Source organism: Polistes fuscatus, unplaced genomic scaffold, assembly GCF_010416935.1.
Source record: "Polistes fuscatus isolate 324 unplaced genomic scaffold, CU_Pfus_HIC Scaffold3, whole genome shotgun sequence".
In the NCBI taxonomy this organism is placed as follows: Eukaryota; Metazoa; Arthropoda; class Insecta; order Hymenoptera; family Vespidae; genus Polistes; species Polistes fuscatus.
In genome coordinates, this window is record NW_025113107.1 from 7,452,544 (window position 1) to 7,524,632 (window position 72,089).

A 72,089-nucleotide genomic window follows, 5' to 3' on the forward strand; every position below is an offset into this window, starting at 1 on the left:
GCGAAGAAATGAACCACCAGTCCCGGTAAAAGCAGCACCAGCACCAGCACCAACAGCACCAGCACCAGCAGCTTTTCATTCGCGAGAGAGTAACGAGCTACGAGCTACTACGGAAATTTTCTTGTGCGTGTTGTCGTCGTCGTTCATACGAAAGACGATAATGGTATACGTGCGGCCCGTTCCTCGTCAAGCTAAAAATCTTTCATTAAAGTAAATACGACCGATGAATATTCATCGTCAACTATATTTTTCCCCGACACGAAACGCATACTACTTTTCTAACTTTTCGAAATAATTTTTATTCGACACTGAGAAATGTCGATCTCGCGATAAACGGAAAAGTTCTTCATACGGATATTTGAAAAGTATCATTTCTTAACGATATATCTCTTTACTTCCTGCAACGTGTAACAGTTTCGCCTACGAGTATCTATTTTTCTCGAGAGAGATAGAGAAATAGAAAGCAACCTCGGCAATCTCCGTTTAAATGTCACATTACTTGTGATCTTATGCTAGGCATTTGATAGAAAGAAATCGAAAATTTCAGATATTCAATCAATCACGCGATCATCGATTAACGAGTTATCGTACTTTTTTTTATTTTTCATTAATATTGTTAAAAATGAAAAATCGAAAAGAAAACGCAAAACAAATGGAATAATTTGGAAAAAAGAAAATACGCGAAATAAGGAGGAAAAGAGATCGAAGTAAGTTCAAGGGAGATCTTTTCCAACGTATTGTTCTTTCGTCGGATGGTTGCTGCCATCGCGTCACGTGACTCCGAGCTCGCGGTCACGTGACCGCGGAGCGTTTTAATTGGTCGAACCTCGAGAAAGGAGGTACGAGGAAGGTATTCCAGAGCAACGGCAGTCTCGCCACGTGGTGCCTTCAGAAAATTGCATCGTAACATTGAATTTATGTCGTCTTATAAAAGAAAAAGAGAAAGGGACAAAAAAAGGAAGGAAGAAAGAAAGAAAGAGAGTATATACGCACCTTTCTAAATTATTACTTAAACGCTTAGTATCCTACGACGTTAATGACTTTAATTACCGGGACAGTGATAATCGTGTCGCCTTGATACAGCTGATCGACCGATCGATAGAAAAATACTTCTGGCTATGAGTGTCAAGATGTGACAGAGTATGCCAAAGATTGTGCCACACGTTAATACGATCGATCAAGATCAGAATTCAATAAGAGTATGCTATAAAGTCAAACCGGTGATCGAAACGGTCCGTAACTTGAAATTATTTAAGCGACTACGTCCGTGAGCGAGTTCGTTAAGCAAAGATGTGTAGTAGATAAGTAATTGAAATTCTGCTTGGAAGAGAACATTTTCATGTTAACGTCTCTTATGGATAATATATATCTATATATACCTACATATTCTTATCTCCCACGCTAAAATGCACAGTGTACAGGGACTTTTTGCGAGCATGTCGAATAAAGAGAAAAAGAAAACGAAATAATAAGACGACGAATAATAAGAAGCAGCAAAATAAAGAATAAAAAGAATGAGGTGGAAGAGGAGAGAAGAAGAAGGACAGTAAGAAGAAAAAGAGGAAGAAGAAGAAGAAGAAGAAAGGCAAGAAAAGACGATGAGTATCGGTGTTCGCGGGGTCGAGCCACGTGATCGCTAGCGCGTTTTAATTGGTCGAAAGTGCAGACCGTGTAGCGATGGGAGGGAGAACGAGAAGCCGTAGCCTTCTTCAAGTAGGAAGGGATAGAAAGAGAAAGAGAGAGAAGTTCGTTAGGGTTGTGGCACGCGGATTAGACAATCGCGAGTTGGATACTTCGAAAAGAGAAGAAGAAGAAGAAGAAGGAGAAGAAGGAGAAGAAGAAGAAGAAGGAAGAGGAGGTGGAGGAGAAGGAGGGGGGTGCGAGGGCGGGCTTCCCCACCAGCCGACACCTTCACGTTGGTAACGCGTTCTTCGAGGTTCCTTCAGGACGACTCTGGCCACTCACGCACTCTCTTTTGTACGCACACACAAGTACAGGCGACTTGTGCGTGTTACGGGAAATAAAAGAAAGGGAAAGAGAGAGAGAAAGGGAGAGAGAGAGAGAGAGAGAGAGAAAAAGAGAAAGAGAAAGCAAAAGATCCGCCTCCGTCCTCCTGTCGGCGGCTCCTCTCTTCTTCTCGTGCTCGCGTGGGGGACGAAAAAGCTCAGTTATAATTGTTGGTCCTCGCGGGCCGCACATATTCGCCTGCCCTTCCGTAATTGTTACCTCCTTCCGTGTACTTACACACTCTATAAGTGTATATATACACCTATTATCTCGTTTTCTCGATCGACGATGAGGATTGTTCTCGACGTAGATCCTACGGAAAGTTCTATCATCGAACCTGGACTTGGTGGTTAAAAACGATTCTGACGCCTGTGTAATATTTTCGAAATAATGTATTTACACGCGTAGACGTTCGTTATTTATCATTCGAAGTGTGGTAATATTAATAAACTGTTTCTTTTTTTTTTTAATCGAAGGCAAACACAAATATAACAGGACGAACATTATTATTTTGTGGGATAAAGTGGCGCTGTTTACGCGAGAAAAATATTCGATCGGTAACGATCGAGTAGTAGAAGGAACTACAGGAGTACGAGTCGAAGTTAAAGTGCGTTTTATCGAATTGAAATCGTCCGATATGAATTGCGCTTACCAATATCCGCATCCGGCTCATCCGCAGAACGTTATGGCTATGGTTCCGGCGACTTCCCAACAGAATCACGTTCCCTCGACGGATACGGAATATTTGGAGGTAATTGCGAAAGTATATCCTAGTTTTCAAGTTTAATGTAAATATCATTATTTTATCGTAGATAAGATTATTTTTTATATAAATGCATCTGGAGGAATAATGATATAGAAATTATTTATCAGAAATAAAATTTATCACATTTAAATAATAATAATAATAATAATCACACACACACACACACACACAAACAAATGTCAAAGCGACGATTTAAAGTTTACGAAAGTGAAGTAGGTATCTGCCAATATTTGACAGATCTCTAACGAACAGATCGATGCCCTTCGAATTGGACGTCCTGGGCGGTCCTGGTACGTCCCTTCGTTAATTGTTCATCTCCCGACGTCTAAACCGACCAATACGACGTTTCACTTGGCACCGATTCTCCTAAACGCACTGCCAATTCACCGACTGTCGTGCGAAATCCGATTTATCCAATTGTCAATCGGAATCTTCCAATTCGATTTGATAAAGGGTATCGGGAGCAGTCGGTAGAAACCTATGGGAAATTTTCAAGGGTTCATAGAATCTTCGATATATTATTATCTCGATGATTTGATATAATTAAATATAATATATACAATTATTTGGTCTTTACTATAATAAAGTATTTTCCCCAATGATAATAAATTTCGTTAAACTTCAATTTTTGCGATTGATATCGTCACATCGACAATTTCTTATAATTAAATATAATTCATGGAATTATTTTATCTCCTCAATTAATAAATCGTTTCTCGGTGATAACAAATATCGTTTAATATCAATTTTTGATTTATTAACGAAACGTGATCAAAAAATTGTCTTATTCGAATATTCACTTTTATAAAGCCACGTCGTATTAAAAGAAGACAAAGAGAAATCGATATTTGTAGAAGGTTAAATGGCGAACAGTTACAAGAACACCGAGTTACTAACCGAGATTCGAAGCGAACATATTGACTACGTATAAGCTTTAAGCACCTATATCTACATTTTAAAATGATTTTAAAGTTACAGAGGTAGATAGGTAGATAGGTAGATAGCATCGAATGTAAAATATCGATTCCTTGAAATCGTTCGTTGCCATCATCAGAAAGAACTTCCCTTTCCGATTTAAGCTTCAAATATCGATCGAATTACTTGAAATATATGACGAAATAGTCAATTTAATGATCTCGAATAAATGCGAAAGAAAGTGAAAGAGAAAGAAAGAGTGAGAGAGAGAAAGAGAGAAATGGAATGAACGCGGTAGCGGAAGAAAGAGAGACGTGGCTAGGGGATATTAATATAAGGGCTCGATACGTAATTATAGTGATTACCGTATTGCCAGGAGGCGGACGAGGGCGTCCCTCAGTTTGCACGTCATTTTGCAATCTCAACTTCCAAGGAACATGCGCGTGAATTTGTCGGGGGTCCTTCATCTGACTAATTGTTTCCACCTTTATCATTAATTTTTCACGCTTTCTTCGATAATTCTTTATTCATTTTCGATTTCTTTAATCCTAAATAGATTGTCCTTCCTATCTTTCCAATTTTATCCTAAAGAATTCGTTCATAGCATAACAGGTTTAATTTATCTCAACTCAACTGAAAATTATATGGAGTATTATACGATTTGTTGGCAAGATCATCGTTGCATCCGACGATGCAACGTGGAATATCGCGACTTTTTTTACAACACTCCATAAATCTGATCTGTGGCATTTGGTGGCACAACGGTGGTAAGTGTATGACAAGCTAGAGGAAGAGAAACATGAGCCAGAACGTCCCATCTAGTCGTTCATTCTCGTCGTACGAGTTTGTAAATCAGTCGAGTTACTCTGATTTTTGATATTTTATCTCGTTTCATCTCTCGCGAAACGTTAACTTTTATATTTACTATCATTACGAGAAGACGGACAGCCGAAAGATCGACTGCGCTGGTTTTAAAATATCTCGAGAATATTCTCGAAATCTCGTTTCCTTCAGAATTACATGAAAAATTGATGTGACTCGTTTATGATACGAAGCTCGATATAGTTTTATCTTTCTTTTTTTCTTTTTACTATTAATGACGGTGGTGCAAAGGGGGAAACCGCTTAGTCCTGAAGGGTCCAATTATGTGGCTCACATTTAAGAGAGTGATCGATTAGAATAAATAAAAGAAAAAAAAAAAAAGGAAAAAAGAAGAATAAGCAAAGAAAAAGGGACAACGAAGGAAGATTATAGGATACCACCGTTATGTCTTTCACGAGAGAAAACTTTTAACTCTTTTGAATGCCGATAATCAAGGATGAGAGAGTAAAAAAACAAGCGCATGGGAAGAAGAAGCTTTAAGATTGCATCTAAAATTGCGTGTCACAAATTAAACAGTTAATAATACCAGCTTTCTTCAAATAATCCATATATGCTATTATCTACACTTTCTCTCGTTCTGTCTCTCTTTCTCTCTCTCTTTCTCTCTCTCTCCTTCTTCGGGTAAACGTTTGATTTATGAAACTTACAATTAATGACAGAGTTAACGCAGTAATACGCGTGGAGTGTATTTTCTAACAAGCGATTCGACTAAAATCCAACAAACGGCAAAGATTTAATGGTATTATTATATACGGGTAGGAATTATCGTGTATTTCGTATTAACAAATATTGGGGTGAGAGAGGGGCATTGATTCTTATGATTGTTTTCCATTCCTTTTTTTATCTCTTACATCCGATGACGCTCAAGTTATTCGAAAGAAAATGAAGGTAAGAAAAAGTAGAAGGTAGGCAGAGAGGAGAAGGAGAGATCGATGATCGATCGAAGTTAACGGATCGAGCGTGATTAAAGGTTCTCTCGTAAGGTGGGCAAGGTATTCGCATGTATGCGTACACGTTGTTAAGTACTTGGAAGGAACGCGAACAAGTTCAGTGCGCATCTACAAGCTGCCGAAGGTGAATCTTCATTTTCGGATGGTCTCGGGTTCGGCTTTATACGATGCTTTTCTTCCCGAGGTAATTATTAGTCCATCAGCAACTCCCGATGGCCACATGGCTGTTATAAAGAGGTGTTCTCTATCTCTTTCTTTCTCCTTCTTTTTTCCACTCGGTTCTCGGACGCGGGCCATCTTCCCTCCGCAAGGCCGCCCTGTCATTAACCGCCCCCGTAAAGGTCCCTCGGTCCCATTTTCCCTTTCAACCCTGCGCACTCTAATGTAACGATCGTCGATTCATCGGCTTTCGAACGTCCACGTTCGATCCGATCGATTCGAATCAAGGAAGTCGTCCTAGGAATTCTTATTTAATAAGCTTGACGATTAGTTAGTTAATTACTTTGAATTTATCTTTTCAATTATATAAGTAGGTAGGTGTATACGTCTACCAATCTACGTGTTTAAGATATTTTATTTAGTACTTTCCCTACCGTTTATTATCAACAATCATAATATACACAATCTACCTAACGCTAATCATTTGCATGGAAAGTATCTACAACGTAGCAATTAACGGCGCACAGTTATTATCCTTTCAGATAAAATTTAAAAACACGTTTGTAATATTCGTAATTCTTACGTAAGTAAATAAATAAATACAATTACAATCGGATAGCATAATATTATTATTGTAAGATGAGAAGAGAGAAAGGAATCGGTTGGATTTTTTGTCCTTTTTTTATTTTCTTTTTGTCACGCTCACTCTCGAAGATAGAAGAACATTATCCTACTCCGGAACGTTTGCTTCGTTTTCTAAACCCAAACGCGTGCACACGCGTAACGAGTAGCGCGTTTATTCACGTACCTACTACACACAAAAGCATTCCCATGAGAATGGATTGCAAAAGCGTAAGGTTCATTGAATGCGATTTTCCGTGATATCGCGCAGCTAGGCCGCGTTCGAATGTTAACAAAAGCCACCCTCGCGGATATTACGTAAGCGTTTGCTTCGCACGGTCCAACGAGCATCACAGTTTTGGGTGGTGGTAGTCGACGTTAAAAGGCCTTACGTTCGATTCGTGCCTCTAGTTGTAAAACATCCCTTGTTCCGGCTGACTACCACCGCACACTGACATCATCACACCATCATACGTTTTCCTACCGTTAAGGGTGGATCGCACCTTTTGTGGTCCGATAGCACGCGATCTACGCATCATCGCCTCCTTCAACTACGTACCGAGAAAGAAAAAGAAAGAGAAGGAAGTAATGCCGATTGCCCTCGTTCTGCGAAATCATTTTTCTCTCTCTCTTTCTCTCTCTCTCTCTTCGAGATTGCCCCTTCTTCCTGTATTGTGTAGTACCGTTGCGTGAGATTGGAACGGAAATCGGCTCGTTCCGAGGTGCCATTTTATTATCGAAAATTATGTTACATTATTTTACAATTTCTCATTCGCGGAGAAAGGATAAGGGGTTGGGGGTGGGAGATGTGAAATAAGAATTGGTGCTATCTCTATTTTTGATTGTTAAAATATTACGATCAAATATATTATCGCGTCACATTTTATTATCTCTTTTGTTTCGTTCCGTTTTCTTTTTTTTTGTTGATCGCTACCATATGAAACTAGGTACCTACCTACTATGGTTGAACATTAAGAAATTGATGGCGACCACCATTGGTGAGATATTACGCGCAAATTGGCCGCAGAATTTCTCTTGGCCGGGACATATAGTCGTAGCTTATCTTACGGTGTTGTCGGTGAAGAGCACGAAGAGAGCGGTTATGAATGGACCACGATTAGATGCTCGTCCCGCCGCAGTGGCGCCGCAGCCTTCTCCATTATGGAAAATTAGATCCTAATGCGAGCCTGACGCGTTCGTCCACGTCGCGGTCGGATCACTGGCGTAGATACTTGTCTTCTATTTATTATTCTCCTATATACCTATAATTCGAGTCTAATTAGCCAAACGGAATTTTGATTTTAATTCATTTATCAAAAAAAAAAAAAAAAAGAAAAGAAAAAAAACAAATAGAAAAATTTCCATGAAAATCGAAGTTTCCTTTTCGTATACATTTTTCATTTGTTTTTTTACAAAATTCTAACGTTCGTAAATTATCCTTATTTGAAATGATTAAAAATCGAGTTTGAAAAAAGGAATTATTTTACCGATGATCGATCGAAGATTCGATCGAGGTTAACGCAAAAGTCGGCAGGAAGAGACAGACGCCAATGGTTCGAAGAATGATAATTGGTTCCTACTTCGTCGTACGTTTTACCGAGCGTTCCGCTTTATAAGATGTAGTCGATAAGCATTTGAAATTCAAACTCCGCGATTAAAATCGCATTAGGCGCGAGACGAGACGATATATAGCGGTGATTCTCTCTCGGGCAACTTTACGCGGATCGTTCGAGGCGGTGGCATTATGATATCCGAGATTCTAATAGTTTTCCATAGCGGGCTGGGTTTCGTCATCATCATTATTATTATTATTATTATTATTATTATTATTATTATTATACCGTACAAAATGGTACATTAACTTTATATATACGGGCTAAGGATTCCATTAAAATATCAAGACAAGTTTTACTTCTTGTATGTAGACACGCTACCTACACATACTTAGAGAAGTATTCCCATCGAGGAGAAATAATAACGGGACATGGGGTTTTGTGCGTCGATATTTAAATAACAATGACAGGCATACCGTTACTATGGGTGAATGTAGATAGGAGGGCTCCGGGTCACAGAGAGTGGTTTGGTCCCCGCGAACTAAGGAATGACGAAGAAGAAGGAGAGGATTCGATCGAACAAGCCGGGAGCGAAAAACGCAAGAGAAGAGATACAGAGAGAAAGAGAGAAAGATAGCAGAGGGGGGGGAGAGAGTGTTCGTCGCGCGTGCTCCTTCCATTCTCTTCCCTTCCTATCTTTTCCCTTCCCTTAAAAAGCGACGACGAACACACGCAACGGTGACGGCGGCTCGAGGAGTATGCGCGCGCATGTCACGAATAAATCGGTTCGTTCGTGCGAGAAAGAACACGAGAGGGCTCGGCTTGGCCCGAGGGAGATGGAAAGAGGTTGGCCCGATGTTTAGGAGTAGGGAGCTTTCCTAGAGTTTAGGGGTGGGGATAGAATCGAGTCGAATTTAAGATAAGCCTGTAAATAGGCGGGGCCTGTTCACGCACATGGGCGCGGACTCGACTAACCTCGAGTACCGCCCATTCGGCCGGGCTCTAGTTTCTTTGGAACGCCTACCGCGTCCTCGCCCGGGGCACCCCCGGAGCCAACTTGCCAACCTACTCACCAACCTACTCACCAACCTACTCTACCTCCTGTGACGTGCACCATTCCCCCGGTTCTGATCGGGGAAAGCCGTTCGGTTGGCCGGCAGTCTCTCACGGGGCGAAGAGCGGGAACCACGTTAACCGGTTCCTTCATCCAGCTCCAGTCAAGCTTTTTTTCCGACGGTACACACGCATTCCGATCCTTCAGCCCGTGCCGAATCACGCAGAGTAAAGAAGAAGTATCTAACCCTGTTCGATCGTTCTTCGGCTTTTGCCGTCGTTGTTGTTCTTTCGTCGTCGTCGTGATCTCGTGTGCTGTGTGTTGACCTTTTTCGTCCAAAAAAAAAGAAAAAGAAAAAAGAAGAAACGCGAGCGCAGCAGCAGAAAGACAACACGACCTTTTTTTCCTTTTTCTTTTTTTTTATTACAAAATAAGAGAAAGAGAGGGAAAAAAGACTCAACGCGTTCTGGTGAATTAAAGAATCGCTTAAATCTACGGTCCAAGTGTCGAGGGACCTAACGACATGCTGACCGACATGACACCAGCCGCGGCTGGTCAACTTTATCCGCAGCTGCAATCCATCGCCAAGTCACCAGCTCATGGACATGTGGTGAGTAGTAGTCTCACGCCGAGCATTTTTCTTCTTCTTCTTCTTCCTCTTCGTTCGATGTCTTTACATTACTACCGACAATTCGATTATCTAGAGAACGAAGGTACCTACTATCCCACTCGAATATTATTAACTAAGTGACTCGTCTATTTCTTTATTCATAAGTGTAACTAGGCTAGGAAATGAGAACGGTAGAATTCTATAAAAAGAAGATAAAGGAAAAAAGATTTTCTTTCCAAACGTCTTTCACTTTAGATCGATAGATCGTTTCTACTTTCTTTCATACAGAGGGATCTCAATCCTACTTTACCAGCAGGTAGAGAAGAAAGATCGATTTTGAAGATCAACCGCTACCGTCGCCTTTCGACGGTATCTTAACCGAAGGGTCGTCGTCGATCGGAGATCTTGTCTGTAGAACAAATTAGTGGCCATTTTGAAAGGTGTCACACCTTTCAAAGCATCTAAAGGTACGAGATAACTCCCATCTTTGACTCCCTTCGTTCATCTCTTAACCAATCTCATCTGCTACCTTTAAATCTACCATCAATATTCTCTATAGATATAGATATAATCTAAAGTTCTTTTATTTTCTCTTTTCTCTTTTTCGTTGGAAAATTTCAAAGAATTTCACGATCAAAAGTATTATATTACTACCTGAAATAAAATAACGAAACCTATTTTGTTAGTATGTTAAAAATTATTTTCCTTGAATATCGTCGGATGAATTGCTTTCCAAAATGTATACTTTTCTATAAATATTCAGCAAAAAGTAGCATAAAGGAAGGATCATTATTGAGCAAATCCTCCAATCAAAATCCAGGATCATTCAGGATAATCCAACCTGTTTTGACAGGACCGGTAATTCTTGAAGACTTCTTCTCTTTCATCTGTTTCTTTTTTTTCTCTCCTCCTCCTCCTCTTCCTCTCATCGTTCTCCTTTTCTCGACCACGAATCGAGTGGGCAATAATATTGGATCCTTTTCCAACTCGACGACACGTGTTCAAGTTGTTTCTCTACGTCTCTTAGCTTGAACTCTTTATTTTATGACTCGGCAGGAAGAACGCACTCCCGTCGGTATGATTTACGAGTCGACCTAAAAAAGTAATTAAATCCGTAGACACCGATGTGAAAGGCGAAGTATATTTATTAATGTAACCAGAAATCTGTTTTTTCTTTTGCTTTGTCCATATTTCTCTCACTCTCTCTCTCTCTCTCTCTCTCATATTAAATTTGAAAAAAAGGTATTACTAGCACGCGACCTTGATAAAGACACATGCGTTACGCGTTACATGCATACATTACAAATTTTAATTAAAATTACAGTTACGAAAAAGTAATGATGCCGCACGATAAAAATAATATATTTTCGTGATATAGAAATACAATAATAACAACACCATTACAGTTAGAAAATTGTTTGGATATACGTTGACAGAAAAAAGAAAAAACAAGATTTTTCCTTTCTCTCCTCCTTTCTAGAAAGCATTCGAGTGTCGAATGTATCGAGTGTCCTTCGACACAATAGTCCTTGCGCAAGGTTCTCAAGAATGAAACGAACAGGGCTGTCTCCTCCCTGTCTACCTGTGCACCCGAGGAGCCAATTATTTGTCTGATTTTCTTTGTGCTCCGAAGAGGATCCACTTGACAGAATGCGTGGGTAGGAAGAAACACGATGCTTACTTCCTCTAGGATCCTAACCAATGGGAAGATACGTGCGAAGATACTCTACGTCATGTACGAAAGACCTTAGTTCTTTTTTTTTCGGGGCGGGGGGAGGGGGGCGATTTCTTTATCGAAGTTTTTTCGGTGGTGATCATTTTCTCACGTTGTTTTTCCTTGATTCGCTAGCTTCGTTCTTTCTTTATTTTTCTTTTTTCCGCTTTTTTTTTTCTTTTTACGGATCGAACCGTCGACCTAAATTTCTTTTTTATATTTAAAATGATTTCGATAACGCGTCAATAGTTAATTCCCTTCGTATCTATGTAATACTAATATAAATCGATCTACGAACTCTTCTTATTCTCCGAACGATTTTCATTAATTCACGAAGCAAACTTGTAGCACCTTCGCTTTTTATTTATTGACATAATATATAGGTATATCTATCTGTCTCTTTCTTTCTTATTCTAACTAAAACGTTTCATATATATATATATACCTGTTTCTATCTCTTTCGTTTTCCTTTCCTCGTTTAATTATTTTATATTATACACGTAAGAAAATCGAACCAAGAAATTATTAACAAACTTGTCTTCCGTTAACTGTCGTCTTGATCTTGATAATCAATAAGTTGACTTTTAAAGAAGTTAAAAAGAACGGTTCTCTCGTATTCGCTCAACACAGTGTGTAATGTAGTCGATGATATTTAATACCCACCTCGATGCGCAGTTACACCTGTCAAACTCATAAGAGAACATTTGTATGACATCGTTTTCCGGTTTTCTTCTTTTACACCGTCGATCCACTTCACTTTAACGATCGGAAAATCCGATAATCCGATTCCTCGTGTAGGGGTGAAAAGAAGAAAAAGTCTTTTCTCGAGGAATCGCCACCGTTGACATTTTCAAGGATAACAATAGACTGCGAACTGGGAATCTGTCGCAGAAATGCTTCCTTTAGACCCTTCTTCATGGTTACAACGAAATAGAAGAAAAAAGGTAGAAGAGAGCGAGCAACAAGGAGAGGGCTTTTTATGAGAGACTTTTAAGAGGCTTTACCTGGAGCACCACCGGATGCTTCAACGAAAATGCCATCCTAATTTGTTCTCTTTCTGTGGAAAGGAAAAGAGACGGGGGACGAAAGAGGGGGAGGGGAGGGACTGCCTGGCTATCCTAGAAGAGAGGAGACTGGACGTTATTTCCTTAAACCGACCGTAATCTCCCGAAAAAAAAAAACACGCAATTCTTCTTTCAGTCTTTTTTTTTTTTAATTTTTTTCCTTATTTTTTTTTCTTTTCCCCTCTCCGCTCGAGGATCGCACGAAACAACGAATTTACCCCAAAGGCTCCTACTACTACTATTACTACTACTATTATTACTACTACTACTATTACTACGACTGTTCCAACGAATTTCTTGATTTCTCCGAATTTTTTAATAGTCTCATATGTAATATAAATATTAAGAAGGTGGGTGAAAAAAAAAAGAGAGAACGAGAGAGAGAAAAAAGGAGGAAAAGTTATGACGATAATATCCCTCTCCTCGTAAACGTTTATGATACTTCTTCATGAACGTGCGAAAAACGATGTGGTCTCGTTGGGAAAGCTCGTGTGTGATCAAAACCGCAAGGATTCTCTGATGTAAATTGCAAGTTACAAAATTCCCAGCGGTTATGGCTACTCGTGCGAGCTCGTTGGAAATCGTTTTATAATCGTCGACAATTTTACGAGTCCTTTACTCTCTCTCTCTCTTTCTTCCTTTATCACCGTTGTGAATAAATCTACGATAAATTTTCTTCCTTTCGATAATTTGCTACCTTTATACGACACATCAACGCGTGTAAAGTGAAATACCAAATAAAAAGATATTTATCTGCAAATACGAAAAGGGAAAAGCTGCGATAAAATTGTAATATTATATTCATTAAGATACTTAATACGACGATCTACAACATTTTCGAAAACTCGCTACTTCTCGTTCTCATTGTTAGTATATTTTACTCGTTTCGTATAATATATATCTGTAGATTGGAATTCGACAACTGGCAGATGTTCTACGATGTGACAACATGGCTGCCATTATTCCTGAAACGGTTTACCCTTGGAAAACCGTTTTTAGGTATGATTGATCGTTCCTAAGAACTGTCTACTTTCGGAGTATAGCTCGTCACTTTTTCTATGAAATCCAATAAATACAATTCCGACCTATCGATTTTGTTCGATCGACCGGTATTTAATGTTCACTTCTAACGACATCTTTTTGCCTACACAAAAATGCCTTATCACTTTTGACGGATTATTAAGAATTCATAAAACGAAGTTAGGTTCGTGACAATGAATCTTAGGAAAAGTAATATTTTCGTTCAAATTACCTAATAGTTCTTGACATCGTTTGACCTTCTCTCTTAAAAATAATAATAACCTCCCAGAGAAATATTATATGGAAATTTTTCTCACAAATTAGAACCGTTTCTTTTTTTTTACGAAAAAATAAAAAAATAAAAAGAACAAAGTATGCTCTCTCTCTCTCTCTCTTTTCAATTATTGAACGAAAAAGAGTTTTATTATTATTATTATACTATATTTAAACAAGAAAATTCGTCGAGTAATTTTAGTTGGCGTAAAATGGCCAAGGCATATGCTTCTTATTTACTAACGTACACAGTTACTACTACTTACAAATCGTCTCTCTCTCTCTCTCTTTCTTTCTTTCTGTCTGTCTGTCTCGATAGTTCGATAATTGAAAAGCCAAGTTCTATCCCTCTTTCTCTTTTATTTCTCTTTCTCGACTTCATCATCATCGTGCACGTCGATGTTCTCGTTGCACGCACGAGCGAAATTATCGGTCATTATACCGACGTATCGTCGCGAGCGAAATTATTCAGCGAACAATACGTAAAGGGACCATGATCTGCTCGATGGTCAATGCCCTGTATCTCTCTTTTCGATGATGCAAACTCAAAATCATGGTACATCGTTGATATAACGTTCTTTAAATATAATTCATTATTTTTCAGCAAATATATATAAAAAGAAGTTTTTTTCTCTTAAGAAGAAGAAGAAGAAGAAGAAGAAAAAGAAGAAAAATAGAAATGAATCAAATTTTAATATATACGAAATTCGATGAATACAAAACCGCATAACGTTGACCAATAAATGTAATCATGCGATAGAAAATGTTCGTTTATCGAATTAATCGATTTTCGCAAATATTAAAAAAAGAAAAACAAACAAGAAGTATAACTTCGAAAAACAAAAAAAATAAAAATAAAAGCTCATATACTACTACTACTACTACGAAGAAGATCGAGAAGCTGTAATTTGATAGATACAGGACTGCATGTGGATTTACTAGGCGCGTGTGACGGCCTGTAGCAGCGAGTTATACGTGCCTTCCTGCATCAGGCCATCATCATATCGCTTGGAGGTTCGATAATTGAAAAGCTAGGAGAAGAACTCTCTCTCTCTTTCTCGCTTAATGCTGTAAACAATATTCTTTGCAGGATCAGTATCTTCTTCTCTTTCTCGGTCTTTTTCTTTTCTTTAGCGATGGTACGTCGAATTACCAGCCATTATCGTGACGTATCATCGCGAGTCAGCGTCATTCGAGGGGCCATCATGGGAAAAGAGCGAACGATAGACGATCGGTTCGACACCTCCGGGCGTGCAACCCACGTTCGAGTAAAGTGGAAAACGATTATTAACGAGTCTCTTTTCTCGAATTACACGGAACAGGCTAACTACGTTTTCTTTGTGCATGTAAATCCATCCAAGCTAATAATATCTAATTCGAGATGAGACTTCTTTGACGAACCTTTAAATGTCCTACCGAGTCTAGACTAGTCCTCGAAGTATTTAGATCCTCTCGTTTATTCGACAATGAATGATATTGGTATCTGAATAGTAATCGAGAATGAGATGGACAATACTCGGAGCACCGTGGCCAGCCCACGAACACCTTTCTTCAACGTGGAGAGAAAGAAGCGTGCCAGCGTGGCAGGGATTCTCCGCAGGGGTGCCAACCTCCTGCGGTGACCGAACCAAAACAGTATATACCTAGGCTTGCTCTCTTCGCTACGAGAAGTTCCAATGATTTATCTGACCGATCATGTTCACCGACATTGCGTCCTCATCACCTTCTTCTTCTTCTTCTTTTCTTTTTTATTTTTTTATGGTTGTACTTTTTTCTCAACCGATGGCTCCGAAATTCTCTCTCGTACTTTTTGTTGTTGCTGTTGCTGCTGTTGTTGTTGTTGTTGTTGTTGTAAGGAAAATATAAAAGTTTTACTCTCTCTCTCTCTCTCTCTCACGAGAGTGGAGACCGTAAATACGACGAGTCAACGTAATTCTTAAGGTGACAAAGGAAGTCGATCGGCACGCGAACGTTTGAGAAACACGAGAAAAGAGAAAGATCTCGGCATTTCTCACACGGTAATACCACGTACGTGGTAGGAGGGGAGCAACGAACCCTTCCAGGATTCTCTTGGCAAAAACTTCCGGCATATCAACCAAGGCACGTCAAGAGTTTGGCCGCGATTTTCATGATGCAGATTGTGTGCAGATGCACACATATGCTCGGTGCTTTCACATTTTTCCTTATTTTTCTTTCCTTAAATATTTATTTGCCTCTTATTCTTCTTCTTTTTCTTTTTCTTCATCTTCTCGTGCACCTTGCGCAACCTATCTGTTTGGCAAGAAAATAAAAAGAATACAAGAATAAGAGAGGAGGAGAGAAGAATAAGAATAAGAATGAGAATGAGAATAAAAATAAAAAATAAGAGGAAAAAGGAGGAGGGGCCGATCGTGTTGCGTGTGCCTCGCGAAGTAAAGGAGGAACCAAAGAGTTTCAAATAATGGTTGGGATAATTGCGAGCCATGTTTACACCGGAATGCAGCGGAATCGATATTAAATTTACTCCGTGGAACTGAACTGCTCGAGTTCGAGTTGTTTTTCCGTACGGGTCCGAGAACAGCGAGTATTTTTACGAGTAGACGACTATCTCTATCCACCTAGCTAACTTTTACACGTTTCTTCGAAGGACCCTTGCGTAACGCGCCCATTTTTTTTTTCTTCTCCATCTTATTCGAATCGAAGAAAGCTGCTGCTGCTGCTGCTGCTGCTGCAGAATATTTCTTTACACGCGAACCCAAAGATATCCGTTTATTCTTTATACCGTGGTCGACGGCCTTGATCGACCGCGAAAACTCGTTTGCAAAAGCGAACCGATCAACGACGAATAGGAAGTTTGCCTGGGTTGTAAGCTTAAAGGCACAAGCAGTTTAATCGATTATCGCGTAAATCATATCGACGTCGATGAAATCGATCGCGTAGGTATATATACCTATATATATATAGTTACGTATATAGGTACGGCTCCTAGGGTAACGGAATCGTGAAAAATTCCTATCTCTCGTTGATTTATTCGCGGTAGCCGTGTTTCTCGATTGTAAAAGTAGAGAGAGGAGGGGGGGGAGAAGGAGGGGAAAAAAAAGGCACGAGCGCGAAAGCGGATAATTTGCATTTCCCTGTGACTCGTTCTTTCTTTTTCTTATTTTTTCATTCTCATTATTTCGTTTCTTATCGTTTTTTATATTTCAGCCCGAGGCAAGGAATTATCCAGTTTCGTTGTTGTTGGTGGTGGTGGTGGTGGTGGCGGCGGCAGAGAAACGCGTCGTTAAAATTCGCGTTGGTCCCGTTAGCCTTCGTAAGCTATCGAATGCTTCGTTAGACGATAGGAAAATTATCGAAACATGTTTTGTGTATGTGTGTGTGGCGTTTGCTCGACGTTTGCTTTCACGAACTCATTCATAAGTTATCATAATATCTAACTAAGCCGCGTATATAAATCTACGCGTTACGTTCTCGTTTCACCTTATTTCCTTTCCTATTTTTCTTTATTTTTTTACACGTCACGCGGTTAAGTTCTCTTTCTCGAACGAACTCGCGCCTTCCTCTCCTCTTTTATACGATTCATTTAAGTTCTTGCAATATGTTACATAAGAAGCGCCGTATCATCTTAACACGATCGGATTTCATTTCAATATTATCATCATCGTTTTATTCGATTAATTTATATATATATATATAATTTTACGATATTGATTATTGAGAATTAATATAACGAAATGATTCGATCATTCTTATTATTTTCTTATTTTATTCGTTTAACTGTTTTTTATTTATTTTTCCGATGAACGCAAATAAAAATATTACTTCTTTGATATATATTTATATGCATATATATGTTACATATATATAGCGCGGAAAGATCGATATTTCGTGAAACACAGGGATAGACCGCAGTTTGTCAAGTGTGGCCGAGAAGCGAAGAGACGTTTACGCAAGCTATGAATTTTTATGGAGAGCGGCTTTTCCCCGTTCCGAATTTCATGTCGATAAAGAGGGGCCATAAATTCTCCGAAAAAGCGTTGCCCAGGTTCTCTTTGCCGGACTCTCTTTGCAGCACCGTCGCATCCTGGACTTTATTGTTCGGCAAAAATTCTTTTTCGAACACGTTTTAATCGAATTTTTGGAGATATATATTTTGATCTTTTTCTTGACCAGTTGCGATCGTCATCGTTTCATTTTCCCGACAACGATTCGGTTCACCATGGTTAAACAAAAATAGATAAACTCGTTTTTAATTTCATTTCATTTCATTGAATTTGTTAATCAAACATCAAGTTGGTTGGTTAAAGTGCATTGGGAAAGTTCGTAAAGGACGACGACGTTTGCTCCCACGGCTTGTTCGGCCACTAAATATTGCGAAACAATAAATTTACTCGTAGAGTCACCCTCTTTATGGGTCTCTTAGACAGGGATGATATCCTCGGGGGATAACCTAATATGTCACAGTCTGTTGCAGAGATCTGCGCGTAAAACCAATCGCGATGGTCGAAGAGGGTGAATTTGCGACGAGGAAACATGTCTGGTGAATAGAAAAATAAAGAAAGAGAGAGAGAGTATAAGGGAGGTATACTTCTAGCGTGAGGGGTTCAGATGGACTACTAATGGACTGATTCAATAGCAACGATCTGATAAACCGATCCAACATACACACGAACATGGTCTCCAAATCGAATTAAGAAGATCGTCGTTATTCAATTTGCCAATTCTACTTAAATCTACGAGGGTTTTACCTATATAGAAAATTTATTAATTAAATTAGGAAATTTTCTAAGGTATTAATTCTTATTACAACATAATAAGATAATATTTCATTCGTCGGAATATGAACGAATTCTCGGCGGGAGAAAAAAAACGCAAGAACCATTTTTCCTATCTAGTAAACTACGATCCCACATTCACTTTGCGAATTGCAATGATCTGAAGCATTACATACACACACACATACACGCACACTGATCGAATTGCATTGCTCACTTATTTACGAGCTCTTTAAAGTATAATTTTCAATGACTAATACCGACATCTATGTAAGTATGTAAGTACAAATATCTGCAATCTGTAGGATAGGAATTATTTTCCTATATATTTCGTTGTATGGGAAAAGATATATGTATTACGTGTCAATTTATAAAATGCCCAGAAGGTTATAGCTTGAATGTTCTAAGAAAGAAAATGAGGGGGTGTGGATGTCGCCTACTACGAGCAAAATACTCGTTTCAATCCGATTGAAACCCTTACAAAATCCTGACGCAACACTGAAAAAATCATGACAAAAATTTGCACCCCTCGGCATGATACGCTCTGAATTTTTCAGTCTTCCGCATTACATTCCTTTAGTAAAAAAGTAACACTTTTATTTATTTCGCGTACGTAAAGAGAGAATCCTGACGTAACTATTTTTTTCTTTTTTTTTTTTCTTTTTTTTTTTCGTTACGACAGGAGAAAAATCTTTCAAAGACAACTCGGGCGCAAATTTTTGAGATAACATATGTCAGATTAATTTCGTTCAGGATTCCATTCTACCCAGAAGATAACTTGGCGGTTTAACAGGTCTCAGTTAAACGGGCTGCCTAAAAACCTCTCATACTATAAATTATACATTGTCCAATCTTAGTGAACGTTCTCCGGACAATGTATAGAATGTCTGGATTACGTAGATTGATTATAACATATACATATATTAAATATTAGTTGTGCGAATGATCAATCGTTTGCGCGTAACGCAGTGTAGATAGGACTTCGAGGGTAACGACATAAGATGGAAAAGCACGATGAAGCCATAAATTCCACGAGGTTCGGCCGGAAGACACGCGAACCAATTTGGTCGAGACAAGCGAGAGCGATACGGCTGGCGTACGTCGAACGAGTGATAATCGTCTACCTCGACGATTTTCGCAGGGTTCTCACTTACACTTTATCATCTTCCCTTTATCTTTAACCATTATCGAAAAAGTTGCAAACCTTCGGCCACCTTGTCGTGATCTTAACGCAAGAAACAGTAATTACCTACGTGCACTGTGTTGCAAAAAAGAAAAAGAAATATACTATTACACTTTGTATATGTTATACAAAGTTTACTCTTCGATAATAAAAAAAAAAAAAAGAAAGAAAAAAAAAGTTCCGAAATGAACTTTCCTCGCTTTATTTTTCTTTTCTTTTTTGGAAATGGATGTAGTATTTATCGTGAACGAGCGTATCAACTGTCAAGTATTACTATAAGTTTATCAAGAAAAGCAAGAAAATAATCGAAGCAAAAGCAACTCGTGGTCCTCTTTAGCGAACTCTACCCAACGTACAACCGTTTACGGTCGGTACATGCGCGTAATACCTATAATCGCGGCGCGTATAATTCATAGTTGTGCTCGAAGCTATACTTTCCGTCTCGTTACGTGATCGGTGCAAACGCATCCTTTGTTTTCCATTCGCCGGAGGTGGAAGTTTGGGGGAGGGCGGGGGTGGGTCTGGCGTTTCGACGTCTAGGTATCGATGCCACGTGCTTCTTCTACCCTCGACATTCCCCCTCTCCTCTTCTTATTCCCCGAATCGACAAATTCTAATTTAACGATACGAGATCCTATCGAAGATCGGACGACGATCCGTTTCCGAAGTAACTCGAAGAACGACGTCGAACGCGATCGTTCAATGTCTCGTTAAATTTAAATCAAGAGACGATAAAAGGGAATAAAATACACACAGCGCGAAAGGAGATGGAAAAAGGAAAGAACGATGATTTAAATTAGCACCTATCGAGGAAAGTAGAAGGAGGAGGCGTTAAAATGAAGTCGTTAGAAAAGTTTGAGTCTTTCAGCATGAGAGCCTTCTTCTCTTCCACGAAAGACCGCAGCACGCTCTGGTAATCGTTTACTTATTCCTTCGGAATATTATAACATCGGTGCGGCACGTCCGAGATTGGATCCTCCTTCTCCTTTTTATTCTTATTCTTCTTCTTCTTCTTCTTCTTCTTCTGCTTTTGCTTCTTATTCTATTTCTTCTTCTTCCTTCTTGACTCGTTGAGGCCGCTTTAGCCAACACCTGCGTCCGCCGGTCTTCGAGATGAACGGGTTCACGGTCTGCCAAAGATGATTTAGTAGCAGTTTGTTACCGCGGCGCCATCAGGAGGGTACCGCGAGTACAGTTGAGAGGAAAAGGCGGCCCTAAGAAGACCACGGAGGAGGATTACAACTCTCTCTCTCTCTCTCTCTCTCTCCCTCCTTACAAGCCACGCGTAAACGCGAACATTTCTCGACCTACTCTCTCTCCCTTTCTTACTCGTATAACGCCGATGCCTTTAAATTGCTTCCTCTCGCCGTTACAATATTTTTCTTACCCGATTTAAACAGGCTTCTCCGTGCAACTAACTCGACGATCGACGACGACCCTTAAGATGAATTTCCGATCCGTGGAAGATAAAACATCTTGAAACTTTTACAATCTTTCTTTCCCCTCCTCCTCCTCCTCCTCCTCCTATGTGTTTATCGAGTCGAGCATTGTAATTGGAATGATTGTAAATTTCGATTAGAAATGAAAATTACTATTAATGAATATTAAACGAGTCGAGGATCGAAACCAGTTATTACAAAGTGATTTCATATTGTTTATAATAAGCCCTAGTATAAACGATTAAAAATTCAATCAGACAACGGAACGAAATGTCCGATTCTATTCGTAGACCTACGAATGATTGACAGACAACGTTTGCGATCTATACTCGGTTTCTATTCAATTTATTAACTCGTGGGAAAGATCTATGTAAATGTAAAGGTGATACAAAAAAAAAAAACAGATTTTAACCGAGCCTGGTAAAGGTCTCATCGCACACGAACGAGTATATATATATCTAATGATAGAAAAATATATTGTGCACATTTCGTTGATTATTATAGCAATCATAAATAAAACTAATAAACAGAAAATTAATGACACCGATAGTAATTATCGATTAAATCAAATTTAAATTTATCTAAAAGTGATAACGAACAAAATTTCTCGATCGAAGTTATGCGTAGTTTCCTTTTTTTTTTTTGAATTTGATGAAAAAGTATACGGGTTTCGACAAATAATTTTGTAATATCTTTAACAAGTAATGTAACGGCTACATTTTTCATATCGAAATCGATATATCGAAGGGATCGAAAGTCGAGGCAGGTGTAAACGAATCTCTCTCTCTCTCTCTCTTCTTTTCTTTCTTTTTCTACCTGCTTCTCGACTTCTCGGCGATCGTATCGATCGATTTGTGTGTCCTACTCGATCCTGTAATGTGGATCGGGGAAGATCCAACGAAGAACCTTTCTTACACACTCGCAATAAGATACCTTATAATTATATAGCCCTCGTAGGGCTTGTTGTACGACAACGTTGTTTCTTCTTCGTTGATAGAGAGAGAGAGAGAGAGAAGGAGATAAGAAAATTCCACGCGTTTCTAACTCGTTTTCTTGCAGCTCTCGACGTTTAACATCAGGGAGAGTAAAGACGTGGTAACCGGTGGTGCTGTGCTCTCGATTGACGTTCTTTCTTCGATCGTTCTATACACCTTCGTACAGCTTTCGTAATTTTTCTTTTTCTTTTTTTTTTTTTTATTCCTCCCTCATTTCCTCGTCTATTTTTTTAGCAAACGCAAAGATTTGTTGATAAAAGTTCGATGATAGGAAAATGATTGAAATATTTATTTTCTTCGCGCAATTTCTTTTACGTTTCCATACCATTCAATCTATCTCCCCCTTTTTTTTTTCTTTTTTTTTTTTTCTTAATACGCTTACATACTTTTGCGTTAATCGTTTGGATCTCGTTATTACTTGTACCGTTGAAATAAAACAAAATTATTTGTTTAAATTTTGTAACCTAGTACATTATCATAATTACCAGCACGCTGGACTGTTATAATATGTAGACATTTATCAAGAGAGAGATTCTTATTTCATAAATACAAGAAAGTAAATAACGTTGGACAGGTGATACTCGCGAAGGTAGACGTGGCCGTTAAAAAAAAAAAAAATAAGAAAAAAAAAGAAGGAAACAAGGATGTTCTTTAATCGTATCGATCTATCTGAATCGTATCGAACGATCGGAGATAAAAATTTATGGAATTTGGCAAAGTAATAATCTTATCGATGGAAAAAAATGATTCCAACATGTGGGAACGACGAGGAATGATGGAAAGAAGGGCTAATTCACAGAAGGAAAAGGAAACCGAACAATGCGAGTTTCAATCGGTAACAGTCGTCCCGATGTTGTTTAACTGAAAAGTTTTGTGGAGTGGGAGGAAAGGAAATAAAGTAGGAGCAAGTAGAATAACCGGCGAATCGTTCGATCTACCTTTCCGATCTCTTTTCAAGCAACGAAGACTTTGTGCGCATCCTTTCATGAATTATTTACACTGACGTCCGTAACGTAGCCGCCGTCTCGCCCCTTCGCGAATCTTTTCATGCCGAAGAAGAAACTTCACGCGTGCTAAAATATTATTACTCGAAAAAGATAATAATAACATCCGATGGTGTTTTTAATTTTTCTTCCGTTTTTTTTTCTCCTTTCCTTTTCCTTTTTTTTCCTCAAAGAAGATCCAAGCGAATAGATGAAAATACGTTAAAAACAATCGTACGATTCTTCTGCTAATTGACGTTGGTCATAAGCATTCGCGAAAATTACCTACCGTTCGAAATCGATGATCCATCTTTCTTCCTCGTTTTAAGCCGATTTTCACAGAAACATCCGTAACTAAATAGTAAATTTATGATAACAGCAATGCTGCTGCTCGACGGCTGCTCAACTCGTACTACTACTACTACTACTACTACTACCTTTTTTGCTCCAACGTACTCGAACGATGATGCCTGTTTTATATCGTTACGGGAGCTCGAACACGCAAGTAGTAACTTCATAATGCTCGCAGATTTAACTGCGGAAAGAGATTTACTTTGATGCCTCGGTGGTGAGATCGTTGCTGCTTCAGAAGTGAAATTCATTTTAAAAGTGTTATCTTTATTATGATTAACGATAAAATCTACCTTTTTCTAATTTGAAAGGATATTGGCGAATGGTTTGATTACGAGTTGATGAAAGCGATTTGATCGTTGAAATGAAGAGTACCTATATCTTCCTCTCTTTTTCTTTCTTTTTCCGTTTGGCGACTCGTCGTTCGGCAAATCGGTAGTCTTCGAGATCGAGATCCTTCGGGCCCTGGGATCGTTTAAATGCTAATATCGAGTTAATTTATCGTCCTACGATTTCGTTGCTTGACTTCGCGTCGGCACTATTTACACGTTGATTCCACGTTCGAGGTTCGTAATTGAAAGAAAGCCGCCGCACGGGACCACCCGTGCAAGGTAAGCAATAAAATTTCAAATATACGGGGACGGGACTCCGACTTGTTTCGGTAGGTTGGTCTAGTGGACGAATAAAACTTTCGTACGATCAAACGACGTCCTCTATTCCAATCCTTCCTTTCCTCCTTTTCTCTTTCTTTTATTTCATTTGACCCGAACTTCGAGGATAAACCAAAACTCCGCCTACTTTCGATGCGTATCCTTGATAATATCAAGTGGGGCTACGAATGGTGACGATCAATATGGTGACGATTTTCTAAACAAATCCTAAATGAAATGATTAAAACGAACTTTTATTTTTCTAAATCGATTAAATTCGAATAAAATTAATCACTTGGAACGACTCGTATACCTAGGTACCTATATGTTCGTTAACAAAATATTCAACACTTGTAAATGTCGTGGACAGAAAAGTGACGAGAAAATAACGACGACGAGTGGAGTTAATCGTTTAAAAACGGTTTGACATTTACGTTGAAAAATATTGAAAGCGTGGGTGATGATTATCCGTGTTTCTTGTTTACAATGACAAAGTATATTACAAAAGGGATAATCAAGAAGGCTTATAAACTGACACAATGAGCAAAGAACCATGCGAGAGTTTAGAGGATCTTAACGAGAACAAAGTGAATAGACGAGGTGTATCGTTCTAAGGATACGCCGTTAATAAACACCAATCCCTCTCTTTGTGCCTACCTACCGGCTTCTCTTCATAGCCGGAAGGCAACCGTGTCTATATGCTAATAGGAAGCTCCCGACGTTTTCTACTTTGCGCCTTCTACCTTTATTCTATCTGGGCCTGTGCGTCTCGTTGGTTCACTCGTTCGCGAACACGATCGTTTACGATTTTTCTTACATAGTAGTACATAATATATACTTACATTGTAGGATATGTTACCAAAGTAGCTAAGTACCTATATATAGATAGATATAGGTACACGTAAATATTATATAAGTAGCATTACATTCGAAGTACGGATGTATGTATAGGAAAATATAAAAAGTCGATTTAAACTAATTCAAGATTAAATCCCATTTCCCTATTATTATCTACGTTTTTTAAATAAATTACGAGCAATAATTTTATTCGATTTGATATCATTCTTATAACATATCCGACACCGTTTATTTATCGCAAATTCATTTTATCAATAACGCTAATAAAATCTTCGAAGAGGTAAGATTTTCCAAAGGTTCCTAATGTTTACAGGGGGCTAGACTAATGAAAAATGTATGTTAAATCGATATTCGGATCCGACGGGGAAACGATAAAAACACGAAAGAAGTCAACCGGTGTTTAAGGTACACTGAAAAGAAAAAAGAAAAAAGGAAAAGCAATAGAAAAAAAAAACGGGAGAGAGAGAGAAAGGGTGGGAGAAGTTTTGAAAGGGGTCACCTTTCCCAAATTAGAAGCGTTCGTAGAGTGAACGTGGTAAATGACTAACCGGGCGATAGATCGGACACTACCGCTAATTGGCTGCAGAATTTTATGTACCACTAAATTACTTCATGCAAATGCAGTCGCTTCCGTCCTTCTACTTCTGCTGAATACTCGAAAGAAAGAGAAGAAGAAGAAGAAGAAGAAGAAGAAAGAGAGAAAGAGTGTAGATACTTATACACACCTATTTTAGAATCTGAAGAGAGCGTACACCGAACGGTTCTTTAGAAGATTTACAGCGCTCTCATTATCCTAATGAAGACGTAACGTCTTGAAAAAAAAAGGGCCCTCGATTTTTGTTGAAAACCGATTGCTCGTACGAAAACTACTCGTTACACCGGTCTCTCTTGTACTAAAACGCGAAAGGAGATACCTTTCCCGGACTTTTGCTTTCTTGCCATCGTCACGACGGATCATTAACGAAAATTAGGTGGATGACTCGAGGCTTCGACGTACAACGTCTTCTTCTTCTTCTTCTTCTTCTTATATTTTTTGTTTCATTTACTTTTCTTTTTCATCTTCTTCTTCTTCTATTTCTTAACTCTTACGTTCATTCTCCTTCATATTCGTTCTTTTACTTTTTCTTTCTTTCTTTCTTTCTTTCTTTCTTTCTTTCTTCGAGAACCCGCTGAATAAACGAGAGAATTTTTCTCTTCCCTTTTGTTTTTTTTTCTTCTTCCTTTTTAAATTTACTCTCTTCGAGAAAACGACGCGAGTGTTTCCTATGTGGATTTTTCATTTGACGTACGATCTATCATTAAGGAAAGATTATTCATTCTTTTTTCTTTCTTTTTTTCTTTTTTTTTTTCCTTTCGCGAATAAGAAGTAACTAAGTAGGATCCGTTTGTCTCCAAGGATTATCGGAAAGATAGCACATAGATTTTATTTTTCATAAGGTTGGCACAAGGTCGAACAGGGGTGTTGCCCGTTTAAACTGGTCAGGAGTTATAACTCCAACTGAACGATAATAACCCGCTTTAATATTCAACGCCGAGCTGGGTAACAGATTTATGAGCTCTAATGAATTGGTAATCTAATCCTTCTTTTCCTATCTCTTTCTTTCTCTCTTTCTCTCTCTTTGTTTCTACCTCGCGACAATGTAGAATCGTCGTTCATTCTTCTCTCATTTTCACGTTCTCGGATTACTTTCGTAATTCGAATATCCTTAATAGTTCGCCCTATTCTCTTACCCGGAAATCATTAGCGCGTCTTTCAAAGTAATTTCGAAATCTGTCGAAGGATCGAAAAACGTTGGATAAAAATTAAAAAACAAAAAGAAAATAAAACAAAATTAGATGAAATCAAGTGGTAGGGCGGGGGGGGAGAAGGTTAAAAAGAAGTAGAAGGCAAGTAGGTATAGGGGAAACCTCTCTCTCTCTCTCTCTCTCTCTTTCTCTCTCATCCGATAGCCGAATAAATTTGGATAGCTCCCTGTTTTGGCCCGAGGCCATGCTTGTGCCATCCTCGTGCTCCCTGGTAGACTTTTTCTTGCACACATACATACACACATACGTATGTATAAATAGATATACGTGTACGTTTATATATATATATTATAGCTATATAATCGGACCTTTCGTAACACACCGTGAGAAAGAGAGAGAGAGAAAACGAGGTAGATGGACCGATGTGTATCCAACCTCCCCCCTCCCCTTCTCGCCGCTGTTCTCTTCTTTTCGTCCTCTCTCTCTCTCTCTCTCCCCTCGTGCGATGGATTTAATTAAAAAACATAATTTAGAAGGGGGGAAGATAACAGGTAGCTTCTTTCTGGTGGGAACTAGCTAAGGTTATATCGCAGGTTCCTAACGCACTCTGTCGGCCTGCGGTCACTCATGAATAAGATTATTAATCTCGTCTTCCACCGAAACTTTCTTCTTTCCTCCTTACCCGTGATTCTTTCGTCTAATTTTTTCGATCGATCGTGTCGGAAGAGAAATAACGTTTAACATCGTTTAAAAATCATTTTTTTCATTTGTTATCAATACTTGGTAAATTTCTATTCAATGGATTCGAAATAATTCAATATGGTCGAAGAAACGAAGGAATCGTTTATACGCGTATCAAGATAACGAGAGATAGATAGACGGATAGATAGATGAATAGATAGATAGTCGAGTTGAGAATCGCTGATCGAATTCGACGAAAGATTCGACGAAGACGGGGAAGACTTAAAAATCCATTTGTCAAAAGGCCCTGTCGCAAAAGGGCGTCGCATAGCGAGATTAAAAGAGAAAGACCGACCGGGGGTTACCACCAGCAAGAAATAGCTACGCCATCTTGTCCCGAGAATACGATCGTCCTTCCTTGAGTTATACTTTTCGTTGGGTTTTATTCCTTGCGTGCTCCTTTACAAATTCATTCCCAGGTAAGAAAATATAGTAACCGAAAAGCACCTTCGTTCGTCGGGGTGCAACCACAAACGCAACATCCAGGAATGGTCAATGCTTTTGAAATTAATTTTTTTATTGAATCGAAAACCATTTCTACTGTCTCTCTCTCTCTCTCTTTCTCTCTCTCGAATGAAATTGAAAAAAAAGAAAGGGAAATATAATTTTGCCGTAGAATGAACGCCATATGTTCGTGTTCGCGGCGAATAAAATTTGGATCTATAGGTTATATAGCGAAAAAATAAAACAGAACGCACACTTTTCGTCGTCGATGTGTGCCGTCTATAGAAATAAACCCGTGACAAAAGGTTGAGGTAGAGAACCAGGCGCCGCCGCCGACGTTTACGGCCAAGCACTCTGCGTTTTTTTCTCTTTTTTGTTTTTTTCTTTTTCATTCTGTTTCTTTCTTTCTCCTTACGATCCGAGCAATTATCTAAGAAAGCCGAATAGACCGCACGACTATTACCTACTACTCGCGGTTGGCCACAATCACGGTACCACCTAGACTTATGAAGAAAGAGAGAGAAAAGAAAAATAAAAAAAAGTCCTCTCTTATCGAAAGCATTCTCCTTCTCCTTCTTCTTCTTCTACTTTTTCTTCTTCTTCTTCGTTGGAAGGAGTAGGATAATTGGTCTTATAGTCCGATAAACAAATAATTTTTCCCTCGAGGGCACACGCGCGATAATATAAATAAAACGTTCTTTTATATATATACTGGAAGTGGTTAATTTTTTCTAATCTTTCAAGTATTCTCGATTGATATCAAAATTTACGTATTTTTCTTTTAAACTGCAAAAAAATTAAAAATAAAAAGAAAAACCTGGAAAAGGATAATAAAAGGTGGAGCGAATGATAAGAAGAATAGAAACGTGTCGAGGTAATATATCTAAAAGAATATCGATAGAGAAGGAAAACTAGGTTGTGGTACAGGTGGATATATATTTGGAGAGGTTGGCCCATGCCGCATCACGGGCAGGTGCTTCAGGGTACCGGTCAATGGCTCTCGAGAACGTCCGTCACTTTTTTACATGGAAACCAGAAAAAGAACGCCGACTAAATTCGAAGGAAGCTCCATTACCACGGAAGAACGACGAAAAGGGACTCTCGGTTCTTTTCTCTCATTCTCTCCCTCCTCCTCTATCCTCCCCAAGCCCCGTTTTATTCCAATTCTCTCCTATCCTTTCTGCTCTTTTTTCTAATCGTCTTTTATCCCCCTATTACTTTTTTTTCCATATATAAAAAGTATACTTATTTATTTATTTATCCTTATTACAAATAGAATATTCGAACTAACGTTTGTTCATTGACAATATATTCTAAATCGAATAGCAGATAAATTTTTCTCACCTTGTCCGTGCTTGACCGAGTTGAGTCGAGTTGAGTCGTTAAAAGGGTCGAATAAGGTTTGACAGAGACGTCGGATGTGGTTTACCACAAGCTTTCGCTATGTAGTCACCCTACGTTTTAGCGGGTTAGCACCCTCGCGCTTGTCAATCGGCCGTCGTGGCAACCCTCCTGCTTGCTGCTGTTGCTGCTGCTGCTGCTTCGATGACTGTCAGCTGCTTAGCTAGAATGCTTCAACGCCCACGATTTAACTCGTGCTTTATTTCCCTCATTTGCCAACAACTCTCTTTCTTTCTTTCTTTCTTTCTTTCTTTTTTTCTTGATCACATCAATTTCATAATGAAAAGAAAAAAAACAAACAAAATCCAAAAATGTATGCGTAGAATTATGATGAAAGATAATTTCAGTTGGAACGTTATCATTGATTTCTTGGCGATAAAATGAAATCTCTCGTTTCCGCACATTGTCTCGAACGGTCTCGAAAGTTTCCCTTCGGTCCAGTCTCTCTCGTGAGTCGACGAATCAGGACGATGGCTCTTCTTCGACGCGCTATGAATCTCATTCGCCACACTGTCGGCTCGTTTCGACACGCATCCATGCTCACAGTGAACACCACGACTCGCGCGCAAGAACCTTTCTCCGTACGGTTCACAAATTCACACTGGATTTATCGATGTCCATCCGAGGTTCAGAGGACACTAACCAAAAAGTCTTTGTCGTCCTTTTTTTTTCCCTCGAGGATCAACCAAGCCAACGAATACAATAACTTATCTAGAAAATACATCATTTTCTAACCCTCCTAGAAGTTTTTTTTATATAATACACGAGAGTTATAGCTAAAGTTGCGTTAGGTAAAAATAAGTTTCGGTGTTTGTTAGGAAGATCTTACCGATCGTTCTTGGAAGTTAGGAGAAACGAGATGGAAGGAAGGAAAGTCTCCTCGATGATTTTAATTTATGCGCGGCATGGCTGGAGGCGTTATTAGTCCTAGCTGGATACGATGGGCGTGACGTCACGCGGCTAAAACAAAGGATCCTGCCGAGGAGCCCATCCCATGTCGGTTCTCTTTCAACCGTGCCGACAGGACGGCGCGAGCCATTGGATCTTTTCTGCATCAACGAAGGTTCGATGTTTTACGCTTCGCAAAGTTCCTGCCCTTAAAGCCCCCTTTCCTGCTCTTTTCTCTCTTTCCTTCCTTCCTTCCTTCCTTATAATATTTTTCTTATATATTATTCTCCCTTTCCGATTGTCTTTACGAATAGAAGAAAGTTTTTTTTCTTTTTCTTCTTCTTCTTCTAATATAAAACCGATGCTCGTTATCTAAGGAATCGATCAAATTTATGATTCCGTTTGATTCGAAGGAAAACTCTCTTGTAGTATCGATAACGCGTTAAACGCATACGAGAATAAAAGATAAAACGAACACAAATTATAAAGCGCGATAAACGATGAATATCTAAGTACGAAAGGATGTCTTGGAGAGAGAGAGCATAGGTTAACAGCTTCGTTTTAACTTACTCTCGCTAATTATAGAGCGCGTGACCTCTAGGCTAACGCAACTCTCAAAGAGATAGGCAAAGCTACGTCGTCGTCTAGGTATATCTCTTCTATCTAATCAATGATGCTCTTTGCTATTTAATTCTCCATAGTTAGTTAGTGATGTTGCTTTCAAACGTTTCAAACTCTAACGCATATATATATATATATATATATGTAGATACGTCGTTTTCTTCTTCTTTCTTCATTCGTATGAAAATTTAGTTCAAAAAAATGGAAAAAGAAAAGAAGGGGGAAAAGAAATTGAAAGCTAATTGAGAGATGTCTGCACCGTTGTCTCCGTAGGCCACTGTCACATTGTTCCGACGGATCAATACCTCTAGCCTACCTACAACCTGCACCCACCGAGCTTGAAGAGGGCGTGGCTCGTACACCACCAGAGAGAGAGAGAGAGAGAGAGATGCTCCCACTCTCTTTCTCATTTTGCCCTCTCTCCCTCTTTCTTTCTCATAGCTTCATCCTCATAGAACCATGGAAAAAGCAGGAAGGAAGGGACGATTTTATCTTCCAACCCTTGGAAAGTTACTCTCGAAGCAATGAGCAAGCGCCCGAACCTCTAGGGTTGGATCTTTGTAAAACGCTTTTCTCACCCTGTCTTTTTATCTTCCTACTTACGAGAGTTCTCATTCGTCAACGTGGTAACAACATACGTGTATTTACTTAAAGACGATGACGCGTTGGAATACACCCTGCCGTGTGAAAATCTTATCATTCCCGTGTGGCCCCTAAGCTACCATGACCTTGACACCCAGTAGAATTAAAATTATTGAGAAAATCCATAGTTATTACCCTTTCGATTGGAAAAGTACCATTCCAGTTACCAGTCCTTTTCGGTAGGTGAACCCTATCAGGACAGGAGGGTGACTACGAAACGGTCCGTTCTCTCTTCTACCTCGATTCTCGATGGATACGCGTATTCGTTGTCTTTCTTTGGTGTTGGTGCAAGGTCGAACGGTGTGGGGGCGTGTCGCCTCGATGGCGCCGGCTGCTAATGGCCGCGCGGCCTGCCAGACTTTAATTTCCTGCCGCTTCCGCGGACCCTTTGCCTTTACCTCCTCTTCTCTCTCTTTCCTTCTTCATGCGACTCTGTTTCTATCTCTCTCACTCTCTCCTCTATATCCAAATCTACGGGCAGCAGTGGGAACCCTTTGCAGCCTCCGGCCTTTCGGTAGCCACTGACGGACCACGCTGCGTCCTTCGACCCCACTGTTCTTCTTCTTCTTCTTCTTCTTCTCCTCGCCGTACGATGATTTGCATGAAACTGCTCTTGATGAGCTTCCTCGATTCGCCCCGGAGGTTCATTATCTAAAGTCTGCTTATTCCACGCTAACCGGCGTAGTAGTCCTCTTTCCGACGATCGAGGAGTCCATCTTTTTCGAGTTCGTCGCCAAAAGCTAATGAGAGAGGACCCCCGACATGTTCCACTTTTGAACAAGGGATAGAAATAATCTCTTGGAAATCGAGACTCTGATATTAATTGACTCGTCAGGTCTACCAGTTTAACATATATACTGCTGTATATCGGTTGGATGAAGATTTTATAAAGTCTTGATCGAGAGACATCAGATTCGAGCTAAGCTTCTATGACAATGATTTGCATAAGAGTGCGGAATATTCGATCATCGGGATCATTTTTAAGTCGAATTATGTTATCGTCAACGGCAAACTTTCTCATCTTTTCTAGCATAGAAGGGCCAATTTAGTGTCATTATATACCCGCCGGTATAAAAGATACTCCCTCGAGTTTGGGCTTCTTTTTTAAGTCGATTTAGGTGCGATTATGGGCGAACACAGCGGGCCGGTCGGCGCGACTGGGTCTCGAGTAACTAATTCGTAAAGAATCGACGTAGGGTCGATTATTTCGAGCGTTGACTAACCTTGTCTTTTTTCTATGATCGTTGCAGGATCATCCGGGATTGCGAGGAACGCCGCTAGCAATGTTGGCGGCGCAATGCAACAAATTGAGCAGCAAGAGCCCGCCGCCATTGGCAGACGCGGCGGTCGGCAAAGGTTTTCATCCATGGAAGAAGAGTCCTCAGAGCAGCGGCAGCTCGCCGCAACACTCGTCGGGCGGTGGCGGAGGGGGAGGGGGAGGAGGCGGCGGCGGCGGAGGTGGTGGAGGGGGGTGTACGACGACGGGAGTAAGTCAAAGACCGACGGCGACGAGCAGCGCCGGTAGTACGAGCGGTGGTTACGCCCGAGCACCGGTCACTTCTTGCGCTTCAACGGCGCCGCAATACGGTAGCGAGCTATATTTTCCTGGTACCGCGAGCGCACAACCTGCCGGGGATCCTCATCACCACCAGAGCAGCCTACTCGGAAAGGTCGAAGGCGCGACACTCGGGTCCGTATACGGTAGACACCCTTACGAGTCGTGGCCGTTCAACGCGATGCCAGGCGCTACGCACGGCGGCATAAAGGCCAGCGACGGTTGGTGGGACGTTCACGGTGCCACGGCCGCCGGTGGTTGGTTAGACGTCAGTGGCACGGTCGGCGTCGGAGTTCATGCCGCGCAAATGGCCAATTACTCGGCGGACTACTCTACGAGCCTAGCACTGGCCGGCAATCACTTGCTCACTACGGCCACTACCGCCGGGCACAATCTGCTCCAAGACACGTACAAATCTATGCTACCCGGGGGTCCGCCCGGGTTCGGGCTCCATCATCACGCAGCAGCGGCGGCCAGTGCCGGTGCCGGTGCCGGCGCCGGGAGCCCGCAAGGAAGCGGCGCCGGCGTCGGCGTAGGCGTGGGTGGCGGTGCTGTCAGCCAAGCACCCTCGCCGCGCTCGCAAAGACGTTACACCGGTCGTGCGACCTGCGACTGTCCTAATTGCCAAGAAGCCGAGAGACTCGGTCCCGCCGGCGTACACCTCAGGAAGAAGAACATCCATAGCTGCCACATACCTGGTTGCGGCAAGGTCTACGGAAAGACGTCCCATCTGAAGGCCCACTTACGGTGGCACACTGGTGAGCGACCGTTTGTTTGCAACTGGCTTTTCTGTGGCAAGCGGTTCACACGTTCGGATGAGTTGCAGCGGCACCTTCGAACCCACACCGGCGAAAAGAGATTCGCCTGCCCGGTCTGCAACAAGCGGTTCATGCGCAGCGACCATCTCGCGAAGCACGTCAAGACCCACAGCAGCAGCAGCAGCGGCAGCAAGGGCAAGGGGGGAGCGGGGAGCTCGTCAGCCGAGTCCTGCTCCGACAGCGAGGACAACGGGAGTCAGCAGAGTCCCACTTCCAGCTCGGTGCCGCCGCCGCAGCCGCCACCGCCGCCGCAGCAGCAGCAGCAGCAGCAGCAGCAGGCTCAGGCGCAACAGCAGGCTCAGCAGCAGGCGCTGGCGGCGGCAGCGGCGGCCCAGGACACCAGCAACACCAATTCCCAGACCACCACCACCAATCTCGGCCATCAGCCGACAACACCCATGACCCCAATACAGATGACCCCGCCGTCTCTGACCGCACACCATCCCCACCACCCGCATCTCCCGCCTCTAATGCACCATCCGCATCATCACGCAACATCCGTACCGGCGGCCCATCATCCGCACGCGGGGATGAGCATGCACTGAGCCCGGTGGGGCCCGGAGCCGGTGCCTGCAGTACATCTGCCGCAACGACCCTGGGCTCCTCCTCCTCCCTATCCTACCCCCTCAACTTGAACCTTATCCAGAATCACGTCAATGCTCATCCTCATCATCATCAACACCATCACCAACAACAGCAACAACAGCATCATCATTCCAATCCATCCTCCCATCACCATCATCAACATCATCAACATCACAATCAGCAACAACAGCAACAGCAACAACAACAACAACAACAGCAACACTCTCGACAAAACAATTCCTATTCCATACAACAGAATCCTGGTACACCCGGCTCGGTACAGACTCCTTCACCCTCCTCCCCCGCGCCTGTACATAGTCTTTAAGCCGATAACGATTCCCCTAAAGCCTTTCGTTTCCTCGGAGAGCAGGAACGGAGGGAGCAGCCTGCCTCTCCTTCGGCCGCTGTGCACGCGGATTTTGCTGACTTTGTTACTTGTAAATACTATAAATAGTGAGCGTGTGTGTGTGAGTAAGAAAGATAGAGAGAATGGTAACGCGTACGAAAGAGCAAACGAGAGAAAGTGAGAGAGATCCTATATATATATATATATATAAATAAATATAAAATGATATATATTATAATTAAGCGGTGTAATGTAAAATACATATACATATATGTACGTAGGTATGCACTCTCGCGCTGTACGATACACAGACACGAGTCGTCGTCGTCGTCGTCGTCATCGTCGTTGTTTCCCCTTCACCCCGATCATCCTCCTATTTACTTAAACTTTGCCCGATTGTATGGCGAAGAAAGAGAGAGAGAGAGAAAGAGAGAAATAGAGAGAAAGAGAGAGATGAAAGAAGCGCAAACGCGTCTTCTGGGCGACGTTCGGTCAAAAGCACGATGCACTTCCGTACAAGTTCCAATCGCGGTTGCCGAGAGATTGGTACCGACGATGATTAACGAATTTCATTGTTAAATCTATCATTTTGTTGTAGAAGCGAACTCCCGAAGGTCTTGCGTTTGGAACTTGAACTCGGACGATGTCCCATATCAGCTCACCACCCTTTCAACGTAATAACATACTATTATTAATGAATTAATTAATAATTATTAATAATATAATATTATTATTATATTAATATTATTATTTTTATTATTATTATTATTATTATTATTATTATTATTATTATTATTATTATTATAACTATTATTATTATTATAATTATTAATTATATATTATTATTATTATTATTATTATTATTATTATTATTATTATTATTATGATTATATAATTATAAATTCATTTTAAAAAGATAAAGAGGAAATAAATAATGCTTTTGTGAGTAACTATAGTGTTTCTGTATTCATATCATCGTTCAAGGATATTACTTTTGATTATTTTTTTTTTTACACAGCACGTGATATATATATATATTATATATGTATCTTCTCTTCTCGGATCAGGAAAACATAATCTTGGTAAACAGTTAGCGACGTGTAACGGATTCGTAAAGTGATTCTAAGTAAAAGGAGTCGAGAGATTGGCCCGCATAGAGAGATATTGCGATGGTAATATCGCACGGGCCGTTAAATCGTGGACCCTCCCAGCCATGAAATGTCCCGTCATAACATCAGTCCCCTTTTACTTACATTACCCCCTGCGTTACTTCATCTCCCTCGTTGAATTTTGGCCAGGATACCCTCTGTACCAGCAGTTCAACTAACCGACATCATCCCTACGGATGTTGGATACTTTGTCGCGTCGATTCACGCTCCTATAAGTTTATAAATTTCTACCGTTTTAACACTATGCAAAGTAAATGGAATCGCATTCGCGAAACATCTGCTTTAGGTCTTATCTCCTCGAGCTTTACCTTTCCCCATTTAGCTTAAACGACTATAGTCAATTATGTTGATGCATTTTTTTATTTCTAGGCGTGGTATTTCGTCACTTTTAAAATTATTATATCAAAATGATGGATTTCGCTAACATTAATTTTATTATAAGATTATAGAAATATAAGAGGGTAGTAAAATAAAAATGAATAAAAATGAATTCGACCGTCTGGCGCTATTTATATTGGATAGATATATTTTTCTTTTAATATCATTTTCGTTCTGTATATTTTATGAATATAACAAAGGTATACGCGAAAGAACAGCCCCTGTGCGTTATTAGCGAAGATGACTCGACCAGTTTACGCTACCGTCGATGACGTTGCTAGGACACGACCTGGTCATTTCTATTAATTAAATCATTTTTCTTGAATATTCTTTTATATCGTCATTAGCGTATTATCATAAATTTAATCGTCAGTTGTTAGTAATTATACGATGGCGTAATTAAAATGTGTAAACGTTACTGCAAATACAGTTTATGTAGACAAGAGATATGAGTTAGGTTCGAATAATAACTGTAAGTATTAATTATTCGTTTATAAAGACCTATGTATATAAGAATGCCGTAACATTCTAAAAAAAAAAAAATAAAAAAAAAAAAAACCAAATAAAAAATTTTAAAAATTTACGGCTCGGATATGTTATCTATGTTGTAAACGATTATTTTACATTTTTTCTTGTAAGCACACGTACACATACATACATAAGGTGAATCATTTAACATGATATAATAAACACGAATAAAAATAAATAAATAAAATTATTATAGAAGAGAGATGATTAAAAAATAAACTATAATAATTATACTCGCTTCCTCAATACATATTTAAATAAATATAATCCTGAAAAGGACATCGACAACGATCGCAATAAACAATTTACAGACGGGGTGCTATAAACCGGATCAATATGGTAGAGATTACGAAATTAGATCGTTATGCAAAGTAGCGATAGGGAAACTCCAGAAGCAGTTAGAGAGAGGGTTTCTCCTACCGCAACGATTCGTGGGGGGTTGTCTGGTGAATGGCGAATAAACTGACGACCATACGAGAGTACTACCAGTTAGGGATGACTTTTTTGGAGATTGAACCAGTCAAGGAGGGTAGAAGGGTTTGTTGCTCGATTCGTTCTAATCCACGACTCTCGATGGACGATGAAATTTTATTATTCAAATAAAGACGATTTCTTTTTCCTTTTACAACCTTCGTATTTTTAACTACAATCTTCAAATATTCTCCGTAATTTGATGTTAAGTGCAAAGATGTAAAGAATATAACAGTACTTAAATGCAGGCCGCAGCATAATTCTTTTCAACTTTTTGTTGCTTGTTTTGTTTTTTATGACGTTGCCTCGTGTCACATCGTTTTCGAAATGAATAATTATCCGTGTACGTGTCACGTGTACCAGCAATTCACGAGGACTTGCGCCGTCATTAGAACCCTGCCCCGTCGTCGTTCGCGTTTGCGAGTCGAACGTGTCGCGGATAATAAAACTTAGCGAACGCTCGACAAAGACACCGCCGCTGTGCGATTAATTTCACAGCACCCCCCTGTGGTTCGATTCAAGCGAATGGAGAATTGCGGCTACGTTACGACCCCGCTAGTGTTAGAGAGAGAGAGAGAGAGAGAGAGAGAGAGAGAGAGAGAACGATACTTCGCAATGGAACATCCTGTTGTGCCAAAGAATAAAACGAACGACTACTCTGCGTTGGAATTGTTGATCGCTTGACAATCCCTTTTAAAACCCATAAATAAGTGAATTTGACGTATTCTGTACATGTGTATAGATAATAAAGAAACTTTTATACATAAAAAGAAATACTTGCTTATCATGTTCTCCCTTTCTTGGTTTCTTTTTTTTTTTTTGTTTCGAATATTATTATAATTATTCTTGTAATATTTATTATAATATTGTCAATGGAAACGTTCGGAAATGTCGTTGAAAGTGTATATAATGAAAGATCGTAGATACGAATTTTTCCTTGAACTTATGATATTTTCATAAAAACAACATTATCAAAAATAAATTATTTTTCGCAGCGCCAAAGTGGCATTATTTCTTTATGAGAATACTTTCTTTTTTATGTTTTAATTTTATTCTTGTATATGACTTATAAGCTATAGGTAATACGATTCTACTAATCGTCAATGATATTCATTTAATGAGAATAATTTAATTAAAAAAAATAAAAATAATAAGAGTAGATAGTTTTTCAGTTGCTTTTTGTCAAAGTATCTACAGGGAACAAAAAATAGAGAGAAAAATATGGGTGGTACTTTGGAAACTGTAGATCATTTTTCAACACCGTCGGTAACACGTAGAAGAAAATTTGGACAACGAAGGACGAGAAGGTTCAGGGAGGTCGTTTCCTTCAGAGATCTCTCTCTCTCTCTCTCTCTCTCTCTCTCTTAACAAACCTCGTGATCCTAACGACTAGACTTTACTTTCTTGTCACGGTATCATATTAACCAAAGTCGAACACCGCGCTCCTTGTACTCGTCTTACAGCTCAAAAAAGGACACTGCTTACCACATACGATAGTATTCTCGAAAAATGACTACTCCAGATGTCTGATTTGTTAGACATAACGGTGTTATTAATCACTTTTCTAAGATCCGTACTTACTTATAGTATCTGTAAGATAACAGAAAAATACGATCTCTAAATGTCCAATGCAACTAATACCGTACGCAATGCGATGGTGGTGGTATAAGTATAAGAATATAGTAAGGATTACTTTGAGAAGAGCGCATTTCAAGAGCGGCACGCGTCCTGTTACCAAAGTACCACCCCTCGCTCGAAAAAAGATTCATTCTCGCAACGAGATGCATGCCGGCGTCTTCAAAGGTTTGACAACGTAAAAAAGAAAATTTAGAGGAAGATAGAAAGAAAGATTGACTCTTGAGTTCTGGATTTCTCAAGTGGTTCCAACAAAATAGTCATCTTGATCTCACATAAATTATTAACGAATTAGTGCAACGTATAAGAAGACTCAAGAATGAATGAAGGAAAAAGAAAAAAGTTGATTTTTCGTACATCGGTTAACAGAACCGAACGGTTTATATTTTATATTAGAAATTTGACGAGAATATTCGACTAAATAATAAATAAAAGGGGATGATCGTGATCTCTAACGATAGGATAGATGGTCGAATAACATCAAATGAAAGCAATAATTTGGAACATTTTCTTTTCGTAACGAAGACAAGCAGCAAGTAACGCAAGGCCGGTAGCATTACGTTCGTATCGCACTAATTGCTCGTCGTTAAGGGTCATTAAAGTATCTGGTTAGCCTATACGACACGACACGTGGGACACCAGCAACGACGTAATATTCCTCCCACGTGGCTCATGAATCAATATTATCCTACAATAAGTTCGTTACGCGACTTTACCCTAATTGCGTCGATACCAATTATACTTAGTGGTAGATAATTTTGGATGATCTTCCTAACAACAATTCAGGATATGAACAAAATCAATTTTACATTAAACAAAAAATAAAGCGACGGACGTTTGAATTTGTGATTATTATCGAAAGGATTTTTTGTTCATCTTGAATCATCTTGATCTTCGTTTCTTCTTTTTAATTATTTTTTAAGTTATTTTTTTTTCTTTTTTATTTTCTTTCCCCTTGCCAACTAAGATTCCAGAATTAGAAAGAACTCAAAGTGACATCCTAACGCGTCAAAGTAGGTGCATCATATTTCCGTAACTCGTGTTGTCGCTTAACCAACACCATTTTATCGTCGAGCTGTCACATCCGGAAATTTAACATCAAACGTATCCCATAAACGATAATAAATTCTTCTCCATCTTTTCGCTTAATCACGAGAACTGTACATCTATCATTTGTAACCTTCCAACCTTTCGTTTAGTAAAGTAAAGTGAACCTATCATATTAATAAATTTAATGCGATTCCTGTTTTATTATACAAATACATTATACAAAGGTAATAATTAAACTAACGTTTGTTTTGACTATTTTCATCGTGTACGAGATAAGGATAAGAAGAAAAAAACATTTGATAAAATTTCAATGAATCCACGAAGCGTAAGAATCGTTTTAAAGGATAGGCGTGACTCTGACATTGTTCTTCCTGAGAAGAAGAGAGAATCTTGATTCCTTCTAATCGTATCTATTGTATATGTATATATATATATACTCGCATACCAAGAAAATGACAAGGATCATCACGAGGGCCTCGGGGTGACTTGCAAAAATCAATTCAATTCCTTCTTCGTATATCTAATTCAATAATCTGAACGCGACGTGAGTGGGCGAGAAGAACAAGAGAAAGCGAGAAAGGGAGATAAAGAAATAAAGAAAGAAATAAAGAAATAAAGAAAGAAAGGAAGAGAAGGGCAAATGTAAATGCGATAAACGAGCTCGAGGTGGTATTACAAGAAGGAACGGAGGAACGAAGGAACAAAGGGTACCGCGACTTCCGGCTGAGCCGCATGACCGGCTCAGAAGTCATAAATCGTTTCGTGAACGAACGAAACTAACGCGCGCTCCTTTCTCCATTTTCTCTCTATCTTTCTCTCTTATTCTATACAACCGGCTCGTACTTCTGACAAATGATCGTTTCACGGGAAGTCAATTAACACCTCGTACGTCGTTCGATGTTGAATTCGAGTGGCCTTTCAAGCGCGTGTCTCTCTCTCTTCTTTCAATTTCCGACACACAAATAAAATCAATTTATTATTCTCTCTTTAACGATCTTTCTTCTTTCTTTCTTTCTTTCTTTCTTTTTTCTTATTATTTATTTTATCATTCGCGTATTATTACTATTATTTAATCTACGAGCAAACAGATGTGAGATTACTAATTAAGTTAATCGTATAAAAATGTATTATTTCTTTATTAAAATGTTATTTCAAATAAAGATACATGGATACAATAGACTACCGTATAAAACGTTTGACTCGTATAACTCGTTAAATAACAAAATTCAAGAATTCCTAATGATACTCGTAATTGAGGATTAGATTTAGTCGTCTTCATCGCTAACGATTTCTCCCGTTTCGTAATTATTTTTATTTTAGATCACCAACGTAAGGGAGTATAATTTACGGAAAAAAAATAATTTTCTAAATATTAATATCTAGTACATATATCATATTATCATGAACTAATTGTTAACTCTCGTACCATGCGATTTTCTTCAAACGCGTAATTAATAAATCCCCTTAAGTTATACGAGAACGTATCATACATAAATGTATTATTTCCTAATTGAATTCTATTCCAAGAAATAGGATATATTTGTCACGTAGAAAAATAAAAATGATTCTTTAGCGAAGGTAAGGGGAGTGACTGACTATACGAAGAAAGAATAGTTAGCAGCGGTTTAAGTTTCTTAGCTATCGCAAGATAATTTCATGGCACATCGAGTAGGTATGTCGGGAATGAATGGAAATTAGTTTGCAATGGCCGTACCGAGTTCCCGAGTTAATTGATACGTCTGCAAACGAAGAAAGTTGTTGTTAGAAGTTTAACTCGCAGAGAAGTAAGTCTTCATCTCTTTCTCTCTGATCTCTTCCGTGTCTTTTCCTTCTAGCGTTGACGTTCGCGCGCATCGGCTCTGCTATCTCACATTGAATTTATCTTCCTGTGTTTTGCGTGATTTAGCGACCTTGCTTCCTGACGATCTAGTTAACGTGTACAAAGAACCACAAGAAGAAGAAGAAGAAGAAGAAGAAAAAGAAGAAGGGGACACCACGATGATGTTTGAGACGAATGCACAGTAACGTCTATCTTCCTCTCTCTCTTTTTTTTTCTTTCCCTCTCGAATAAATCTCCCATCGCACAACATGACTAATATCTCTTCAGCAGTATTTTTATCTTCGCTACGAATGAGCGGCCGTCGCGTCGCTCGTGTTAACACGGTACCTCAGAACCCGACGAAAAACGATCTGACTAAACGGATGTACCAAATAAATGGCGACATCACCGTCCATCCCCACGTCCATTCGCCAAATATTGCGAACTGGCCTAAAGTACGAGAGACCTTCCTTACCTATTCTTTTTTTTCTTCCCCTGCTCAAACGTTTCCCCATTTTTTTTTTCACTTATCCTGTAGTACTAAGTCAAATTATATTCTCGAGCTTAAAAACACGATAACTAAAAAATCTTTTAAATCAAATTTTTAATTGAACATAAAAATGAGATTTTGAAGATTTGAATAATTCTAAAATACATAATGGATAAATAGAAGACTTTAATATGATCATTATAGTTATTATTATGATGAGAATATTGAAAAATATTGAGAATATCTCGAAAAATTGTATTTTCTTTTTGTATGAATGAAATCGATAAAATGACGCGTGATTTTCTTTGATTGCCCCCCCCCCCCTCTCTCTCTCTCTTTCGAAGATTCGAAGAAGCAAAATTGAATAAAGTAACGGGCCTGAGGGCGCCGTTAGAATGGAGATGTCGGCCGTGAATCATACTAATCGCCAGCCTGATTAAACGTTTCGTTCTCGGAACTTTAAAACCCTCGCGGCTTTTACTTTCCTTCTTCCTTCTACCGTGCGCTACCCCTTTCGTAGTTATTACGTCTTTCGTGACAGTGGTGGTAGTGGTGGTGGTAGAAGCTCGAAGCTTGAAAAATGCATAAGATACTACGACGGTATCGTTAAACTGCTACGTTTGATTAATCAGTATACCAACCTAGTATCGAGTTCAACTCTATGTCTTTTTATTCCGGAAGACGTCAACGAAAAGTATAAGTGTACAGAGAAAGTACATCATCGAAGTATAAACGATTTTAATAAACTCGACCCGACGTTAAATGTCAATAAACTTAGAAGTCTCCTAAGTTGATTTACTTCATCGGCCGTTCACCGACAGTAAGAGGGTTAGAATGTCACGTAAAAACGGTAAGTTAACAGCCTTTCAACTTTTTCTTCGATTATTTTTCCACGCAACCCTTTTTCTTTACTTTTACTTCCTACTGTAAAATGAGTCAACTTTAAAACTACTTCATTTCTTTACCCCAAGTTAACGACAATTTCATAACACAAACTTCGTATTAATAAAATAAGATAGGTAACAAAAAAGGAATTCAATCGTGTTTCTAACAACAACAACAATAACATTTCATTGATATTCCTTTACGAATATAATATTTAAATATTACTCTCTTTATATAGGATGACACGTTGATTTTATCGGCGCGCATATTATCCTGAGAATCATTAAAAATTGACAAATTAATTAAACGACGAGCTCTCGTTAAAATCTACGAGAAGATTAACTAAAATCGCACATAAAGTAGGCGTTGTCCTCGTCCTCGTCTCGTTACTTAGCAAAACAAGACGAGTAGGTATAAGAATTTGGTACAAGGATAGGATCTTCCGATCCGCTCGAATTTTCTAATAACACGCTGCAAGTAACCACACAAGGATAGGACGTGCATTGCGCATTCTTGGCGCTGAGCCTTTGCCGGCGTGGAAAAGGAGCACGTGTCTGGCGTAGAATATCGGAAGAGGGCGCGACCCAGCCATCCCTCCTTTCGTCCCTTTCTTCGTCCCTTCTTGCCTCTTAACGATCCACCTCATTCTCGTCGTTGTCGTTGTCGTAGTCGTCGTCTTCGTCGTTGAATAAATCTGCGGTGTTATATACGTCGGCAGGTCGACGTGCGTCAACTTTAGAGGACCTCCTTCGACGAAACCAAAAGAGAAAGAGAGAGAGAGAGAGATCAATTCTTGAAAGACGAGGCGCAGTATAATGAGCCGCCGATGTTGTTCGACGAAATACATAATAAGGCGTGGAAGTATAAGAAAGGAAGAAGAAAGACGAATCTCGATTTAATCGCAATGGATTTGATCGGAGGGGGGCGGGTTCTTTGCTCGCAAGGGTATACAACTCTTGCTGGTTTCGATGACAAATGAAAACTAACGTTTGATCGGTTATATATATATATGTATATTCAGTCAAAACCTTTTATATATATAAATAAATGAAATAAAAATAAAGGGAGACTGTAAAAAAGAAAGAAAAGAAAAGAAAAAAAGCAAGAAGAGGTGCAAGAAACTTCTTTCTTTTCTTCATCGAAATAAATATGAAAAGAACGACGGTATATACAATGCATAAGGCCCCGCGGAGAGTCCGTTTTGTGACCATCTGAATTCGCGTAAAGATATGAATAAGGCATTGCTCGTGACAGAGGCGGAACTATGACGACGATGACGACGACGACGACGACGACGACGACGACGACGACGACGATGATGATGATGGCTGTGGCGACAACAACAACAATAACAACAACGCGAACGGAACCGGCAACGACGACATTGCACGTTACGTACCGCGCAGGCCACATGCGAAACATCTGGCATTTTTCACGTGCAAGAGAAAAAGAGAGAGAGAGAGAGACGAGGAATTTCTGAAACGGCTCCACGCCCCCCTGTCACGCTTACCTCCCCCCTCCTTCTTACCCCATATCCGACCTCTGCCACACATCCCATACCAACGACACCGAAGGGACACGAGAACCCGCGGGGAATTTTTATTATATTGTCGCGTCATTTTATTGTACGGACACACGAGCAATTATATTCCGATTGTCCTTCAATCTAGCCGTTAATTAACGATCAATGAGATCACTCTTGCGTGGAAAGCGAAACTGGAAGGACCAGAATCGTTTCTTCTCAGATTCGTACGAGTAGAAGAAAAACGAATCTCTCTCGGCGTGACAACGTTATATAATTATACGGTTTTATATTACTTCTTTTTTTTCCTTTTTTCTTCTTTTTCTAATCGTATTTATTTAAATGAGGTTTAATTTGACAAATGTTTTTATCGATTGGTTTCCGAGAGAACTATTACAACGTCATTCGGAGCGGACAAAATTGTCTTCTACCTTTTTTTTTCTTTTTTCTATCGTCTCTAATCGTTGTAAGAAACAATAGACGAGAACGAATTGTTTGTCGCAAATAAATTAAAGAAGTCACGGGCCGACCGTGATTGAAAAAGGTTTCTTCGGTACTGAATTCGATCAGTCGGTGTAAGTAACGTGCTAAGAGAGAAAGAGAGAGAGAGAGAGGGAGAGAATGAGAATGAAACAATGGTCGTGGTTAAGGTGTGGCACGGCTCGTTCCTCATTGTCCGGCAATTAAAAGATTTCTCTTTCTCTCTCTCTCTCTCTCTCTTTTTCTCTCTTACTCTCTAAACTCTCTGTTTGTTCCCTTTTGTATTGCCGCCACCTGCCGGCTTTGTTTGTTTTCACAGTGATGCACGCGCGAGCGCACATTTCGCGATTCGCTGGACACGTCGGATGAATTTTACCAGACGAGTTTGCTTCGAAAAAACTAGACGACACGTCTGTTCCATTCACGCTGAGCGATAGACCATGCTTCGTTTCTATCCTTCAAACAGCAGGATCAAAAAATAAATATATAGGATTTCTCTCTATCTCTCTCTCTCTCTCTCTCTCTCTCTATTTCCATTTAAAAAATTTTAAGTCGTTGATTAAGAAATTCTCCATCGAATTTCTTTTCGTTTGACACCCGGCAAGAGAAACGACAAATTGACTAGCAAACAAAATTATATATTTTTGTCTGTTAAAGCTAATCGTTTGAAGATAAATAAAAACACGTTTTAATTTGTATAAGCTACTGTTATTAATTAATAGTAAAAATCACTGGATTGGAGTAATAAGTATGCAACGAAATTTCTGAATAATAAATATCTTTATAATTTCATAGATATATAAATAAAATATGTTCTTTTGAAATTTTTCCAATCCATAACGTGCCTTTCAATCGAATACATTTTTATGAAATAATGAGAACAGCAGAGTTCGTTGATAACACGTTGGCTAGTTCTCAAAGTAATTGCAATATTACTTTAACGGCATACCACGCTCATTACGAGATTGAAGCTCGGCTATCTTTCTATCCTTGTCTAACAGGTAACCATAAGACTCGTTCCTATAACTGGATTAGCAACGGATTTCCATTTCGCACCACGAACGGAGCAATTGGCCGTTAAGCCTATTCCATTTCCACAGCTTAGTTTATATCCGTCATGGTTACGATATACTAACGTTGCTATACGAAGCCAGAAATTCTTGCGAGTAAAAAGGGTTGGAAAGAGTAAAAGAGAAAATGAGAAATAGAAAAAGAAGTAAAGGGAAGAGGGTTGGTCGTTCTCAAGCGGGCGGTTGCACAAAAAGGAATCGGCAAATTGAATGTCGAACGATTACGGTCGGTTAATGACAGTAATTTTCAGGTGGCGCCCGTACCTTCCAGCTTCGAGGAAAACGAACTTTTCGATTTGGCCTTTCGTAGACGCGTGGAATGTTTCTGCAACGCACAGGTAAAAACACTATGTAAGATAAGGTTTAATCAACGATTACTCCGTACAACGCAAAATCATTTTCAAAACGATGTATACGAGATAAATTCGAACTTATTCGTCTTCGATACGATCGTCGGCGTTAATCGACGACAACCATCGAATAAATAACACAGCCAATTGTTTGTACATATCGCATATTACATTGTTCATCGTGAAATACATATTACTCGTATAAATTTTAAGAAAGACATATTTGTTTTTCTGTTTATTTCAATAAAAACCATATCCTATAAAATTCCTTATACTAAATTATATTAAACAGACGTTTATTTAAATGTAACTATATTATTCGATAAGACGCGGTCTCGTAGTATCGAAAGAGTTAAATTCGCTCTTTGAACGAAGAGAAAAATAATATACGTACAAAATTCGCGAGTAAGATGATTTATCTTTACGATTCTATATTTTCACGAACAATAATTCCCAAGCTTTTGTCCTCGTTACCACCCTTTAAGTAAAATCGAATTGATTTCGATGGATACGAATGACTACTTTTCTGATTTTTCCTGATTTCTATACGAACGAATAATATATATGTAGCGAATCGTAGAACGATGACTTTTGTAGAGAAAATCTTTCTCCGTGAATGAATACCGTGAACGTTAACTCCCACAGATAAATAATACGGTAGTATGCGTAGGGTTTACGTTTATCCCTGGGTTCGTGTTCTAGCCCGTGGGATCATTTAGGTAATCCCTTTGGGATTTGTTTGTCGTCCGCGGCTTCCATCGATCCTAAACGTCGTGGAAACACGTGTAAACCAGTGAGCAAGCTGACAGCAGCACTACGACAAACATCAAAGGATCGACTACTAGTTTGTTCGAAAATATCGTTTATGCTCAAGCGTCGACGAGAATTCCCATTTGAATTCGTAAACGAGACGAGACGAAACATTCTAACTGATTTATGATGTTAAACGTAAATCATTTTGTTTAAAAAGAGTCGTAATGTTTTCATGATTTACATCAACGCGAGAAATAACTTACAACAATAACTTAAACGATTAGTTATTTTAAAGTGTTCCTTTCTTCAAATTTGTTTGCACCTTTCAAACTTAGAAGTAGATACCCATAGTGAAGCCGAGTAAATGGTTAGGCAAACAAAATAAGAAGAGAAACGAGAAGAGAACGCGTTTGAGAAAGTTTTGTGCAAACACTTATTCTTCTCAACGGTAGAACATCGATCCCAAAAGAAGGAGTGTCGGATGTTCGAGTACCTGCTACTGTTGGAACGAAACAAAATTTGGAATAGAAACCTACGAACAAATCACTTAGCAAACACGAGATGATCTAAAAGATCATATTAGGATTTTTCAACAAAAATTGACTTCTTAACTACAATATACCTACCTACTGTGCAAGTAAAAAGGTTTTCACAGAAAAAAGGGAGAAAATTTATTTCTTAGGTAAAGAAAAAGGAACGTGTTGAAACGATGTCGAGTCGGGCAATAAATAATATATTTTAAATACACAAAACACTTCTGCGATGACGAAATACAAAAGATTTGTTTGGCCTCATTCCGGGGTCTATCCTTTCTTTTTTTTTTCTTTTTTGTTTGAGAAATGGATCTCGCGAGAACGACGATGAAAGGATAGAAATGCACGGCCGAGATCCTTTGGTAAGAATTTTGCAAAGATCTCGCCACATTCGTTCGTCTCTTTGTCCGTCAAAATGGCGTGAAATATCGAGGGTCGTTCCTAGTTGTGCTTCTGTTACCCTAAACGAAAAACGTTCTATATTTTCTCCAAACCGGTTTTGCGAGGACGTCCCTTATACCTTTAGAAAAAATAGAAAAAGAAAAAGAAGAAAGAAAAGGTAAGTACCCATGACGAATCTTCGAATAAGGGAACATCTTCGAGGGATACGCTATCAAATTCGGCAAACCTACCTATTTAAGAATAGTAACATCTTAGCAAAACTAGAGAATAAGTATATAATATCATAATTATTCGTTATATTTTCTGCCATTGAAGTTATTTCTATTCGGAAATTAAAAAAAAAAAAGAAAAAAAAAAAAACGTATTAATAAATGTAAACGCTTAATAACTTTGTATTAATTACTCGCTTTTCCAACGGTTTCTCACTTTTACCCCCCCCCCCCTTTTTAAGAATCGAACAGAGAAAAATATGTTGTTTACAAGAGTAAAATAAAAAAAAAAAACGCAGGTCGAAACGTTGAAATCGTTTGTCCGTAGATCCGCGCGATGACCAACGAACGTCCCAGGGAAACAAGGAAGTGACGTCGTCGGTACGGTATCGATGATTATAATTAGCGGACCGATATACCGGAACAGGAACGGACTGATTACCGTAATCAGTCGCACGCAGTCGCGCGCGGCACGATTCTCCACGAGAGAGGAGGTCGCTTGCTTGCTGCTACTCCAAAAGAGAATATTCTTTTGTATCTGTGCGTTTATATGTATATACGCGTATGTGTGCTTTTAGCGTTCGGAGGGTCGCGTGGAGGAGTACAAGAAAGGAAAACCAGAAGGAAGTAGAAGAAGAAGAAGAAGAAAAAGAAGAAGAAGAAGAAGAGGAAAAGATGGAGGTGGTAGTTTTGTTGTCATGACACGCATGCGTGTGCGTAACGCGCAACTCTTTCTTCTCTTTTTTATCTCCTATTTCTCCCTTCCTTATTTCTCTCCCACCACCTACTCCTCGCGTCTTTCTTTCTTTTTTCCCTCTCAATTTTGTTTCCTCATCCACGTATAACGCGACTATCATTATATACCGTGTATAGTACTCGGTGGGACAAAAGGTTCCCCATATGACGGGACCGGCTATTCGTAAGTTAATGTATGTCTTTAAAAACATTACTCTATGATAATTAAACGTCTATGAGGAGGAGTACGGGCATTGTTACGCTCGTAACTTTGCGCAGCATTACCGGGAATGACACGTTGCGCTAGAATGCTTCCGATGTCGTGAACGCCGTTGCGAACGCGACCAATGATTCCAACAAAATACAATAATAAAAATCAAAATAAAAATAAAAATAAAAGAGAAAGAAAGAAAGTAAATTTTAACAGCGCGGGAAAACTTCAGACAGATCCGACGGCTTTTCTTACGAGAGAAAGTCACGATCTTTCTTTCTTTCTTTTTCTTTTTTGAAGTTATACTTCTTTTGGCGCGTTGGGGAAAATGTAATGGGGAGAGTAATTTTGTTCCGAGCGTCTGGAAAAACGACACCATGAAGTTTGTCGGTATTGACGACGCGCGGCAAAGCGATTTCAAGTATACGGCATGAAGTTGTCTTCTTTTCTTCTTCCCCCCTTTTTTCTCAAGCGGGTCACCCATCCAAATACTAATCGTACTCAGCGCTGCTTTACTTAAATGATCGAAGCGAGAACTAATGCTGTAACCGCGCCATGGCTGTTGACGCGTGAAGTAATTCGATATATCTTTCTTATATTTAGTGTGGACTGATATCTATATTTTGATATTTTCTTTTTCTTTTTTTTATTCTTTCTTATATATATATATAATAATTATTTTTTTTTAAGTTATTTTTTTTCTTTGAAGTTTTTTTTTGAAGTTATTTTTGAGATTATTGAGGTTATGTTCGTTTTGGTACGGCAAAGAAGTATAACTTCTTACGTGCGTACATAAGTACACACACCAGTTTTTTTCCAATTGCGAGACCTTTGGCGAATCAACGAACAAGTTTTCGCAAAAAGTTTCCTACCGAGATCTCTTAGCTCGCACGTGAGAATTTTCAAACAAGAAAATAAGAATAAAAAGGGAGGATAAAAGTAAATGGTTGTTGATCGTGATTTACGATCGCTATGATTTACGTAAGAAGTTCGACGTTCCGTGGCCTACTTTAAAGTAGGAAGAAGCGAAATAAAAGAGAGAATAAAAGAGTCAAATTTAGGGAGAGAAAGAGAGGAAGATGAGAATCGTCGATGGTTAACGGAATTGGGTCAGTGGAAGATAAATGCGGGGTTGAGTATGAAATTTCGACTGGTCTGCGGTTAAGTCTGGAACACATACAAGTACTCGTGTATCGATGATCGCTGATCTTTCTTATTCTTCTCTCGACTCATTTTCTTTCTTCCTTTCTTCCTTTCCTTCTTTATTTTTTTCGTTATCGATCGACACACGTGAATATTCGCGCCTTTCATTTTCCCTTACACTCGGTAAAATCATCTGCATTCGACCGCAAGGCATCTGCCGTATTCTCACGAGCGAAAAACCCCCTAATTAATAATAATATTCGAACGATGAGCATCGCGAATCGAGCAATCGTTTCGTCTGGAGATAACATCGCCAGAGTTTAGTCGATAATAATCGATAAGAAATCAAAGAAGATCGACGCAATATTATTTTCCTATCGATACGTCTGCGAGATTAACAACAATATAATATTTTTCTTTAGTGCGAATAATTTAACTCGAAACACGGATCATCGTGATTTTTTTTAGAGTAACGTTTGAAATATGTCAACGAATGAATTCTTATCTCTACTCGTCGCTCAAACATAATCCGTAAACCTCCTGTAAATTTATTGATATATAAGAAAGAAAAAAAAGGATAAAATCTACTCGAGGAGAAAAAGAATGGTCACGTGACCCTTAGGAGGATGTTTGCAGGGGGAGAAAAACAAAATATATTTAAAAGAAAGAAAAAAGGAACAGCAGCGGCAAGCAAGCGAAAAAAAAAGTTTTTGTAAAACAAGATCGCTCGGTTTGTTTTTTCTCCTAGTAGAAAATTATTTATATATTCTCTCCCTCTCTCTCTCTCTCTCTCTCTCTCTCTGTTTCTCTTTCTGTTGAATCGGGTGCATCTGCCGCGAGCGAATTCTCGGGGGTTGGTACGGCGACACGAGCGAATATCAGGGCACGTATATATCGGGGCGTGGCCGATAGTGTCGTTTCCTACAGGGCATTGTCCCAGGACGAGATGCACCTGGGAGTGAAGGTACCACGCCTCTGAGAGCCACGTAAGCTTTTCTCTCTTACACGCACACGCACACGCACACGCACAAGAACAAGCACAAGCACCCTCCTAGGCGCGCGTGTTCGCGCGCACGCGTGAATTTAGATCGTACCACCTTTTCTTTCCTTCCTATATATGGACAATAATATGCTCGCATGTGTTCGTATGGGCGCGACATACGGGAGCAAGAAACGAGAAAAGAGACACGATACACCGCGACGGTCATTACGCGTCTATAGGAGGCATTGTTCGCGATATATATGCCGGATGTTCGGAGGAAGAAGAAGAAGAAGAAGAAGAAGAAGAAGAAGAAGTAGAAGAGCAAGGAAATAAAAGTAATGGTCTTTCGAACCGGTTGCGTATGTTGCCCCGTTCAACAGTTAACACAAAATTTATATCACCGACGAGAATTCTTTCCTAGACGTATAAAGTAACCTTGTCTTTCCTTTTTTTTATCCCCTGCTTACCAAAAAAGAAAAAATAATAACAAATTATACGACGTAAATAAAGGGCGTGCGCGTGACATTAACTTTTTTGCCAAATATTAATTTACGATTGATTCATTTGTCACGTAATGGTTTTTACCACCACCAACGTGACGCTTAAAACAATATATTTTCTATTTAATTAATTAAATACACTTATATACGTAACGTATATGCGCGTTAAGTGCAAAAAAGAAAAAGAAAATCGATTGGAAGTTTAATCGAGTATAGAACAAAAAAATAGACAAATAATTATAGTCATTTAATATAATAAAACTTGTGTATTTTGTGTCGTATCGCTTAAAATTATTTCCATCTCGCAAATTGTATTTTATTTGATATTTTAAAGGTGTACTTAGAGTCGAGTTGTAATCGAATGAAGATCGATGCGATGGTAAATCGAGGTAGTGGAAAGGGGCAACGAGCCGTTTAAATTAGCTCACAATGGCGGTGTCTTTAGAATCGCGAGATCCAACGACGACACGTACACCTAAACGCGGCCCCAATACGCCCGGGGGCGGCAAGGGCGGAGGCGAAGCCGCCCCCAGGTGGGTCAGGGTGGTACCCGTCCTATCTCTCTTTCTTTCTTTCCTTCCCCCTTTCCCCTCTCCCCTCCTACTCTAATCCATTTTATCTTTTTTCCTCTCTATCATTTTTTTTTCTCTTCCCCCTTCCGCCGTGCATAAATAACGCGACAAGGAGGACTCGAAGAACGACGTAAATTGTAGAAATACGATCAACGCCCACGCCCTCGCTCTTTCCGTCCTCCGTCGTCTTTTCCTTTTCTTTATCTCGGAACGGCTAATTTTATCCTTCCAGGACGTTTAAAATCTATCGACGATTTTTCGAAGAATAAGAAATACCAAGATATCTTCTTTTCCTTCCTCTTTTACACCTGCATCCTTTGTTTTATTTTATCTTTTTTCGTATTATTAACCCTGTGCGTGTGTGTGTGTGTGTGTGATCTAAATTTCTTTTTTTTTTTATTGAAATATAAATCATACTTAATGATTTTAATGAAAATGTATAATAAAATCGATGCGTCTACGGAAAAAATAAAGTGACATTTCTTTTTTACGAGGAACATATTTTGATTCTAACGCGAATTCATAAAACGCGAACTATACGGAAATTTATCATAATATATTCCAGGACATCGCGATATACCATTCGTTCGTTTTTACATAACACGAAATTGTATGCAGCTTTTTGTTCGATGAAACACGATCGGTCGATCCGAACAATGAAGAAAGACCGTTGCGTTCCCGGAGGTGGACGGTGGCCAAAGTTTTATCTGGAATGGCAACAGATGGAGAAATACGTCCATAGACACGTCGGTATCTTGGAAAGTGTTTCTTTGACTATGCATGCTCGTCGTACCTGGCGGCCCACATATGCTCGAAGAAATAATAACGAACTGTTTCTCTTTGCTACTCATTCGTATGTAATATCTCCTTTCCACGGGAAAGGATATGCGTGTTACCGCAGGTTCTCTCTCTCTCTCTCTCTCTCTTTCTCTCTCTTGCGCGCGTGCACTTCGACAATCGTTACTTCCGTTTTCTTCAATATCGTTTCGCAAACGGAAGTTGATGTTAAGTAAGAGCAAAACAATCCAATTCAATATAAATACATTAATTCATTCACATTTACGTATACAAGATAAATTTATTTAATACTTTTATTTCATTCGCTCAAAGATATAGGTATCTTAGAACACACTGTATAATTATTTTGACAAGGTAGAACCAAAGATATCGATATAATATTTCTTTTCAAAAAAGACAAAAAATGATTACTAGAATATTAATTATCATTAAATTCCGTATGCGCGAAATATCGTAATACGTTTTGAACGTTATTTAAAAGTATTATTAAGTAACGTATCAAATGAAGTCGAAAAAATGAAGTACCGTGATCACCGACGACCCCATATCTACTACTCTACTACTTCGCGTTAACGAGGGTATCAAGAAGTCCTGTTTACATTGCGAAGCCCGATAATCGATGACAAATATTGAGCAGATGCTCGACCGTATCCTCCTTTTCCTCCGCCCTAAATTTTGCCGACACCTCACGATCGAACAAAATAATAGGAAAAGAAATAATCGGCCGAGATTTTTCGCGGTAACCTTTGCACTTTATTGTCGGCGCGGTTTCTTTTGTCCCGATTCGAAAACATAAATCATGGAATAGTGGATCGAGAGTGGGAACGAGAAAAGGACAATCGATTTAGGTTCCTGGATGCAACTTCCTAGTAGATTTTCGGTAGTCTTCAAAAGCAAACGTAGAAATTCTCAGACGCGGGGTGTATTTTCCAAAATGCAGGGAGGAAAAAAAGAGGCGCGACCACAATGTGTGAGCGATGACAAATGGCGCTAGCCATTTCTCGACAAACATAAAACGAAGGAAGACCTTCTTCGACCGATGTTATATATTACATTATATTACTAGAATCTATGAGGAAACTTATGTGTCATTCTGATGCTTCTTAAACGCTTTTCACGTTTGGAAACTCCAAAGGACGCATATACTATTGCCTTTGTAAGCGATTCTTACCGCATTTTACATCATCTCGATTCTATCGCAAAAGGCGAAGAGGGATGCTCGTAATATCGGACAATGAGAAAGAAACGAAAGTAAACGGACAATGATGGCACATAGAACGATCAAGAGTCCTGAGAAGAAGATCCTTCTCGATTATATTCGCTGTGACAAATCGTTTCTCGAGATATTCACGAAATCTTTGAATTTTCTTCTCGATTAAAAGGGATAAGAAAGTTAACTTTAGTGGATTATCGGGGTGGTTGTCGCGATTGACTTGGAAAAGTAATCGCTAGCGTTTAACTCGAATTCTCGAAGAAGAAAAAATCGTTTCTTCTGAAAATAACCGATCGGGCGTCTCCGAGATCGCGTAAAAGTCTGTCTCATCTTCTTCTTCTTCTTCTTCTTCTCCTTCTTCTTCTTCTTCTTCTTCTACTTCTTGTTCGTCGATCTTTGCTCCTAGTGTCACAAGCTTGACGCACGACTAGCAAGAATTACGAGTTCACGGGGCGATAAAGTTGGCTCGCTGCAACGCCCAGAGTTGAAAAGCCAACGAACAGATTTCTGTCGGCGGTTAACTTGTTTTATGGTCGTAAGACCGTCAGGAAAACGTCCTTACCTCTTTCTGCTCCATCTGCGCTTTATGAACCTTTAAGGAATTTTACTTTAACCAAGAAATCCCTTTAATTTCAACAACTATATCCGATTAGCTAACCAGTCTGATCGGTCGAACAAACAAAAATCATTGTTCTAAGACAATTTATAACCCAAATTCAAATTATACTTGACGTTGCCTTGTCTTAGCTGAGAATATTCAATTCGAACTGGAATAAACTGGAATAATAAAAAAAAAAACAAATCACAGCTAACAGACAGATGGCACAACGGTGCCGGCAGACGTCCTGTCTTAACTGTGAATAAACAAATCTAACTGGGAAAAAAAAATAGAAAAAAAAAAGAAGGAAACTAACAATGTTGTGTATCATAAAGCATTACAATAAACAATATGTTTTTGAAAAATAAATTTTTTTGTATTATTTATACCAATTCGAATTGAATATTCACAACTAATTGTAAGACAGGACAACGTTTGTCAGGTCACCTAGTATATATATATATATATATATATATTATATATAGAACTGTACTGTAAAGAAGATCAAAATATGCGCGAACGGTTCCAGTCGACGTCGATGGGCGTCGTACATGGGCGTCGTCGAGGGAACGACGAAGAAGAATAAGAATAAGAAGAAGAAGAAGAAGAAAAAGGATGCAAGGCGTCGGGGTCGAATGTCAAACGACTCGGCGAAGCTTCATCTCCTCTCTTAGAAAGGAGTCGTCGCGATAGTCGTCGGCCCAAGACCGATCTCACCAGCCGATTTTCTACATTGCTTTACGGTACGAGAAGGATCAAGAGATAAGAGTAAAAAGCTTGCGGAGAGAACTCGACTCGAAAGATGGAAAGAAAGGGAAAGAGAGTTTTAACGCGAGGGGGGAGGCAGAGAGAGAGAGAGAGAGAGAGAGGTGCCTCCGACAGCATGTGCTCGGGGCGTGGACCAACGCGAAAGAGATATACTGCTTCGCTCGAGTATTTATGGCATATCCGCACTTCCTCCAATACTCTCTCTCTCTCTCTCTCTCTTGCTTCTTCCAACTGTATAAATCTATACACGTACGAAGTTATCCGAAGGATACGTGGAATGCGCGAAGAACCATCCCGAATAATTGTTTCTGGAAGTGCAAACGACCAACTCGTTTAAACGCATTCGACACACTTTTGTTGAACCCCTTTTTATTTTTACTTTTCATTTGATTTTTCTTTTTCTTCTTTTTTACTTTTCGTTTTTGCGAAACTAAAAATTTCTTCATCGGTTAACCGAAAAATCTCTTCTAACTGTTGTTTTCATTATATATTTACATAAAAAAGCAAAAAAGATTATACACAAAAGAACAGGTGTATTAAATAAATGAATAAATAAAAAGATAAATGAAGAAGAAGAAGAAGAAGAAGAAGAAGAAGAAGAAGAAGAAGAACAAACGAAATAAATCAAAAGCAACGACGAGCGTTAAGTGAAAACTTGAAAGTCTCGAAGAAAAAAGATTCTACGGGGATTGTTTTTTTTCTCTTTTTTGTGCTTCAAGATCGGGTTTGAAAAGAAGTAATTAAGGGGCTCCCGAGCGAAAGATAATCGAGTACGAGGTGACTTTGCACGACTAGATTTTGTTTTATTTCGCACAATTTTACATCCTCCTTCTCTCTCTCTCTCTCTCTCTCTCTCTCTGTGTTTCTTTCTTTTTCTGTATAAGTCGCGTCGCCTGACTTCTTCATCCGCACGATGATAAATTGTCGACGAAGGCAGCAACGTACGTCGTTGGTGCAATGTAACAAATAGTGCTGAAACATGCGCTCGGGTTCGACCGTAATTTCACTCCATTCGATATATCCCACCGAGATTTATGTATCTTCGCTTGGTCTATGAAATCGTTAAAGTCGAGACCCGAGAAGATACCTAACGTATATACATATATGTAATACATATATATATATTGCATATACTATCTCGAATCTCATGAGTCAAACGTTTTGCTTCTACCTTTTTCATTTTCTTGAATATTTTTCTTCCGTTTTAATACCAACTCTAATTCCGCAAGATTCTTCGCGTAGCAACGAAAAAAGCAACGAACGGTATAGAAACGCGATGAAAGAGATACGCTTCCGGTAGAATTTTTTTTCGCGATTAATGCGATACTCCCCGTTGGTCGTTCCTAATTACATTTATAATCGATTCGATCTTTAACTTTCTTGCACCGTCAAAAAATCCCAAACAAAATATAGGCTTCAATTTAGCAAAAAAATAAACCTCGATTAATATGGACAAAAATTTTTATAGACAAAATATAGCCAGGAGAAAAAAATTTCTTTCAATCGTTACGTTTCCCGTCCTGCGATAGTGCAATCATTTTCCTTCGTAGTTGTTTCATACGATTTTAAAACAAAAGAGGAGATTATTTAGGTGATCCTATTTAACTGAGACATCCTGTATAAACGCATACATATGTAAGTATGTACGTATGTTAATATATACATTCGCGAGTACTTACATGCATAGTCGAAGAAGTAACATTAAGTAGACTCGCGGAGAGTGTTGAAGAAAAACGAGAGGGTTTCTTAGGCAAATCATCCAAGAGAAAGAGAAAGAGAGGGGGAGAGAGAGAGAGAGAGAGTACTCCTCCGACAACGTAAGGTTGATTCTTCGGAGCAGCCATTCTTCCACGGTAATGATTACCGAGCACTTGCCATACATGGCTTAGGAACGAGCACGGTGACACATTCATTACTGCGAGTTTAATAGACCTCTTCGGTTCTTCCCCTTCGTGTGTAAAAGCATTTCTTGCAAGTATCAAAGTAACGCTTGCACCGTGACACTTAGTCAACGTATCCCTAGATGCGTCTCTTTTTCTTCTTCATTTTCATCTTCATCTTCATCTTCTTCTTCTTCTTCTTCTTCTTCTTCTTCTTCTTCTTCTTCTTCTTCTTCTTCTTCCTTTTTTTTTCTAAAAGTTACGTTCATTCGTGAGAAAATGTTTCATCCCCCTAGCAATAAAACGACGAGCACCTTACTCGTCGAAAGGATAAAACCTTTTTCTTACGCGTGGGAAAAAACATTTTTGTGGTAAAAAAATACCTGCGTGAAAATATCTCTGCGTGAAAAAGAGAAAAAAAAAAAGAAAAGAAAAAGGAAATGGAAAGAATCGTCTCGCAATTTCGATATATATATATTTTTTTTTTTCTATCTCTCTCTCATTTCTCAAAAGAAAGCGTAAGGTCTTCTTCTCAATTTCTTCTTTTAAAAGGATCGGCCCAATAAAAAGTCCCTCTATGAGTTAGAACGAGGCAATTAGTATCGGATGACGATAGGAACGTTTCTTCTCTCTATGTATCAACCTGCGTATAAACGGGCCCGCGGCTTTCTCTACGGGGTGCATCAACCTGTACGATTCTCTTGTAAAGATCGAAAAAGGGCGGCCCTTTATTCGACTGGCCTAGCAGGCTACTAATAGTTCGTTTTCTCATTTCATTCAGGACGAACTGTCGGGGATCCGATTCATACCGTAAACTTCGTTCTTTCGATGATCCTTAAAGATTGTGGTTTTTTATACAATTGCTATTATTTCACACGTGAGAATCCCGATCGAAACGAGATCGATCGAGAATGATCGAACAACGATCATTATGTAATAACGTAAATAAAGATTTTTTTCTTAAGTAGACCCTTTTCGTTCTTATAAACTTCTTTTTCTTGTCTCGTGCATAATTATTAATACCATTTTCGCTATATGACTAAACACCCATGGGGTATTATTTATCATGGGGTCCAGGAACAACGCCAACGATCACCCTCGGGATTTCGAGTAGACAGCGGATTTGCTCGGACAATAAATATCATTCGTTCCGATACTCGAGGCAAAAGGGCCCTACGGGCCGGCATGCTTCGGCACAGTGTGTAACTAAACCGAAGGGCTGCTTACCACCATGTGTTTGTCTTCCTGCCAATATGGATCCGCCCTTTGCCCTTATGCCTCGTTTTCTTCTCTCGTAAACGATCCTCTCGCTACGTCTCGATTTCTTCGACTCGAAATTGTGCTCGATACGAATTACGAACTCTCTCCCGATTAAATGTCATTTCTTCTTTATTTTTTATCCGCACCCCGACTTTAATTTGCGTCGAACGAGTTAAAAAAAAAGAAAAGAAAAGAAAAGAAAATACGTGCCTTCCCAACCCTTGGAAGATATAAAAAAAAAATATTACCACGCTAGATTTACCAGACCAGTCAAAATGACTGGTCTTGGTCAATTTCAATTTAAAATTCCTACTGCATGTAACATGTTTTTTTCCGTAACGATACCATGACTTTTGTAGCTATAACTAAAGAATTAGTTTTACGAACTTTATATTATCTTATATATATTCGTAACAAATATATTTGTTGCTATTGCTATTTTTACCTCGCTAAGAAGCACGTTTTTTTTTAAAGACCAGTCATTTCGACTCGTTTAGGTAGAAATAGGTATATCAAAATAGCTGGTAAATCTAGCGTTAAAAATGACGAAACGTGTAAAAGAAAATGCTTATGGTGATCGATTTCCGATCAACGTCGAAATAGTTCGTAGAAATGCTTCCCTTTTCGGCTCTAGAGTTTTACGATCACCGAGGAGAGGTTTGACCCCGGTACGTGAAATCGTCCTTTGCTCGAGATAAACGTAACGATTGGTTAGAATGGAGGAGGGTCAAATCCCTCTCGCACGAGGGAACCCTCGAAAACTCCTTTCCATCATTGTACGACGGAAAGAGAAAGAGAAAGAGTAGGAAGATAGAAAGTAACGGAAAGGAACGGAACGGAACGGATAAGTGGGCAGTACTGGGTAAAGTCGTATGGCCATGGTTGGTGCTTGACGCGTGCTGGACGCTTGAGAAAATGGTCGACGATAAAGCGGACACTCGGAAGAAGAGAATCCCGGTGACTCTTACTACTCGTTTGCCGAAGAAAAGCTCCGAGCCATTTCCTGTTTGGCTTCGGGCCCTTTCTTCTCTTCTCTTCTCTTGACCATAAAGCTAATACGTCCGTATAGCTATAGCGATTAGGGTATCTTTAGATCCTACTCTCCCTTTGCCACTGTTTTCTTTCTTTTCTCTCTCTCTTTCTATATATATATATACCGAGTAGCAAACTACTTTTCCATTGTTCGAAGAATAGAGGGATGGATATCCAGGAAAACTTTCTGACAAATTGGTCGCGTGTCGTCTAACATGGATGCATTTACGTATCATGATGATACTTAAAAGCGGAAGGAAGCTGCAACCAGTTGGGTATATTTAACGAGACTCTTGATGAATCGCTATCGGGGAATTGTGTAAAAATCCTTTACGAAGGAGGAGGCAATCATTTTCATCGGCAAAAAAGTTGAGAAAGATGGGATTCGAGAGAGAAATATCGAGCTCCTCGTTCGGCAGGTCATAAAGATAAATAGTTAGCCAGCAAATTTACACAATTTGCGGCTGCTCGACGTGGATACGTGAGAGTGAAAAAGAGAGAGAGAAAAAGAGAGAGAGAGAAGACGAAGGCGGAGGTAAGATAGGAAGGAAAGAGGCAATCTGAGGAAATTGGCAAGAGCGACGAACCAATTTCCGAAAGAGGCCCGCAAACACCGGGCCAGGGGTCAGCCGGGGTGAGGGTTAATCGTCGATAAAACGAGTCTCGTTAACGCGCCTCGTTGTTGTACAACCCTCTCGCTAAAAGAGAAACAGAAATCAAGGGAAAGAGGGAAAAGAGGGAAAGAGATAACCACTCGCGACCTTCCAAGCTTGACACGTCTTGGATCATCCAACGCTACCGGTAAGGCCCAAGCATTTCTGTGAAAATCGAGTTTGCGTCGGCATATCATGGCGGCACGTGTTCACTTGCGATTTAATGGCAAGTTTTATACGATCCTTATATCGTTTTGATTTTTCATCGTTGATTCTTTATTTCCAAAAGGATTTTTTTTATATTAAACGATCATTTTACGATTTAAGGAAAAGTTTCAATGAAAATCGCAGAAACTGTTTATTCGTTCGTTAGCGTTGAGATTCTCACGCGTCTCCTTAATTTATCTCGCACGATATAAAAATGTCCGCTATTTCGTAGCGCAAATTACACCGTGAACAATTCGAAATTCGTAAGACAGCAGAGATGATATCGCATTCCGTTCGTAATCTCGCCGAGAACTATTCTTGGCAAAGAGCACGGGACACGATTTCGACTCGCCATAATGCACGTATATCGTCGAGAGAGAAGGAGAAGAGAAAAAAAGGGAAAAAGAAAAGAGAGAGATAGAGAACCCGAAAACGTAATTTTGCTCCCTCCCTCCCTCTCCTCGGAGGGACCACCGGCTGCTGCTGCTGTTGTTGCTGCTGCTGTTGCTGGCTCGGCTGGAGGACGATTAACATTCCCAAAGCAATTGCACCCACGACGACGCGCCCGGGCCAAGCAATTGCTTTTCTGGAACGTCTGCCGATGTTCTTCCCGAGCTCTGAAGAATCCTCGATGTTCTTATATTTCAAAATAACGCCTTCAGATGGCAGCACCGATCGATCTTTCCAAGGAACAAGGAAAACCATCGCCGAAGATATTGCAGACACCCGCGAGTAATAAAACATATTCAAATTACATTAATTATACGAAATAATATCTAAGCGTATGTTCACAGATACGTACAAAATAAATTCATTCGATCGAAACAATATATTTTAACGCTAGATTTACCAGACCAGTCAAAATGACTGGTCTTGGTCAATTTCAATTTAAAATTCCTACTGCATGTAACATGTTTTTTTCCGTAACGATACTATCATGACTTTTGTAGCTATAACTAAAGAATTAGTTTTACGAACTTTATATTATCTTATATATATTCGTAACAAATATATTTGTTGCTATTGCTATTTTTACCTCGCTAAGAAGCACGTTTTTTTTTAAAGACCAGTCATTTCGACTTGTTTTGATAGAAATAGGTATATCAAAATATCTCTATTACGAGTGAAAAAAAAAGAAAAGGAAGAGTAATATTTTTTGTTGGTTTTAATCAAAAAACAAGTCATATTAAATAAGTGACAATCAACGATCATCAAATTAAAGAAAGAAATAAGAGAGACAGATTGGAAATGTACTATCGTCGTTTTATTTTCATAACGGAAACGGATTCCAAAGCCGCGAGAGTGGTCTCGAGGAAGGAAAGAAGAAAATTGAGGAAGAAGAAGGCGGAGGATAGACAGAGGCAGAGGGATAGGGAAAGGAATAGGGAGAGGGGTTGAAAGAGAAAGAAAGAGAATGCGGGATGATCGTGGTCGTTCGTTCTTGATTCGCGCTGAGATTTTTGTCGCCGAGTGTCGCTATCGGGCGGCCTCATCAACCGGATTACAGGCTTCCCTCGTGTTCGCGGTACCATCGTCGAGAGTCGCGTGGATAGGCGGAGAACAATACTACTGCAATGGAAAGAAATCAAGTATAAGTATTTTCTACCTTCGGAGGGCTGACACGAACTAAACGGAAAACAAACGAATATACGAGAGATATAATATTATAAACAAGACTGCATTCCCCCCCACCCCTCCTATTGTTTTTTATCAACGATAATACACTCTTTTTTCAATTTTTTCAAGATCCAATCACAATACTCGTGCATAATACGAGATCGCGTTATATTACGAAACTTAATGGTATATATCAAATGCACGTACTATTTTATAGTATTATTTATTATAATTTATAAAATATATACTATATATATATTATAGTATAATTCCTTTTAAAGAAAAGAATTATATTACGTTCTTATCCCTACTTGTATGTTTTTTGTTCTTTTTTTTCGATTAAAAGTAATAAAATATTTGTAAGACTCGGAAATGTTGATTTCGATAGAATCGAATCTAAAGAAGAAAATTGATCCAGAAAAGGACGGGGTGCGAGCCGAGAAGAGGGATCGGAAGAAGGATTCCGAAGGTTACCGAGCTAAGGCACGTCGCGATGAAATGAGGAGCGGCAATGGCAAATAAATCGGCTTGCTGGCGTCACGTCCACGATCCGAGACGAGGGCGAACGCTCACGAAAGCTCATGATGGACCCGCACGAATCGTTCTTCTTCACCTCTTTGATCTTCGCCGGCACCAGAGAGTCCTCCGTTGTCTTCGATCCGTTGACAGAATTCGATCTTTTCCTTCCACCCACATGGCGGTTCTCCTCTCCACGACTCGACTCAACTTTCTTCTTTTTTTTCTTTCACGCGGTTCCGCGTCTCTGAACAAAGAGCACGAGTTAATCTAATTTATATACACAAGCGAGACCATTTATTCTTCGTATACTTATTTAACATACGACCATTCCTTTTTTTTTTCTTTTCTTTTTATTCTATTATTTTTATTTTATGTTTTTTTTTTTTTTTAGACTCGTAAACAATTTTTTAGTCGTAGACCGATATTTACTTACAATTAATTAAACGTTAATTTACTCTCGCTATTATAAAAGTGTAACGTTCGTCTTCCATACATATACTTATATTTATCCTTCCTTTATTTTTTTAATATATTATTTTAATAAATTTTTGTTTCCGTTCCCTAGATTATTTACCACACGACATAGTGATTTATCGATCGTTCCAATTTTATTTCATTCGCTTTACTTTTCATCGTTTTTATTTAAACTTTTTTTTCCCCTATAGATCATTTTATCTCTCATTGCACGATATTGTGATTTATATGAATAATAATAGCTTGTGAAAAAGATCAAGATTTCTTTCTAATACTTATAATTAGTTTAGATATTATTGTGACTTTTATTCTTATAGTATTACTAACAGATTTGTTAACTTTTTCTTTCTAATAATTCTTGGCAAGATATCAAGATCATTCAATTATTTATTACCAGTCTCTTATTTAATCAGTTTTGACTATGACAGATTGACAATTATATTTGCCATAAAGAAATTAAATTATTTTTTATTTCAACGAGTATGAGAAGTTATTTTAAATACTTTATTAACAAACCGTAAAGACGCTTAACATTGAATAGAAAGTTGAAACGATAACAAAAACGTTATTTATCGTTTAGGAATATTGATATACGGGACTTGATATAATTACGAACTGTTGCATCGCAGTAAAGTGGACGAATAACGCGAGAGAGAGAGAAAGAGAGAGAAATAAATTTGATCGAGAATGAGACGAGAAAGACGGAAAGAAAGTGGCGAGAGAGAGAGAGAGAGAGAGAGAGAAATGATAGTAGAAGATAAAAAAAAGAAAAAAGAGAACCGGTACGCAAAACGACGAGAACTTTGCATCAGCCTGCATTAAAGACACAGTAACGCCCTCTGACTTTAATAAGAACGCAACGTGACTTTCAAGGAACCGCAACGTAATAACGAGTTTCAGTTTCGTCGTTTTTTTTCAAAAAATTATGCGTCCCCTCCTCGAACTACCGCGTAACGGCTCACCTCTCGGTATGTATCCTTTTTCTTTCTTTCTATTATTATTATATAAAGGACCGTAGTACGATATATTATTGTAAACGTACAAACAAAATTAGTTTCGCATTTTAATATGTAATTAAAAAAAAAAATAGAAAAATATAAGAGAAAACAAATTGATACCTAGTTCTCGTCGATCAATTATAATTACTTGAGATGATCGATAAACGATCGAGTATAATTTTTTCCCCCGTAAGAAAGGTACGAAACAAACGTTTAACCGAACGTTTAATCGAAATTTTCTCATGGCGTTGTATACTCGTTATCTTACATAAAACACGATTGTAATAAACGATTAATCACTTTGCCGTTTGTTAGCGGCCTTTGTAAATTCCTTGAGAAGATATAAAATTTATTTCGAGGCAATTAAAAGAGATAAGAAAATAAGGAACAAAAAAAAAGGCAAAGTGACATAGGTCAGTTAGAAAATGAATGCAAATGAACACGTTTGCGACTAAGACGTTTAACAACTAAATAAAAATCATTTTTCTTGTCAGTTAAGAAAGAAAGCCGATAAACAACGAGAGAATAATAAAGTATAACAAAACAAAAAAAAAAAAGAAAAAAATAATAATAAAAAAGATGTAAGAAAAAGAAACTAGAGAGCACGCAAGAATAATTACGATCAAGGACGAGAAACGCGATTCGTGTGATAGGAATTAATCGTTGTTACACATTTATCGAAGTCTCTGAAGAAACGTTGATTAATATCGACGTCTCTGTCTATAATTAACATCTTTTAAAGAATAAGCGCGTGACTCGGTTACATCGAGAACTCACAAAAGTGAGACATAAAGTTTATAAAGGTAGCAGAATCGCGTGTGTCGCGCATGCGCGACCATCTGTGCCCGTTCTTTTCCATGCGTGTAACTTTCGCGTACTACACCCCTCCCCCCATGCGTTTTTTTTTAATTTTTTTTTTATTATATTAACATTATTATTATTATTTTATTTTATTTCTTACTTCTTTTTCTTTTCGCGAAATACAGAAGCCACCCCCACCACCGGTTTACTATAGTAGTAGTAGTAGTAGTAGTAGTAGTAGTAGTAGTCCTGTTGCTGCTGCCGTCTATGCAATGAAATTATTATCGAGTTATTATTACTCGACTTAGCGAATCTAATAAGTAGTCAAGGTTTTATCTTTAATTTATGTGATAGCCGCGAGTATCCGGCGGAACGAGCAGACCGACGGGAACGACGACGACCATCGCGAAATCCGCTCGCACGCGTCATTGCTATATAAACATATTATAAGTAAAGAAAAACAAAAATCTCGTCGACCATATTTGCTATATCAAAAGGACATATTTCTTTTACATTATACGGTGACTCAATGAAAGAAATATTTCAATGATCGCAATTTCAAATTATAATAAAATTATACGTATTAGAACTCTAAAAGAAAGGAAAGAAAGGTAATCATACTTATTAGCTCTGTCAAGATTAGATATAGGTATCAGTGACATCAGAGACACACGCAACGCTGCTATTGTAGACTACTACACTACTACAGCCAAAGAAATACGTATCTATGTGAAATTTCAATCTGCGTTTTTTCGCAAACGGCTGAATATCTATCTACGCCAAGTTTTAAGGCACAATGAATTTTCTAATAGAGTACTACAAGTGTGCTAAATTTGAAAAAAATCTGAGGTGTAGCTCGCTGACCTTGTCTCCTTGTAAGTTCTAAGAGTCTTGCGGCAGCTACTGTAAAATACTGTCATCGAGATTATAAATACAAAATATCAAAACGATTCGAATAATATTTCCTAGAAGTTATGAAATATTCGTTGTAATGATGCATTGTAAATAAAGTTTTGCTCAAAAATATTCGAACATCTTAAAATCAAAAGGATGAACGATGTTTCCGTTGAAAAATTGGAAACATCGGTGGATTCGATTGATTCATAGACATATCAAATGCAGAAATATTTTATGTGATAATTGTAAATTTATTGCTTTTTTTTACATAATTATCAAAGAATAGAAATTCCAAATATATATGTTATTCGATGAAAAAAAATAAAAAAAAAAACCAAATGACGTATGGAATTCTAAAATTTATTCGCGTCATCCTCAAAATTACCATGACAAGTAAATTCTACATCCTCGGTTAAAAGATTCATTTTTTGAAATTACGTAAGGATGGAAAATCGTATATGCAGATTGCAAAATAAGTAGGAGAAAATCGTAAAGCTACGATAAATTATATTGCTATTAAAAAAAAAAATCCAAAACCAAAATGAAACAAATTACAAAAATTGTATAAGTAGATCGGCCAAAAAACTGTCAACAAAAGTGAAAGAAAAATATTAAAATGTTTCAGCTAACAATACTCACTCATAATAAAAAACTAATTATTGAAATACATATATTTAACAATTATAATTTCCTGTATCTAACGAAAAAAAAAAATGATAATCCATGGAAGGAGAGATAATCGATTATAGTTTCTAACGGGGGCGTTATAATGATTAGCGAGTGAATTTTGTTGTTCTTGTTGTTGTTGTTAGATGGATTGTTCGTTATAGGTGGGTTATAGGTCAGAAGGAAGAAGCTTTATCGAGGCTAACGTGGAGCGAGAATTTTACCACGGCATAATAGTACAGAGTATAATAAGAGGTAAGTGCATAAGATGGAAAAAGAAAAAGAAGAAAAAAAGGGAGGAAGAAATATAAAGGAAAAAAGATTATGCGCAGAGGCGGATATATATGGGAAGATTTTTGGCATTTCGCCTCGACCTACCTCTCCCAAGGAATCCAGACTTTTTTTCCTCTCCCCTGTTCAACCTTCCGCGGTCTATAATCGTGTATGCAAATCGTCACACGGCGGCGGGGTGAAGCAATCGTCTCGCAATCGTGCCTTATTAAGTCGTTCCGCTGATTTTCTGTATTCGATCGACGGGAACCCATTGCCGAGGAAAGGACTACCTTGACCCCGAAGCACCACCGGGTCGTTCGAGATTCTCCGTGATCCGTAGCCACCGCCGGATAGTAAAACGAACCTTTTACTCTCCAACTTCGCAAACACTTTTTAACTATTTCTCTCTTTCCTTCCTTCGATCGAATAAAGATCGGAGTAACTATATATATGTATGTATGTATGTATGTATGTATATATAGAATACTTCGTATTTGCACCTTTCCCCTTGTCTATCTTCTTCTCTAGGAAATGATGCACCTGATGCCGCCTCGTCCAAATTACTACTTACCATGCAAATCGAGACGACCAAAAGGAATATTTCAAACGGTTAGATTCCAGACTCCGAAACCGTTTCTAAATCAATTCGCGACGAATGTTTTTTTCTTTCTTTTTTTTTTTTTCTTGTTCATTCTTCTACCTTATTCATTATTCTCGTTTCTTTAAGAGCACGGTTACGATTTACATTTGCATTCAAATTTCATTATATCTGTGACTTGTCTCCTTTCACGAATTTTTAAATTATAGATTAAAAATACAAAGTTAGAGGAAAAAACTAAGGGGGGAAAAATAGAATAAATTTCTATGCAGGTGTAATAATGGAAAGCCAATTCCCGATTATAGAAATTCGATCAACGGGAAGTCTTTTGTGCGATAACAAAATGCTTATTGAATTAGCTCGATGTAACACGAGATCGGCATCGTCGCGTCATTCAATAAGTATCGACGAAGCTATCGGTCTAATAATCTGAAATCGGAGAAAAATTCTGTGAAAAAAAAAGAAACGCGAGAACCTGATCTGCCAAATCGTTGTATTGGTCTCTCGTAAAAGGGATTTGAAAAAACGAGAGGTTTTTTCCATCTCGTGTTTCTTTCGATAATTATTAATCCCTTTTTAACGTTTTGTAATGGATTAAACCTATTATACTTACTTAGAACATAATCGAGATAAAATATATCGAGCTAATTTTGTTTGTTAAGAAAAAAAAGAAAAAATAAAAGAAAAAAAATTCTAACATTGCATTTAAGTTCGAAGTTGATTATAAATCAGGGGACACGGGACACGTATATTGCGATGCTGAACCCTGTTAACGTGGGAATCTCTAACGGGGTGATCACGAGCTTACCCCTGTTAAAGAAAGGGAGCCTAAGGGCTAATCGTTCGATCGTTTCGTCGGCGTTGACAAATTTGCGAGAGGACAGATGATGGATGTCATTGACTGAGCGATACGACGACGACGAATGATCGAAAACCGATAGCTTTTCATCGAAACTCTTCAATTACAACCCTTCGTCCTTCGATACTTCAGATCTCGAGATAACACATTTTTTTAGAGGATACGACCTTACCTAAGTATTTATAGAGAAAATGATAGAGCGAAATAAGACACGTGCCTTGAAATTTTCAATTAGCTTTTGTCGAATACACAAGTGACTTAATATCGGGGAGAACTTTTCTAATTTCCGATTCGATAAACATGATCTTACATCGTGAAATTAAACGTGATTAATTCTTTCATCCAAAAAAAAAAACAAATAAAACTATCAACCATATCTAATATCGAAATGTATAACAGATTAATCTATTATATTGGAATTTTGCGCATTTAAATATAACATTTGCTTTAATCCGAACATTGTTACATTGTTCGAACAAAAGTTAAATAACGAACGTTGTTCTATCAAAGCTAATAGAAAAAAACTCTTAACACTTCGACCGCTTTATACAGGAATCTACTGTATATTTTCTATCCAATATAAGTCGCAAAAGGTCTTTTACGCATAAGAGCTTTATCCGTATGTCATTTTTGGAGTAAAGTGCGGTCCATTTACTATCATCCTATAATATCCCCGTTAAAGCGCCGATCCGGATCGAAGTATTGTAATATCGTCAGGTAAATCTCGAAGCTTGTCTCTCAATGTGCAGTTCTATGTACGTTCTGTTGACGGCTTCTCCGTCGGTGTTAGAGGCCCCTCACTTTGATATGTAAATACACGCACTGCAGGGTGTCCCCGAAACGTGTACCACGAATTCACACGAACGCGCACACGCGTTTATAGATGCGTATCTGTGTGCGTATAAACTTCTCCCAGACGAGAGATCTGCTACGAGGTATATGTATATATATGTATATATGTATATATAGGTTTGTATGCGAAACGTTAGTAGCAACCCTAGTCGAAGAGCAGCTCCCGATGTGCATTTGCTTCAACGAACATCCCACAATGGGCTTCTGACTATGAAGGCAAATCCACGAAAAGGGCGGCACGAGAAAGAGAGAGAGAGAGAGAGATCGAAGGGCTCGTCCCGAATCCACGAGAGACATCCAATATCGCCGTTATCTCCATTCGAAGCGCGTCAATATTGACTCGTCGAAGCTTCCTAGTTGAGGAACACTTTTCAACTTCGATCAAGATCAGCTTCGAACGACTTTATCGAAATATTGTATAAAACTTTAGAGAGAAAATTTCTTTGACCAGGTATTCTCCCTTTGAAAAGTATTCGCGTTTCTACGCTAATATTTGACTATCTTTTTATTTTTTCTTTTTTTTTGTTCAGATATTATTCATTTTATCGTTAATACATTCGAGAGTTTTTTTGTTCGGCATTTTTATCGAATAAATATCTTCAAATGCAATTGTTTAACGCGTATAATTCCAAATCCATTCGCGTGATCTCGCGTCTCTCCTTATTGTGTGTTTCAATGACATTAGATATTTTAATATCATCAAAGATCGAGATACTAGGTTGGTAGCCAGGAGAGTTCGCATTCATTTCATCGGACATTTGCACGAAATAATCCACGGTAGGCGACGATAATTTAATAAGAACTTAGCTAATATTCGTAGATAAGCGGCTCTAATGACCGCGTATCGAGGAAGTTGATCTCCTGGAAGGTGCTTTTCTTGATTTCATTTTTGTATTTTTCTTTTTTTTTGTTGTTGTTCCTTTCTTCAAATTACAGCCCAAGTCGGAACCCTTTCCAAATGGAACGACTGTAAATGATAGCGGTCGAGCGATATCTATCGTCGCATGCCAAAGAGTAATACTACCGTCGGTTAGCAAAGAAAATGAAAGAAAGAGATAGATTATAAGATCGTTGCTACTCGTATTACTCGTGTTCAACGATGGGCATCGTTCGTTCCTACCGGTGCATCCGTCAGAAAAACTTATACGAACTATTTTTACTTGACTGTTTAAGAAACCCGTGTCGTCTTCGTCGTTGACTTGCATTGGAAAATGTTACAAACAAAAAAAAAAAACACAGAGACACGGAATAATATTGAAAATCGATTAAAACGAGTATAAAGATGGGTTTGCTTATAAAATTGATCGGGTTGAAAACGTACGGTGTGCCTATTCGCTAAAGTTACTTCGAAGAATTTGAGCGATCATAACGCGAACTCTCTTCTCTCTCTTTCTCTCTTTCTTTCTCTCTCTTCTCCTCAACCTCCTCACCCGTGCACCCCTTCGAACTCGTTGCAAGCGCACGCACGCAGTTTACTTGCATGTGCTGGTGGTGGTGGCCGCGCATAATGGTGCCCGTTTAATGTTAACGACGCCATTTTCTGAATATGGATATCAAGCGCCTTTGACTCGAGGCGCTCATGAATTTTCATACAAGCGAATGCTCTCTCTCTCTCTCTCTCTCTCTCTCTCTCTCTCTCTCTCTCTCTCTCTCTCTCTCTCTCTCTCTTTCTCACACTCCTTTACGCCATGAAACCCTCCGAGCCGGCTTATACGGCCATTGCTTTTTATTCCGACTGTTACCATTCGGTTTCTTCCGCAATGCGGCCCCTCGTTCGCTTGCACATGATTTTTCTAAAGAAAATCATTCCCTTTTATCTGCAGTTTCGTCTTCTTGCCAATATAGTTTTAAATATGTTAAAGGTTCTATCTCTTCATTCGAAATTGTTCATAATCATGTTTTAGTTCGGCAAAATAAACGTTCATCTATCTATCATATCCTAAATGTAATATTACTTTTGTTTAAATTTGCGTTTCACGTGGCATAGTTTACGATAACGAAAATGAAACTACTCCCAGGCGCGTTCCATGTAATTTAGATATTACACACACACAAACTAAGTATATACGTATAATTTATACATTCATCTAAAGATAATATCTTATTTATATACATATTTCTCACTCATATTTCATATTACTTTATCTATCTCTCTTTATTTCTCTTTGACGCACATATCCCATCTTAACACGCCCAACTTAAACGCGTTATTATATACTTCCTTCGATGAAGATCTACGTTCTCGATTTGAATCCACTTTTATCAAACTAACAATGTATATACGGACGCTTTTTTAATGATGTATATGTATATATAAAAAAAATCGATCGATTGGAATTTCTTTCCTAATACAACAAAAAAATATATTATTATAGAGTAGAATCGATCATGGACGATTTCAAAGATCGATCGGATGTTTTCTTTTTTCTTTTTTTTTTTCTTTTCTTTTCGTTTTTAAATTCAAGTCGAAGATCCTAGTAATATAAAAGAAACTCTCATTCGGATATTCGTGATTATCTAAAAGGAATTCGAGATAAGAAGTGTCACGTAGTACATAGGTACGAGTAACGTCCTTTACCTGCGGTTAAATTGAACGTAACGTCAAGTGACGTCATTGTCAGCCAGGTAAGACCTACCACTATTCCCCCCAC

General features: G+C 38.8%; 1 protein-coding gene across 1 annotated transcript; it reads left to right on the top strand.

Annotated features, from left to right (window-relative positions):
• Positions 1-8,992: 8,992 nt before the first annotated feature.
• Positions 8,993-34,768, top strand: LOC122519864 (transcription factor Sp9-like). Its single transcript, XM_043639618.1, has 3 exons — positions 8,993-9,517; positions 32,535-33,597; positions 33,666-34,768. The coding sequence occupies exons 1-3, from the start codon at positions 9,431-9,433 to the stop codon at positions 34,565-34,567; spliced, it is 2,052 nt and encodes a 683-aa protein (XP_043495553.1). The 5' UTR covers positions 8,993-9,430; the 3' UTR covers positions 34,568-34,768.
• The last annotated feature ends 37,321 nt before the right edge of the window (positions 34,769-72,089 follow it).

Bases quoted from the DNA above. Each gene is read 5' to 3' on its own strand.
- LOC122519864 (XM_043639618.1), top strand. From the start codon at position 9,431: ATGCTGACCGACATGACACCAGCCGCGGCTGGTCAACTTTATCCGCAG. The intron at 9,518-32,534 runs GTGAGTAGTAGT...TGATCGTTGCAG, and splicing joins CACCAGCTCATGGACATGTG to GATCATCCGGGATTGCGAGG. The intron at 33,598-33,665 runs GTGAGCGACCGT...GATGAGTTGCAG, and splicing joins CCACTTACGGTGGCACACTG to CGGCACCTTCGAACCCACAC.